At 39.5% G+C, this 66,307-nt stretch overlaps 5 protein-coding genes and 1 long non-coding RNA gene across 6 annotated transcripts in view; all 6 read right to left on the bottom strand.

The window, feature by feature from the left end:
* Positions 1-10,082: 10,082 nt before the first annotated feature.
* On the bottom strand, positions 10,083-10,358 carry LOC309637540 (uncharacterized protein; the record flags this gene model as incomplete). Its single annotated transcript, XM_082412472.1, has 1 exon — positions 10,083-10,358. A coding segment is annotated over one exon (228 nt), but the record flags the coding sequence as incomplete, so codon positions are not given.
* Positions 10,359-17,009: 6,651 nt separating this feature from the next.
* Positions 17,010-18,368, bottom strand: LOC309637559. Its single transcript, XR_014250654.1, has 2 exons — positions 18,338-18,368; positions 17,010-17,593 (listed from the first exon to the last, which is right to left on the bottom strand). It is a non-coding gene; the product is annotated as an uncharacterized lncRNA (long non-coding RNA).
* Positions 18,369-23,491: 5,123 nt separating this feature from the next.
* On the bottom strand, positions 23,492-23,759 carry LOC309637549 (uncharacterized protein; the record flags this gene model as incomplete). Its single annotated transcript, XM_082412477.1, has 1 exon — positions 23,492-23,759. A coding segment is annotated over one exon (228 nt), but the record flags the coding sequence as incomplete, so codon positions are not given.
* Positions 23,760-36,741: 12,982 nt separating this feature from the next.
* LOC309638553 (uncharacterized protein) lies at positions 36,742-37,170 on the bottom strand (the record flags this gene model as incomplete). Its single annotated transcript, XM_082414636.1, has 1 exon — positions 36,742-37,170. A coding segment is annotated over one exon (429 nt), but the record flags the coding sequence as incomplete, so codon positions are not given.
* Positions 37,171-50,070: 12,900 nt separating this feature from the next.
* Positions 50,071-50,594, bottom strand: LOC309648244 (uncharacterized protein; the record flags this gene model as incomplete). Its single annotated transcript, XM_082436698.1, has 1 exon — positions 50,071-50,594. A coding segment is annotated over one exon (429 nt), but the record flags the coding sequence as incomplete, so codon positions are not given.
* A 12,903-nt stretch (positions 50,595-63,497) lies between these two features.
* LOC309655511 (uncharacterized protein) overlaps positions 63,498-66,307 on the bottom strand; it is a gene marked incomplete at its 5' end in the record, with an annotated part of 7,760 nt that continues 4,950 nt past the window's right edge. The window contains one exon of the mRNA XM_082450791.1: positions 63,498-64,020. Within this exon, the coding sequence (XP_082306917.1) occupies positions 63,593-64,020 (428 nt within the window). The 3' untranslated portion in view covers positions 63,498-63,592. The remainder of the gene's footprint in view (positions 64,021-66,307) is intronic.

Raw genomic sequence — 66,307 nt, 5'->3', positions numbered from 1 at the left:
GGGGAGAGAAGATCAGAGCACTAAGGTCTGAAATCTAGATGAAATATGGACTTAGGGCTCATCTGATATACTTGCTTTCTTCTGCTCTTTCCAAACATGCTTTATGGCTTTGAAGACAGTAATAGAAAAAAAATTTTCACCGTTTATTCTCTGTCTACTTCTTCAACTCTCCGGAAACCTCCACCAGCCATATTACCTTCGCTGCCCAATATATACACCTTAACTGTTCAATTTAGTTCTTTGAAATGTTGCCCATGCATTTAGTAACACTCCTTTAATATCTTTCATAATTCTTCCTGCAGTCAGGAGGAAGAAGTGGCCTAGTAACTTGTCTTGGCCAAATAATCAGGAAGATTTTCAGGAATGTGGTTTTATAATGGGAAAGGAGGAAGAAGAGGACAATGAGAAGGAGAGGAAGAGAAAGAGGAGACACCTGAAACCTGTGAAAGAGTCACCAGCTGGGCATGCGCCAGAAGTTCAGGACATAAACTTTCCCTCCATCTCAGCCACATCTTCAGTGACTACTACATATTTTTTAAATATTATGATAAATTGTTATAAAAATATTACCTCATATAATATAATGGGGAAAACATAAAGCTGTTCAAAAATAAGCATGTTTATTAAACGGCCAAAAATAATCACTGCTTATATTTTGCTGTTTTTAGTGTTAGGAGTTTTCAATTTTCATAAACCCACACACATGCATACCTGTCTCTCAGGTTACTGATTTGAGATCTTTTATCTTCTGTAAAACACATGCCTCCAGCCGTAACTTGCTCTCTATGCACTGCGTTACATTTATCCTTAAAGTTCTTCTATGTTTTCTTTTCATTTTCATTCATCACAAAGTATTTTATATGTATTTGTTATTTCTTCTTTGAGCCAATGTTTATTTAGGATTATATTGCCAAAGTCACAGATGTCACAGAAACAGATAGTAGAATGGTGTTCAGCAGGGCCTGGGGGATGTGGGAAAAATGGAGATGTTGGGCAAAGGGTACAAGTCTGTAGTCATACGATGAATAAGCTCTGGGAGTCTGAGGTACAGCATGGTGAGTCTTGATATTAACACTGTGTTGTGTACTTGAAACTTGCTGAGAAAGTAGACCTTAAGCATTCTCACCAAACACAAACGCACACACACACACACACGCAAAAACTCAGCCATACACACAGTTAAATGGCTACTGTTGAAGTAATTAATGTATTATGTAACCTATGGTGTAAATCACTACACAAAGTACACATATGTCAAATCGCCACATTATACACAGTAATGTGTACAATTTAATCAATTATACCTCAATAAAACTGGAGGGGAATGATGAAAGAATAACCATCATACAAAAGAGTAACAACGTTTGAGAAGCTCTGTGTTCCTTCTCCTCCTTGCCTCTCTTAGGCTCTGATACTATTCTCTGAGAGAGCTTCCCTTATCCATTATTCTCTGGGGCCCTGTATCCACCTCATAGGGGATATTCAATTTTAATCACCTGTACTGACCACATCTGAAGTAGGTAGGGTTGAAAGTGGGGAAAGGAGGGCTGGAAAGTCATTACAATTCTTGAAAAATCAGTCTTTTTCGTTTTGGCATATAGTTTATTTAGTTGTCAATTCCCTTAGTAGGCACCTGACATAATTCGTTCGTCCAAACTTTACTATGTGCTAGAGACCTCACTCAGGTCCTTTTCTGGAAACAATTTTCTGGCCTGATTAAATTGCTGCCTTGATCCCTGAACATAATACAATTACCATGAGGCTCCCTGGCACACAGGTGGAAAGACTACAACTTTTGTAACTTTTCTCTATTGTTACAGTCAACTGAAATTGGGCTTCAAGTTCAAAACCACTTCTAGGGCTTCCCCGGTGGTGCAGTGGTTGAGAATCTGCCTGCTAATGCAGGGGACACGGGTTTGAGTCCTAGTTTGGGATGATCCCACATGCCGCGGAGCACCTAGGCCCGTGAACCACCACTACTGAGCCTGCGCGACTGGAGCCTGTGCTCTGCAACAAGAGAGTCCACGAGAGGGAAAGGCCCGCGCACCGCAATGAAGAGTGGTCCCTGCTTGCCGCAACTAGAGAAAGCCCTCGCACAGAAACGAAGACCCAACAGTGCCAAAAATTAATTAATTAATAATTAATTATTTTTAAAAAACACTTCTAATCTCATCTCTTACTCTTTAGGGCTTACAAGTGTTGCGTTTCCTAATTCAACAAGGTTTTGAATATCTGGGCTGTATTTTTTCCTTTTCATTTTTTTAAATTTCCGACCTGCCAACTAGAAAGTTTTTCCTGAACATATGTCTATTGAAATACCCTGGTCAAGTCAACAAGTGACCAACATTTAGTCTGCCTCTCAGGATACCATGGACAACCATTACTGCAAACATTTTGCCATTGAATAAAATGTATCACCACATTGATGGCTTCCAATATCAGATTCCTTGCCAAATACCTCCAGACTCTTAAGCCAATGCCCTAGTTTTAAGATTTCTACAGGAGCATCACACCTCACAGAACTAAATTCTCTGTCAGGTCAAATAACACTAACTAAAGTAGAGACAACTCCCAAATATCAGTGTTGATTTCTCACTCATGTAATACTCTGATGAGCTTTGGGCAGTAATCTGGGGATCTTTTTCTTCTGCAGTTCTGGCATCTTGGACTCCTTTACATCTAGGACCACAAGAAGAGATATGCTTAAAGAACACATCCCTATTCACGGCTTACTGGACCACTAAGCTAAGCACGTAGAAAACAAGCTGCATAGCAACAGTCATTTTGTAAATCTAGATAAACATTGGAAACCCCAGTGGACCTCAAAGGTGCGGTCAAATCAATTAAGAAAGTAACTTCAGAGGCGAAAATATATAATAAGACCCTGAGGTTGTTGAGTTTCACAGTAAGAAGAGCATGTTGTGCACATGGAGAGCAGGCAGCGCTTTGCCTGGTAAGGACACTTTAAACTTCCCATGATTTGTACTACCCATGTTTTCAGAACTACTATAATTTTATGCACAATATCCCAATATTTCCCAAAGCATTTAATGTGTCATATCAGATTATAAATACAGTTAAGTTGGAAAAGAAAAGGAACACAGAATATGAAAGTGTAATATAGTTTAAGAATCTCTTTCTGTGCTGTACTAGGTATGTCTGAGCCTCTTTCCTGCCGGAGCAAACATGGTGGTGGTGGTGATGGTGGTGACGGTGATGATGACAGAGACAATGATGATCGGCCACCTCTCAAATGCCAATTATGTGCCCGGGATTGTGGCAACTGAATTACACACATTCATGTACATTTTATGCCTAAGCAAGGAGGCACTGTAAATGTGGTTTTCCCCACATTTTAGTAGAGGGATTTAACTTCTGAGGAGTTAAACAGTTTGTTCCTCAAATCAATCAAGCAATAATTAAGAAAATAACCTGGATTTGAAATTATATACAAACAATCATCGATATAACTCTAAATTCAGATAACACTGACTGTGAGAGCCTGAAAATTGAGATCGAAGAAGGATAGAAATCAACCAAAATCATGATATGATATTGCTAAAAGCAGGTTTTAAAAGAATGAAAATACTTTTACCATCACAAGTAGAAATGTATTTTATTCAGGAAATGGAGGATAAGTAACAATTGCTCATCTGGTAGAAACCGCTGCCCACGTGACAGACAGACACAGAAGACAGCGCGAGAATCCTCAGAGGGCCCCCAGGTGGAGAGCTGCTGCTTTTCCTCCTGAGGCTCTGTGGTGCTTTCTCAGTTGTCTCCAGAGGGAAGCGGCATAGCAGACTCAGATAGGAAACCTCTGACCATCAGGAATCACCACACGCATACTGCAGGCTGAAGGGTGGAAAGCTTCTTCTGTATCCATGATAGGCTTTGAAGACAAGATGAAGGTGGAGCTGTGGAACTAGGTGAGCCGATTGCCCTTATCCTTTCCAGATGCAGATAAAAGCTGAAGCTGTTACTTGTCCTTGGGTGGGCACTTCTGCTGGCATTGCTGGATAGCTGTCCCAGGAGGGCATTTCTGCTGGCACGGCTTAGGTGGGCAAGGGTCTGAATCCTTCTTAGGTGAGCAAGGATCAGGGCACTTAGTTACGCACACTGGAGGTGTCTTGCACTTCTGCTTGCACTGCTGCTCTTGAGAAGACATCTTTCTGCAGTCTTAATATCTGAAAGAAAGTATATGACCGTGTTCACAATAAGGAATCCCTACATAGAGAAGAGCAAAAGCTTGTGTAACACAAACGGACAGTATCTCTCCAATCTCTAAGCATGTGTTTTAATCTCTTTAATACCTTTTAATGAATTTCTGACATCTCTCTCGTTCTTTGGCAAATCTATTCATCAGCCCAGAGAAAACTTTCTTTTCTCATACAACTTTTCCAAAGAAAATATCTTTGTTTTGAAGAAACAAGCGATGGTTTCAGTTTTATTTCTTTCTTTTTTTTTTATGAAAACAACATATTTTTAAAAGGCTATCAAAAGTTCAAATATTCTGGGCAAGCTCACAAGCAATTCCTATCACCATTTTCTCTCATGAGGACCCGACAGGATGACTTTGTACAGAGCAAAGGGCAATCAGGATGAATGTAAGAGCCTCACACCTTCTAAGATAAATGTCTCTGAAATCACAGCGGAGGTCCAAGAAAAAGGTATAGAAAAAGGTAAACCCTTTGCTCTTTATCCCTTCATGTCAAAATTTCCTATTAATTTCTTTTTCAATAGAGGAATTCAAACTAGGTATCAGAAATCTAGTAAATACAATATAACATTGTGCCCATATTCCAAGTTCCCATCCACTAAGTAGCATTATACCCATGATCATAATTTTGGACCCATCAAATTTGCTGTCTCCAGCATAAACTCAACATTCGGGGGCCTGAGAACAAATTTGAACTGAAGAATCAGACTCACCAGGTTCTCCAAAGTCAATCGGAACTCGAGTAGCAGGAGGATAGCTGTCGTGCAGCAGAGGACCTTTTTATTGGGGCTTGCTGCCCCACCCAAGGGGAAGCGGAACTGTCCAAACTAGCCTCGTGCAGTCATTTCCCAACCCAAATGCAAATCTATCCATAACTGGCTTAGCAGGGACTCTGAAAACAGGAAATGCCCTGCGCCAGGACCTCCTCACTAGACTATGTTCTCATGACTCACAGAGTCCCTGCCTTAGCTCTCCGATTCAGTGGTGTATGGCAGTGGGAGAATTTCAGGGGTTCTCTAACTTGTAGTCAAGTGTTCCCTTTCTTGATTGGGGAAGATGACCCTTTTCTATCTTTCACCTTCTTTGACTTCTAAAACTGCCTGCCTAGTTGCCCTTAATCTGGTGGCCATTTTGTTGTACATACTGGTTTGAAAATGGCCTGGCTACCTGGTGACACCTTTCCCTTTACCTCAAGTCCTTCTTACAATATATTTCGCCTTGATCCACGACTTGCTAAGTGAAATCTCTTCTCCTCTTCTAAAATGGACTGAGAGATGTTTGCAGATGATCTCAGATGACTTCCCATCATGATACTTAGATACGTTTAGCAAAGTGGTGACCTCTGGGGCCCTCCTTTCACTGCTTTGTTCCTTCAGATTAAGAACATCCAACAGTCAGATTCCTATGAACTTTATAAATCTGTTTCACTTCCGGCCACAAGGAATTCACTAGGAGCATAGCATCACCTACCATAATTCCAATCAGCTGGCACATCAGAACCTAGACTTACAATAGAAACCAAGCCTTTTACTCATACCTCCCAAACGTGACATCCCACCTGCTCTTACCTAATTTCCCCCAAAGGACCTCTTTGGATTCTTCAACTTTTGAAGAAAGCTCAGACGAGTGTTTAAATTTTCTAGCTTCCTGTCTCTTTGAAATCATTGGGAAACCCTATCTAATAGGCAATGCCATTCAAATAACGAGTTTTAAATCTATTTATTATTTATGAATTATTTAAGCACATTGATTCACATCAAATCTAGGGGTAAATTCAAGAGATAGTTGAAATCACTTTATTAATAATTCGTTCGTTGATGTTAATTGCCATTCATACACTACTTCTTAATCGTTAATAATAATTTTACTATAACTTTAAGCTATCTGTAGATTCTTCCATAATGATCACAGTGGAATATACGTGAAATTAACCTATTTCCTGCTCTACTTTCTTTATAAAGTTTGTCCATGTGCTGGAAGGAATTTTTGATATTTTTTATGGGTCCACTTGACTGGAACAGGTTGCTCAAATATTTGGTCAATCTTTTTTCGGGCTTTTTCTCTAAGGATGCTTTTGGATGAGAGTGATATTTACATCAGTGCCCTGAGTAAAGGAGTTTGCCCTCTGTAAGTGGGTAGGCCTCATAGAGTCTGTTGAATAGAACAAAATCCTGACCCCTCCCCCATCCAGGTAAGAGACAATTCCCCTGCCTGATGGCCTTCCAGCTAGGGTTGGTCCTGCATATTTTGGACTTTCCAGCCTTCCTAATCTCTCTCTCTATATTTGGCTCTTTCTGTGTCTCTTCTCTCTCTCTCTCTCTCTCTCGCTCTGTGTGTGTGTGTGTGTCTCTCTCTATTCATATATATATGCATATATACATACATATATGTAAATTGAATATTTCTTCTGCCATTTCATGCACTTGATTCCCTATGGCCAATTAAATTAGAAATTCAAAAAGTTAGTTTAAAGTGAATTTAAAGTAAAAATTATCAATATTACATGATACTTGTGATGTGTAATTATAACAAATATAATGAGCCTTTAGGGAATAACTGAAGTTCAGGAAACAATGCCCTAGTATGTTCTCCAACCCTGGCAAAAGATTTCATTTCTGCCTTTTCAGTCCAGGACCTGAACTATCCTCTGTCCCCTTGGGCACTGAAACTTTTCTTTATGGGTCATGGCTGGTGAGCAGCCCTGTCTCATTTAGGAAAAGTTTTCAACACTGGCTTTATGTTACTGTAGAACGTGGTAACACATTTTTAATAGAATCAGGATGTCCCATATCACCTGACCCCAACACTCCCCTAGACTGCTGTCATATGCTTAAAATTCCTTTATCAGGAAAATAAATACTTTTTATTCCAACAATCAATATCAGATTTAAATTGTGTGAAACCAGAAAGAAATGGAAGATACCATTTAAGACTCGAACCCTCATGTATAAGTGACTGAGAGTAGGTTTGGGGAGGGGAGAGAGGATCAGAGCACTAAAGGTCTGAAATCTACGTGAATTACAAACTTAGGGCTGATCTCTTTTCTTTCTTCTACTCTTTCCACATGTGTTTTAGGTCTTTAAAAGACAGTAATTTTAAAAATGTATTTTCATGCTCATTTTCTGTCTTCTCCTTCAACCCTCCAGTCCCCTCAACCTGCCATAGTACCCTTTGCTCCCCAACATTTACTCCTAACTGTCCAATTTTGTACATTTGCATGTCAATGCATTTAGTGATTAGTACTTTCATATTTTTAAAAATTCAACATTGTGAAAATCACTATACTACCCAAAGCAATCTACAGATCCAATGCAACACTGATCTAAGTACCAATGCCACTTTTCACAGAACTAGAACAAAAAATTTCACAATTTCTATGGAAACAAAAAAGACCCCAAATAGCAAAAGCAAACGTGAGAAAGAAAAATGGAACTGAAGGAATCAGGCTCCTGGACTTCAGACTATACTACAAAGCTACAGTAATCAAGACAGTATGGTACTGGAACAAAAAGAGAAATATAGATCAATGGAACAGGACGGAAAGCCCAGAGATAAACCCACATACATATGGTCACCTTATTTTTGATAAAGGAGGCAAGAATATACAATGGAGAAAAGACAGCCTCGTCAATAAGTGGTGCTCGGAAAATTGGACAGCTACATGTAAAAGAGTGAAATTACAACACTCCCTAACACCATAAACAAAAATAAACTCAAAATGGATTAAAGACCTCCATGTAAGGCCAGACACTATCAAACTCTTAGAGGAAAACAATGGCAGTACACTCTATGTAAAGAATCACAGCAAGATCCTTTTTGGCCCACCTCCTGGGGAAATGGAAATAAAACAAAAATAAACAAATGGGACCAAATGAAACTTAAAAGCTTTTGCACAACAAACAAACCATAAACAAGACGAAAAGACAACCCTCAGAATGGGAGGAAATATTTGTAAACGAAGCAACTGACAGCAGATTAGTCTCCAAAATTTACAAGCAGCACATGCAGCTCATTATCAAAAAAACAAACAAACCAATCCAAAAATGGGCCGAAGACTTAAATAGACATTTCTCAAAAAAAAGATATACAGATTGAAATCAAACACATAAAAGCCTGCTCAACATCACTAATCATTAGAGAAATGCAAATCAAAACTATACTGAGGTATCACTTCACACTGGTCAGTATGGCCATCATCAAAAATCTACAAATAACAAATGCTGAAGAGGGTGTGGAGAAAAGGGAACTCTGTTGCACTCTTGGTGGGAATGTAAATTGATACAGCCACCATGGAGAACAGTGTACAGGTTCTTTAAATACTAAAAATAGAGCTACCATATGGGCCAGCAATTCCACTACTCGGCATATACCCTGACAAAACCATAATTCAAAAATAGTCATGTACCACAATCTTCATCGCAGCTCTATTTACAATAGCCAGGACATGGAAGCAACCTAAGTGTCTATCGACAGATGAATGGATAAAGAAAATGTGGTGCATATATACAATGGAATACTACTCAGTCATAAAAGGAAAAGATATTGAGTTTTTTGTAATTAGGTGGATGGACCTGAGGTCTGTCATACAGAGTGAAGGAAGTCAGAAAGAGAAAAACAAATATCGTATGATAATATATATATGCAATGTAAAAAAAAAAATTGTGAAGAACCTAGGGAAAGGACACAGGCATAGTGAATGGACTTGAGGACAAGGGAAGGGAGAAAGGTAAGCTGGGACGAAGTGAGAGAGTGTCATGGACATATATACTCTACCAAATGTAAAATCAATAGCTAGTGGGAAGCATCCACATAGCACAAGGAGATCAGCTCGGTGCTTTGTGACCACATAGAGGTATGGGATAGGAAGGGAGATGCAAAAGGGAGCAGATATAGGGATATATGTATATGTATGGCTGATTCACTTTGTTATAAAGCAGAAGTTAGCACACCATAGTAGAACAATTATATTCCAATAAAGATGTTTTTTAAAAATACAGTTAAATTGGAAAAGAAAATGAACACAGAATATGAAAGGGTAATAGAGTTTAAGAATCTCCCTGTTTTCTGTACTAGGTATGTCTGAGCCACTTTCCTGCTGGAGCAAACATGGCGGTGGTGGTGATGGTGGTGATGGTGGTGATGGTGATGATGAAGCAGACAGTGATGATGGGTCACCTCACAAAATGCTAATTATGTGTCCATCATTGTGCTAACTGAATTACACAGATTCATTTAATTTCTAAGCATAAGAAAGTGGGCACTCTAAATGTGATTCTCCCTACATTTTAATAAGGGATTCAAATCCTGAGGAGTTAAATAATTTGTTCCTCAAATCAATCAAGCAAGAAGTAAAAAAAAAAATAACCTGGATTTGAAATTATACAGAAATAATCATCGATAGGACTCAAAATTCAGATAAAACTTATTGTGAGAGCCTGAAACGTGGGGTCAAAGAAGGACAGAAATCAACCAAAATTATGATATGGTATAGCAAAAAGCAGGTTGTAAAAGAAAGAAAATATTTTTACCATCAAACAAAAGAATTGTATTTTATTCAAGACGTGGAGGATAAGGAACAAATGCTCAGCTGGTAGGAACCCCTGTCCAGATGACAGACTGACACAGAAGACATTAACAGATTCCTCAGAGGGCGCCCAGGAGGAGAGCTGCTGCTCTTCTTTCTGAGGCTCTGTGATGCTTTCTCGGGTACGTCTCAGAGGGAAGCGGTATAACGCAGCCTCAGATAGGAAACCTCTGACGGACAGGAATCACGACACGCATACTGCAGGCTGAAGGGTGGAGAAGCTTCTTCTGTATCCATGATGGGCGTTAAAGAGAAGATGAAGGTGGAGCTGTGGAACTCGGTGAGCCAATTGTCCTTATCCTTTCCTGATCCATAGAAACGCTGAAGCTGTTACTTGTTCTTGGGTGGGCACTTCTGCTGGCATTGTTGGGGAGGTGGCACAGGAGGGCATTTCTGCTGGCACTGCTGAGGTGGGCATGGCTCAGGGCACTTTATACGTGGGCAAGTTTCTGGACACTTGGGAGGTGAGCAAGGATCAGGGCACTTAGGTGGGCACACTGGAGGTGGCTGGCAAGGCTGCTTGCACTGCTGCTGTTCAGAAGACCTCTTTCTGGAGTCTTAATATCTGAAAGAAAGTATATGACCGTGTTCACAAGAAGGAATTCTTACAGAGAAGAGCGGAAAAGCTTGTGTAATAACAACAGATACTATCTCGGCAATCTCTAAGCATGGGCTTTAATATCTTTAATACCTTTCAATGAATTTCTGACTTCTCTCTCGCTCTTTAGCAAATCGATACATCACCCCAGAGAAAAACTTTTCTTTTCTCACACAACTTTTCCAAAGAAAATATCTTTATTTGAAAGAAACAAGCAGGTGTTTTTACTTTTATTTCTTTTTCTTTTTTATGAAAACAACATGTTCAAAAAAGGCCAACACAAGCTCTAAAATCCTGGGCAAGCTCACAAGCTATTGCTATCATCATCTTCTCTCATGAGGTACCAACAGAATGACATATACAGAGCAAAGGACAATCAGGAAGAATGTAAGGACCTCACACCTTCTAAGATAAATGCCTCTAACATCACAGCAGAGGGACACCAAAAAGGCATAAGAAAGAGAAAATACTGTATTCTTTATCTTTCATGTCAAAATTTCCTATCAATTTCTTCTTCAATACAAGAATTCAAACAAGGTATCAGAAATCTCATAAATACAATATAACTTTGTGCCCAAATTGCAAGTTCCCATCCAATAAGTAGCATTAAACCCATGATGGTAATTTTGGACCCATCAAATTTGCTGTCTCCAGGATAAATGCTACATTCAGAAGCTGAAGAACAAACTTGAACTAAAGAATCCTACTCACCACGTTCTCCAAATTCAATTGGGACTACAGTAGCAGGAGGATGGCTGTGATGCAGCAGAGGACCTATTCATTGGGGCTTGCTGTCCCACCTAGGAGGAAGGGGAGCTGCCAAAACTGGCCCGGTCCAATCATTTCCCAACCAAAATGCAAATCCATCTATAACTGGCTTGGCAAGGACTCTGAAAACAAGAAATGTCCTGCTCCAGGACCTCCTCAATGGATTACGTTCTCATGACTCACAGAGTCCCTGCCTTAGCTCTCCGTTTCCGTGGTTTATGGCAGTGGGGGGATTTGGGAGGTTCTCTAACTTGTAATCAAAATTCCCCTTTCTTGATTGGGGAAGACGACCCTTTTCTATCTTTCGCCTTCCTTGACTTCTACAACTGCCTTCCTAGCTGCACTTGATCTGGTGACCATTTTGATGCCCATAATGGTTTCAAAAGGGTCTGGCTACGTAGTGACACCTTTCTCTTTACCTCAAGATTTTCTTACAATGCATTTCCCATTTATTCATGGCTTGCCAAGCAAAGTCTCTTCTCTTCTTCTAAAATGGACTGAGGGAAGTTAGCAGATCATCTCAGATGACTTCCCATCATGACACTTAGACACGTTCAGTAAAGTGGTGACCTCTAGGGTCCTCCTTTCACTGCTTTGCTCCCTCAAATAACGAACATCCAGCAGTCAGATTCCTGGGACCTTTATAAAACTGTTTTACTTCAGGCCAAAAGGAGCTCACTAAGAGCATAGCATGAGCTACCATAACTAAGAGGAGCTGGCAGCTCAGACTCTAGATTTTCAACAGAAATCAAGCATTTTGCTCATACCGCCCAAAAGTGTTATACCACCTGCTCCTATCTAATTTCTCCCAACTAACCTCTTTGGATTTCTTCACCTTGAAGAAAGCCCAGAGGATTGTTCAAATTTTCTGGCTTCCTGTCCCTTTGAAATTATTGGGAATCCCAATATACAATGCCATTCAAATAACTAATTTTACATGTATTTAATATTTATGAATTATTTAAACACATGTTGTTTCACAGCAAATCTAGGGAAAACTTTAAGAGGAAGTCGAAATCACTTTATTAAAAATGCAGTCACTGAAGTTCATTGCCATTCATATACAATTTTTCTATCATTAATAACAATTTTATTATAATTTTAACTTAGTTTTTACATTTTCCACTTTGGTCACAGTGGAACGTATGTCAAATAAACCTATTTCCTGCTCTATTTTCTTCATACAATTTGTTACTGTGCTGGAAGGAAGTTTTGATGGTTAATTTATGGGTCAGCCTCAGTGGCACAGGGTCCACAGTTATCTGGTCAAACATTATTCTGGGTGCTCCTGTACAGTTTCTTTTGGATGAGAGTATTTTTTAAATCAGTGACCTGAGTAAAGGCAGTTGCACTCTATAAGGTGGGAACTCCTCATCCAATCCACGGATGGCCTGAATAGAACAAGGCTGACCTTCACCCAGGTAAAAGATAATTCCCCTGTCGGATCGACTTCCAGCAGCGTTTCAGCTCTGCATATTTTGAGTTTGCCAAACTTTGTAATATCTCTCTCTCTCTCTCTCTCTCCCTCTTTCTCTCTCTCTCTCTCCCTCTGTCCCTCTCATTCTGTAACATATTTCTATATGTATATATGTACATATATGCTGTAATATATAATTTAAATATTTCATCTGCCATATCATGTACATGATTAACTATGGCCAACTAAATTAAAAATGTTCAAAGTTATTATAAAGTGAAGTTAAATTAAAAATTATTAATGTTATGTAATACATGTGGTGTGGAATTATGACAAACATAATGAGGTTTTAGCGAATAACTGAAGTTCGGGCAACAGTGTCCTATCATGTTCTCCAAAGATTTCCTTTCTGCCTTTTCAGAGATTTAGCTGTCAACATTTCTTCTACAGTTCCTCTCTTCTATCCTGGGCCTGAACACTACTCTTTTCTATGCTGTCCCCTTGGGCACTGAAGCTTCTCGTGATGGGCCATGGCTGGTGAAGAGCCGTGTCTCGCTTAGGAATAAACTTGTAACTCTCACTGAATGTTACTGTAGAATGTGGGAACACATGTTTAATGGAATCAGGATAGCTTACCTCACCTGAGGAGAACACTTCCCTAGACTGCCCTCGTGTGCTTAAAATTCCTTTATCAGGAAATAAAACTGTTGTATTCCATAAGTAAATACCAGATTTCAATTGTGTGAAACCAAAAATAGATATAAGATACCATTTAAAACCCACAGCATCACATATAAGTGATTGAGAGTGGGGTTGGGAGGGGAGAGAAGATCAGAGCACTAAGGTCTGAAATCTAGATGAAATATGGACTTAGGGCTCATCTGATATACTTGCTTTCTTCTGCTCTTTGCAAACATGCTTTATGGCTTTGAAGACAGTAATAGAAAAAAAATTTTCACCGTTTATTCTCTGTCTACTTCTTCAACTCTCCGGAAACCTCCACCAGGCATATTACCTTCGCTGCCCAATATATACACCTTAACTGTTCAATTTAGTTCTTTGAAATGTTGCCCATGCATTTAGTAATAGTCCTTTAATATCTTTCATAATTCTTCCTGCAGTCAGGAGGAAAAAGTGGCCTAGTAACTTGTCTTGGCCAAATAATCAGGAAGATTTTCAGGAATGTGGTTTTATAATGGGAAAGGAGGAAGAAGAGGACAATGAGGAGGAGAGGAAGAGAAAGAGGAGACACCTGAAACCTGTGAAAGAGTCACCAGCTGGGCATGCGCCAGAAGTTCAGGACATAAACTTTCCTCCATCTCAGCCACATCTTCAGTGACTACTACATATTTTTTAAATATTATGATAAATTGTTATAAAAATATTACCTCATATAATATAATGGGGAAAACATAAAGCTGTTCAAAAATAAGCATGTTTATTAAACGGCCAAAAATAATCACTGCTTATATTTTGCTGTTTTTAGTGTTAGGAGTTTTCAATTTTCATAAACCCACACACATGCATACCTGTCTCTCAGGTTACTGATTTGAGATCTTTTATCTTCTGTAAAACACATGCCTCCAGCCGTAAGTTGCTCTCTATGCACTGCGTTACATTTATCCTTAAAGTTCTTCTATGTTTTCTTTTCATTTTCATTCATCACAAAGTATTTTATATGTATTTGTTATTTCTTCTTTGAGCCAATGTTTATTTAGGATTATATTGCCAAAGTCACAGATGTCACAGAAACAGATAGTAGAATGGTGTTCAGCAGGGCCTGGGGGATGTGGGAAAAATGGAGATGTTGGGCAAAGGGTACAAGTCTGTAGTCATACGATGAATAAGCTCTGGGAGTCTGAGGTACAGCATGGTGAGTCTTGATATTAACACTGTGTTGTGTACTTGAAACTTGCTGAGAAAGTAGACCTTAAGCATTCTCACCAAACACAAACGCACACACACACACACACGCAAAAACTCAGCCATACACACAGTTAAATGGCTACTGTTGAAGTAATTAATGTATTATGTAACCTATGGTGTAAATCACTACACAAAGTACACATATGTCAAATCGCCACATTATACACAGTAATGTGTACAATTTAATCAATTATACCTCAATAAAACTGGAGGGGAATGATGAAAGAATAACCATCATACAAAAGAGTAACAACGTTTGAGAAGCTCTGTGTTCCTTCTCCTCCTTGCCTCTCTTAGGCTCTGATACTATTCTCTGAGAGAGCTTCCCTTATCCATTATTCTCTGGGGCCCTGTATCCACCTCATAGGGGATATTCAATTTTAATCACCTGTACTGACCACATCTGAAGTAGGTAGGGTTGAAAGTGGGGAAAGGAGGGCTGGAAAGTCATTACAATTCTTGAAAAATCAGTCTTTTTCGTTTTGGCATATAGTTTATTTAGTTGTCAATTCCCTCAAACACTTAATAGGCACCTGACATAATTCGTTCCTCCAATCATTACTATGTGCTAGAGACCTCACTCAGGTCCTTTTCTGGAAACAATTTTCTGGCCTGATTAAATTGCTGCCTTGATCCCTGAACATAATACAATTACCATGAGGATCCCTGGCACACAGGTGGAAAGACTACAACTTTTGTAACTTTTCTCTATTGTTACAGTCACCTGAAATTGGGCTTCAAGTTCAAAACCACTTCTAGGGCTTCCCCGGTGGTGCAGTGGTTGAGAATCTGCCTGCTAATGCAGGGGACGCGGGTTTGAGTCCTAGTTTGGGATGATCCCACATGCCGCGGAGCATCTAGGCCCGTGAACCACCACTACTGAGCCTGCGCGACTGGAGCCTGTGCTCTGCAACAAGAGAGTCCACGAGAGGGAAAAGCCCGCGCACCGCGATGAAGAGTGGTCCCTGCTTGCCGCAACTAGAGAAAGCCCTCGCACAGAAACGAAGACCCAACAGTGCCAAAAATTAATTAATTAATAATTAATTATTTTAAAAAAACACTTCTAATCTCATCTCTTACTCTTTAGGGCTTACAAGTGTTGCGTTTCCTAATTCAACAAGGTTTTGAATATCTGGGCTGTATTTTTTCCTTTTCATTTTTTTCAATTTCCGACCTGCCAACTAGAAAGTTTTTCCTGAACATATGTCTATTGAAATACCCTGGTCAAGTCAACAAGTGACCAACATTTAGTCTGCCTCTCAGGATACCATGGACAACCATTACTGCAAACATTTTGCCATTGAATAAAATGTATCACCACATTGATGGCTTCCAATATCTGATTCCTTGCCAAATACCTCCAGACTCTTAAGCCAATGCCCTAATTTTAAGATTTCTACAGGAGCATCACACCTCACAGAACTAAATTCTCTGTCAGGTCAAATAACACTAACTAAAGTAGAGACAACTCCCAAATATCAGTGTTGATTTCTCACTCATGTAATACTCTGATGAGCTTTGGGCAGTAATCTGGGGATCTTTTTCTTCTGCAGTTCTGGCATCTTGGACTCCTTTACATCTAGGACCACAAGAAGAGATATGCTTAAAGAACACATCCCTATTCACGGCTTACTGGACCACTAACCTAAGCACGTAGAAAACAAGCTGCATAGCAACAGTCATTTTGTAAATCTAGATAAACATTGGAAACCCCAGTGGACCTCAAAGGTGCGGTCAAATCAATTAAGAAAGTAACTTCAGAGGCGAAAATATATAATAAGACCCTGAGGTTGTTGAGTTTCACAGTAAGAAGAGCATGTTGTGCACATGGAGAGCAGGCAGCGCTTTGCCTGGTAAGGACACTTTAAACTTCCCATGATTTGTACTACCCATGTTTTCAGAACTACTATAATTTTATGCACAATATCCCAATATTTCCCAAAGCATTTAATGTGTCATATCAGATTATAAATACAGTTAAGTTGGAAAAGAAAAGGAACACAGAATATGAAAGTGTAATATAGTTTAAGAATCTCTTTCTGTGCTGTACTAGGTATGTCTGAGCCTCTTTCCTGCCGGAGCAAACATGGTGGTGGTGGTGATGGTGGTGACGGTGATGATGACAGAGACAATGATGATCGGCCACCTCTCAAATGCCAATTATGTGCCCGGCATTGTGGCAACTGAATTACACACATTCATGTACATTTTATGCCTAAGTAAGGAGGCACTGTAAATGTGGTTTTCCCCACATTTTAGTAGAGGGATTTAACTTCTGAGGAGTTAAACAGTTTGTTCCTCAAATCAATCAAGCAATAATTAAGAAAATAACCTGGATTTGAAATTATATACAAACAATCATCGATATAACTCTAAATTCAGATAACACTGACTGTGGGAGCCTGAAAATTGAGATCGAAGAAGGATAGAAATCAACCAAAATTATGATATGATATTGCTAAAAGCAGGTTTTAAAAGAATGAAAATACTTTTACCATCACAAGTAGAAATGTATTTTATTCAGGAAATGGAGGATAAGTAACAATTGCTCATCTGGTAGAAACCGCTGCCCACGTGACAGACAGACACAGAAGACAGCGCGAGAATCCTCAGAGGGCCCCCAGGTGGAGAGCTGCTGCTTTTCCTCCTGAGGCTCTGTGGTGCTTTCTCAGTTGTCTCCAGAGGGAAGCGGCATAGCAGACTCAGATAGGAAACCTCTGACCGTCAGGAATCACCACACGCATACTGCAGGCTGAAGGGTGGAAAGCTTCTTCTGTATCCATGATAGGCTTTGAAGACAAGATGAAGGTGGAGCTGTGGAACTAGGTGAGCCGATTGCCCTTATCCTTTCCAGATGCAGATAAAAGCTGAAGCTGTTACTTGTCCTTGGGTGGGCACTTCTGCTGGCATTGCTGGATAGCTGTCCCAGGAGGGCATTTCTGCTGGCACGGCTTAGGTGGGCAAGGGTCTGAATCCTTCTTAGGTGAGCAAGGATCAGGGCACTTAGTTACGCACACTGGAGGTGTCTTGCACTTCTGCTTGCACTGCTGCTCTTGAGAAGACATCTTTCTGCAGTCTTAATATCTGAAAGAAAGTATATGACCGTGTTCACAATAAGGAATCCCTACATAGAGAAGAGCAAAAGCTTGTGTAACACAAACAGACAGTATCTCTCCAATCTCTAAGCATGTGTTTTAATCTCTTTAATACCTTTTAATGAATTTCTGACATCTCTCTCGTTCTTTGGCAAATCTATTCATCAGCCCAGAGAAAACTTTCTTTTCTCATACAACTTTTCCAAAGAAAATATCTTTGTTTTGAAGAAACAAGCGATGGTTTCAGTTTTATTTCTTTCTTTTTTTTTTATGAAAACAACATATTTTTAAAAGGCTATCAAAAGTTCAAATATTCTGGGCAAGCTCACAAGCAATTCCTATCACCATTTTCTCTCATGAGGACCCGACAGGATGACTTTGTACAGAGCAAAGGGCAATCAGGATGAATGTAAGAGCCTCACACCTTCTAAGATAAATGTCTCTGAAATCACAGCGGAGGTCCAAGAAAAAGGTATAGAAAAAGGTAAACCCTTTGCTCTTTATCCCTTCATGTCAAAATTTCCTATTAATTTCTTTTTCAATAGAGGAATTCAAACTAGGTATCAGAAATCTAGTAAATACAATATAACATTGTGCCCATATTCCAAGTTCCCATCCACTAAGTAGCATTATACCCATGATCATAATTTTGGACCCATCATATTTGCTGTCTCCAGCATAAACCCAACATTCGGGGGCCTAGAACTAATTTGGACAGAAGAATCAGACTCACCAGGTTCTCCAAAGTCAATCGGAACTCGAATAGCAGGAGGATAGCTGTCGTGCAGCAGAGGACCTTTTTATTGGGGCTTGCTGCCCCACCCAAGGGGAAGCGGAGCTGTCCAAACTAGCCTCGTGCAGTCATTTCCCAACCCAAATGCAAATCTATCCATAACTGGCTTAGCAGGGACTCTGAAAACAGGAAATGTCCTGCGCCAGGATCTCCTCACTAGATTATGTTCTCATGACTCACAGAGGCCCTGCCTTAGCTCTCCGTTTCAGTGGTTTATGGCAGTGGGAGAATTTCAGGGGTTCTCTAACTTGTAGGCAAGTGTTCCCTTTCTTGATTGGGGAAGATGACCCTTTTCTATCTTTCACCTTCTTTGACTTCTAAAACTGCCTGCCTAGTTGCACTTGATCTGGTGGCCATTTTGTTGTACATACTGGTTTGAAAATGGCCTGGCTACCTGGTGACACCTTTCCCTTTACCTCAAGTCCTTCTTACAATACATTTCGCCTTGATCCACAGCTTGCTAAGTGAAATCTCTTCTCCTCTTCTAAAATGGACTGAGAGGTGTTTGCAGATGATCTCAGATGACTTCCCATCATGATACTTAGATACGTTTACTAAAGTGGTGACCTCTGGGGCCCTCCTTTCACTGCTTTGTTCCTTCAGATTAAGAACATCCAACAGTCAGATTCCTATGAACTTTATAAATCTGTTTCACTTCCGGCCACAAGGAATTCACTAGGAGCGTAGCATCACCTACCATAATTCCAATCAGCTGGCACATCAGAACCTAGACTTACAATAGAAACCAAGCCTTTTACACATACCTCCCAAACGTGACATCCCACCTGCTCTTACCTAATTTCCCCCAAAGGACCTCTTTGGCTTCTTCAATTTTTGAAGAAAGCTCAGACTAGTGTTTAAATTTTCCGGCTTCCTGTCTCTTTGAAATCATTGGAAAACCCTATCTAATAGGCAATGCCATTCAAATAACGAGTTTTAAATCTATTTATTATTTATGAATTATTTAAGCACATTGATTCACATCAAATCTAGGGGTAAATTCAAGAGATAGTTGAAATCACTTTATTAATAATTCGGTCGTTGATGTTAATTGCCATTCATACACTACTTCTTAATCGTTAATAATAATTTTACTATAACTTTAAGCTATCTGTAGATTCTTCCATATTGATCACAGTGGAATAAACGTGAAATTAACCTATTTCCTGCTCTACTTCCTTTATACAGTTTGTCCATGTGCTGGAAGGAATTTTTGATATTTTTTATGGGTCCACTTGACTGGAACAGGTTGCTCAAATATTTGGTCAATCTTTTTTCGGGCTTTTTCTCTAAGGATGCTTTTGGATGAGAGTGATATTTAAATCAGTGCCCTGAGTAAAGAAGTTTGCCCTCTGTAAGTGGGTAGGCCTCATAGAGTCTGTTGAATAGAACAAAAGCCGGACCCCTCCCCCATCCAGGTAAGAGACAATTCCCCTGCCTGATGGCCTTCCAGCTAGGGTTGGCCCTGCATATTTTGGCCTTTCCAGCCTTCCTAATCTCTCTCTCTATATTTGGCTCGTTCTCTGTCTCTTCTCTCTCTCTCTCTCTTGCTGTGTGTGTGTGTGTCTCTCTCTCTATTCATATATATATGCATATATACATACATATATGTAAATTGAATATTTCTTCTGCCATTTCATGCACTTGATTCCCTATGGCCAATTAAATTAGAAATTCATAAAGTTAGTTTAAAGTGAATTTAAAGTAAAAATTATCAATATTATATGCTACTTGTGATGTGTAATTATAACAAATATAATGAGCCTTTAGGGAATAACTGAAGTTCAAGAAACAATGCCCTAGTATGTTCTCCAACCCTGGCAAAAGATTTCATTTCTGCCTTTTCAGTCCAGGACCTGAACTATCTTCTGTCCCCTTGGGCACTGAAACTTTTCTTTATGGGTCATGGCTGGTGAGCAGCCCTGTCTCATTTAGGAAAAGTTTTCAACACTGGCTTTATGTTACTGTAGAACGTGGTAACACATTTTTAATAGAATCAGGATGTCCCATATCACCTGACCCCAACACACCCCTAGACTACTGTCATATGCTTAAAATTCCTTTATCAGGAAAATAAATACTTTTTATTCCAACAATCAATATCAGATTTAAATTGTGTGAAACCAGAAAGAAATGGAAGATACCATTTAAGACTCAAACCATCACGTATAAGTGACTGAGAGTAGGTTTGGGGAGGGGAGAGAGGATCAGAGCACTAAAGGTCTGAAATCTAGGTGAATTACAAACTTAGGGCTGGTCTCTTTTCTTTCTTCTACTCTTTCCACATGTGTTTTAGGTCTTTAAAAGACAGTAATATTAAAAATGTATTTTCATGCTCATTTTCTGTCTTCTCCTTCAACCCTCCAGTCCCCTGAACCTGCCATAGTACCCTTTGCTCCCCAACATGTACTCCTAACTGTCCAATTTTGTACATTTTCATGTCAATGCATTTAGTGATTAGTACTTTCATATTTTTAAAAATTCAACATTGTGAAAATCACTATACTACCCAAAGCAATCTACAGATCCAATGTAACACTGATCTAAGTACCAATGCCACTTTTCACAGAACTAGAACAAAAAAATTCACAATTTCTATGGAAACAAAAAAGACCCCAAATAGCAAAAGCAAACTTGAGAAAGAAAAATGGAACTGAAGGAATCAGGCTCCTGGACTTCAGACTATACTAAAAGCTACAGTAATCAAGACAGTATGGTACTGGAACAAAAAGAGAAATATAGATCAATGGAACAGGACAGAAAGCCCAGAGATAAACCCACATACATATGGTCACCTTATTTTTGATAAAGGAGGCAAGAATATACAATGGAGAAAAGACAGCCTCTTCAATAAGTGGTGCTCGGAAAACTGGACAGCTACATGTAAAAGAGTGAAATTACAACACTCCCTAACACCGTAAACAAAAATAAACTCAAAATGGATTAAAGACCTCCATGTAAGGCCAGACACTATCAAACTCTTAGAGGAAAACAATGGCAGTACACTCTATGTAAAGAATCACAGCAAGATCCTTTTTGGCCCACCTCCTGGGGAAATGGAAATAAAAACAAAAATAAACAAATGGGACCAAATGAAACTTAAAAGCTTTTGCACAACAAACAAACCGTAAACAAGACGAAAAGACAACCCTCAGAATGGGAGGAAATATTTGTAAACGAAGCAACTGACAGCAGATTAGTCTCCAAAATTTACAAGCAGCACATGCAGTTCATTATCAAAAAAACAAACAAACCAATCCAAAAATGGGCCGAAGACTTAAATAGACATTTCTGAAAAAAAAGATATACAGATTGAAATCAAACACATAAAAGCCTGCTCAACATCACTAATCATTAGAGAAATGCAAATCAAAACTATACTGAGGTATCACTTCACACTGGTCAGTATGACCATCATCAAAAATCTACAAATAACAAATGCTGAAGAGGGTGTGGAGAAAAGGGAACTCTGTTGCACTCTTGGTGGGAATGTAAATTGATACAGCCACTATGGAGAACAGTGTACAGGTTCTTTAAATACTAAAAATAGAGCTACCATATGGGCCAGCAATCCCACTACTCGGCATATACCCTGACAAAACCATAATTCAAAAATAGTCATGTACCACAATCTTCATCGCAGCTCTATTTACAATAGCCAGGACATGGAAGCAACCTAAGTGTCTATCGACAGATGAATGGATAAAGAAAATGTGGTGCATATATACAATGGAATACTACTCAGTCATAAAAGGAAAAGATATTGAGTTTTTTGTAATTAGGTGGATGGACCTGAGGTCTGTCATACAGAGTGAAGGAAGTCAGAAAGAGAAAAACAAATATCGTATGATAATATATATATGCAATGTAAAAAAAAAATTGTGAAGAACCTAGGGAAAGGACACAGGCATAGTGAATGGACTTGAGGACAAGGGAAGGGAGAAAGGTAAGCTGGGACGAAGTGAGAGAGTGTCATGGACATATATACTCTACCAAATGTAAAATCAATAGCTAGTGGGAAGCATCCACATAGCACAAGGAGATCAGCTCGGTGCTTTGTGACCACATAGAGGTATGGGATAGGAAGGGAGATGCAAAAGGGAGCAGATATAGGGATATATGTATATGTATGGCTGATTCACTTTGTTATAAAGCAGAAGTTAGCACACCATAGTAGAACAATTATATTCCAATAAAGATGTTTTTTAAAAATACAGTTAAATTGGAAAAGAAAATGAACACAGAATATGAAAGGGTAATAGAGTTTAAGAATCTCCCTGTTTTCTGTACTAGGTATGTCTGAGCCACTTTCCTGCTGGAGCAAACATGGCGGTGGTGGTGATGGTGGTGATGGTGGTGATGGTGATGATGAAGCAGACAGTGATGATGGGTCACCTCACAAAATGCTAATTATGTGTCCATCATTGTGCTAACTGAATTACACAGATTCATTTAATTTCTAAGCATAAGAAAGTGGGCACTCTAAATGTGATTCTCCCTACATTTTAATAAGGGATTCAAATCCTGAGGAGTTAAATAATTTGTTCCTCAAATCAATCAAGCAAGAAGTAAAAAAAAAAATAACCTGGATTTGAAATTATACAGAAATAATCATCGATAGGACTCAAAATTCAGATAAAACTTATTGTGAGAGCCTGAAACGTGGGGTCAAAGAAGGACAGAAATCAACCAAAATTATGATATGGTATAGCAAAAAGCAGGTTGTAAAAGAAAGAAAATATTTTTACCATCAAACAAAAGAATTGTATTTTATTCAAGACGTGGAGGATAAGGAACAAATGCTCAGCTGGTAGGAACCCCTGTCCAGATGACAGACTGACACAGAAGACATTAACAGATTCCTCAGAGGGCGCCCAGGAGGAGAGCTGCTGCTCTTCTTTCTGAGGCTCTGTGATGCTTTCTCGGGTACGTCTCAGAGGGAAGCGGTATAACGCAGCCTCAGATAGGAAACCTCTGACGGACAGGAATCACGACACGCATACTGCAGGCTGAAGGGTGGAGAAGCTTCTTCTGTATCCATGATGGGCGTTAAAGAGAAGATGAAGGTGGAGCTGTGGAACTCGGTGAGCCAATTGTCCTTATCCTTTCCTGATCCATAGAAACGCTGAAGCTGTTACTTGTTCTTGGGTGGGCACTTCTGCTGGCATTGTTGGGGAGGTGGCACAGGAGGGCATTTCTGCTGGCACTGCTGAGGTGGGCATGGCTCAGGGCACTTTATACGTGGGCAAGTTTCTGGACACTTGGGAGGTGAGCAAGGATCAGGGCACTTAGGTGGGCACACTGGAGGTGGCTGGCAAGGCTGCTTGCACTGCTGCTGTTCAGAAGACCTCTTTCTGGAGTCTTAATATCTGAAAGAAAGTATATGACCGTGTTCACAAGAAGGAATTCTTACAGAGAAGAGCGGAAAAGCTTGTGTAATAACAACAGATACTATCTCGGCAATCTCTAAGCATGGGCTTTAATATCTTTAATACCTTTCAATGAATTTCTGACTTCTCTCTCGCTCTTTAGCAAATCGATACATCACCCCAGAGAAAAACTTTTCTTTTCTCACACAACTTTTCCAAAGAAAATATCTTTATTTGAAAGAAACAAGCAGGTGTTTTTACTTTTATTTCTTTTTCTTTTTTATGAAAACAACATGTTCAAAAAAGGCCAACACAAGCTCTAAAATCCTGGGCAAGCTCACAAGCTATTGCTATCATCATCTTCTCTCATGAGGTACCAACAGAATGACATATACAGAGCAAAGGACAATCAGGAAGAATGTAAGGACCTCACACCTTCTAAGATAAATGCCTCTAACATCACAGCAGAGGGACACCAAAAAGGCATAAGAAAGAGAAAATACTGTATTCTTTATCTTTCATGTCAAAATTTCCTATCAATTTCTTCTTCAATACAAGAATTCAAACAAGGTATCAGAAATCTCATAAATACAATATAACTTTGTGCCCAAATTGCAAGTTCCCATCCAATAAGTAGCATTAAACCCATGATGGTAATTTTGGACCCATCAAATTTGCTGTCTCCAGGATAAATGCTACATTCAGAAGCTGAAGAACAAACTTGAACTAAAGAATCCTACTCACCACGTTCTCCAAATTCAATTGGGACTACAGTAGCAGGAGGATGGCTGTGATGCAGCAGAGGACCTATTCATTGGGGCTTGCTGTCCCACCTAGGAGGAAGGGGAGCTGCCAAAACTGGCCCGGTCCAATCATTTCCCAACCAAAATGCAAATCCATCTATAACTGGCTTGGCAAGGACTCTGAAAACAAGAAATGTCCTGCTCCAGGACCTCCTCAATGGATTACGTTCTCATGACTCACAGAGTCCCTGCCTTAGCTCTCCGTTTCCGTGGTTTATGGCAGTGGGGGGATTTGGGAGGTTCTCTAACTTGTAATCAAAATTCCCCTTTCTTGATTGGGGAAGACGACCCTTTTCTATCTTTCGCCTTCCTTGACTTCTACAACTGCCTTCCTAGCTGCACTTGATCTGGTGACCATTTTGATGCCCATAATGGTTTCAAAAGGGTCTGGCTACGTAGTGACACCTTTCTCTTTACCTCAAGATTTTCTTACAATGCATTTCCCATTTATTCATGGCTTGCCAAGCAAAGTCTCTTCTCTTCTTCTAAAATGGACTGAGGGAAGTTAGCAGATCATCTCAGATGACTTCCCATCATGACACTTAGACACGTTCAGTAAAGTGGTGACCTCTAGGGTCCTCCTTTCACTGCTTTGCTCCCTCAAATAACGAACATCCAGCAGTCAGATTCCTGGGACCTTTATAAAACTGTTTTACTTCAGGCCAAAAGGAGCTCACTAAGAGCATAGCATGAGCTACCATAACTAAGAGGAGCTGGCAGCTCAGACTCTAGATTTTCAACAGAAATCAAGCATTTTGCTCATACCGCCCAAAAGTGTTATACCACCTGCTCCTATCTAATTTCTCCCAACTAACCTCTTTGGATTTCTTCACCTTGAAGAAAGCCCAGAGGATTGTTCAAATTTTCTGGCTTCCTGTCCCTTTGAAATTATTGGGAATCCCAATATACAATGCCATTCAAATAACTAATTTTACATGTATTTAATATTTATGAATTATTTAAACACATGTTGTTTCACAGCAAATCTAGGGAAAACTTTAAGAGGAAGTCGAAATCACTTTATTAAAAATGCAGTCACTGAAGTTCATTGCCATTCATATACAATTTTTCTATCATTAATAACAATTTTATTATAATTTTAACTTAGTTTTTACATTTTCCACTTTGGTCACAGTGGAACGTATGTCAAATAAACCTATTTCCTGCTCTATTTTCTTCATACAATTTGTTACTGTGCTGGAAGGAAGTTTTGATGGTTAATTTATGGGTCAGCCTCAGTGGCACAGGGTCCACAGTTATCTGGTCAAACATTATTCTGGGTGCTCCTGTACAGTTTCTTTTGGATGAGAGTATTTTTTAAATCAGTGACCTGAGTAAAGGCAGTTGCACTCTATAAGGTGGGAAGTCCTCATCCAATCCACGGATGGCCTGAATAGAACAAGGCTGACCTTCACCCAGGTAAAAGATAATTCCCCTGTCGGATCGACTTCCAGCAGCGTTTCAGCTCTGCATATTTTGAGTTTGCCAAACTTTGTAATATCTCTCTCTCTCTCTCTCTCTCTCTCTTTCTCTCTCTCTCTCTCTCTCTCTCCCTCTGTCCCTCTCATTCTGTAACATATTTCTATATGTATATATGTACATATATGCTGTAATATATAATTTAAATATTTCATCTGCCATATCATGTACATGATTAACTATGGCCAACTAAATTAAAAATGTTCAAAGTTATTATAAAGTGAAGTTAAATTAAAAATTATTAATGTTATGTAATACATGTGGTGTGGAATTATGACAAACATAATGAGGTTTTAGCGAATAACTGAAGTTCGGGCAACAGTGTCCTATCATGTTCTCCAAAGATTTCCTTTCTGCCTTTTCAGAGATTTAGCTGTCAACATTTCTTCTACAGTTCCTCTCTTCTATCCTGGGCCTGAACACTACTCTTTTCTATGCTGTCCCCTTGGGCACTGAAGCTTCTCGTGATGGGCCATGGCTGGTGAAGAGCCGTGTCTCGCTTAGGAATAAACTTGTAACTCTCACTGAATGTTACTGTAGAATGTGGGAACACATGTTTAATGGAATCAGGATAGCTTACCTCACCTGAGGAGAACACTTCCCTAGACTGCCCTCGTGTGCTTAAAATTCCTTTATCAGGAAATAAAACTGTTGTATTCCATAAGTAAATACCAGATTTCAATTGTGTGAAACCAAAAATAGATATAAGATACCATTTAAAACCCACAGCATCACATATAAGTGATTGAGAGTGGGGTTGGGAGGGGAGAGAAGATCAGAGCACTAAGGTCTGAAATCTAGATGAAATATGGACTTAGGGCTCATCTGATATACTTGCTTTCTTCTGCTCTTTCCAAACATGCTTTATGGCTTTGAAGACAGTAATAGAAAAAAAATTTTCACCGTTTATTCTCTGTCTACTTCTTCAACTCTCCGGAAACCTCCACCAGGCATATTACCTTCGCTGCCCAATATATACACCTTAACTGTTCAATTTAGTTCTTTGAAATGTTGCCCATGCATTTAGTAATAGTCCTTTAATATCTTTCATAATTCTTCCTGCAGTCAGGAGGAAAAAGTGGCCTAGTAACTTGTCTTGGCCAAATAATCAGGAAGATTTTCAGGAATGTGGTTTTATAATGGGAAAGGAGGAAGAAGAGGACAATGAGGAGGAGAAGAAGAGAAAGAGGAGACAGCTGAAACCTGTGAAAGAGTCACCAGCTGGGCATGCGCCAGAAGTTCAGGACATAAACTTTCCTCCATCTCAGCCACATCTTCAGTGACTACTACATATTTTTTAAATATTATGATAAATTGTTATAAAAATATTACCTCATATAATATAATGGGGAAAACATAAAGCTGTTCAAAAATAAGCATGTTTATTAAACGGCCAAAAATAATCACTGCTTATATTTTGCTGTTTTTAGTGTTAGGAGTTTTCAATTTTCATAAACCCACACACATGCATACCTGTCTCTCAGGTTACTGATTTGAGATCTTTTATCTTCTGTAAAACACATGCCTCCAGCCGTAAGTTGCTCTCTATGCACTGCGTTACATTTATCCTTAAAGTTCTTCTATGTTTTCTTTTCATTTTCATTCATCACAAAGTATTTTATATGTATTTGTTATTTCTTCTTTGAGCCAATGTTTATTTAGGATTATATTGCCAAAGTCACAGATGTCACAGAAACAGATAGTAGAATGGTGTTCAGCAGGGCCTGGGGGATGTGGGAAAAATGGAGATGTTGGGCAAAGGGTACAAGTCTGTAGTCATACGATGAATAAGCTCTGGGAGTCTGAGGTACAGCATGGTGAGTCTTGATATTAACACTGTGTTGTGTACTTGAAACTTGCTGAGAAAGTAGACCTTAAGCATTCTCACCAAACACAAACGCACACACACACACACACGCAAAAACTCAGCCATACACACAGTTAAATGGCTACTGTTGAAGTAATTAATGTATTATGTAACCTATGGTGTAAATCACTACACAAAGTACACATATGTCAAATCGCCACATTATACACAGTAATGTGTACAATTTAATCAATTATACCTCAATAAAACTGGAGGGGAATGATGAAAGAATAACCATCATACAAAAGAGTAACAACGTTTGAGAAGCTCTGTGTTCCTTCTCCTCCTTGCCTCTCTTAGGCTCTGATACTATTCTCTGAGAGAGCTTCCCTTATCCATTATTCTCTGGGGCCCTGTATCCACCTCATAGGGGATATTCAATTTTAATCACCTGTACTGACCACATCTGAAGTAGGTAGGGTTGAAAGTGGGGAAAGGAGGGCTGGAAAGTCATTACAATTCTTGAAAAATCAGTCTTTTTCGTTTTGGCATATAGTTTATTTAGTTGTCAATTCCCTCAAACACTTAATAGGCACCTGACATAATTCGTTCCTCCAATCATTACTATGTGCTAGAGACCTCACTCAGGTCCTTTTCTGGAAACAATTTTCTGGCCTGATTAAATTGATGCCTTGATCCCTGAACATAATACAATTACCATGAGGATCCCTGGCACACAGGTGGAAAGACTACAACTTTTGTAACTTTTCTCTATTGTTACAGTCACCTGAAATTGGGCTTCAAGTTCAAAACCACTTCTAGGGCTTCCCCGGTGGTGCAGTGGTTGAGAATCTGCCTGCTAATGCAGGGGACGCGGGTTTGAGTCCTAGTTTGGGATGATCCCACATGCCGCGGAGCATCTAGGCCCGTGAACCACCACTACTGAGCCTGCGCGACTGGAGCCTGTGCTCTGCAACAAGAGAGTCCACGAGAGGGAAAAGCCCGCGCACCGCGATGAAGAGTGGTCCCTGCTTGCCGCAACTAGAGAAAGCCCTCGCACAGAAACGAAGACCCAACAGTGCCAAAAATTAATTAATTAATAATTAATTATTTTAAAAAAACACTTCTAATCTCATCTCTTACTCTTTAGGGCTTACAAGTGTTGCGTTTCCTAATTCAACAAGGTTTTGAATATCTGGGCTGTATTTTTTCCTTTTCATTTTTTTCAATTTCCGACCTGCCAACTAGAAAGTTTTTCCTGAACATATGTCTATTGAAATACCCTGGTCAAGTCAACAAGTGACCAACATTTAGTCTGCCTCTCAGGATACCATGGACAACCATTACTGCAAACATTTTGCCATTGAATAAAATGTATCACCACATTGATGGCTTCCAATATCTGATTCCTTGCCAAATACCTCCAGACTCTTAAGCCAGTGCCCTAATTTTAAGATTTCTACAGGAGCATCACACCTCACAGAACTAAATTCTCTGTCAGGTCAAATAACACTAACTAAAGTAGAGACAACTCCCAAATATCAGTGTTGATTTCTCACTCATGTAATACTCTGATGAGCTTTGGGCAGTAATCTGGGGATCTTTTTCTTCTGCAGTTCTGGCATCTTGGACTCCTTTACATCTAGGACCACAAGAAGAGATATGCTTAAAGAACACATCCCTATTCACGGCTTACTGGACCACTAAGCTAAGCACGTAGAAAACAAGCTGCATAGCAACAGTCATTTTGTAAATCTAGATAAACATTGGAAACCCCAGTGGACCTCAAAGGTGCGGTCAAATCAATTAAGAAAGTAACTTCAGAGGCGAAAATATATAATAAGACCCTGAGGTTGTTGAGTTTCACAGTAAGAAGAGCATGTTGTGCACATGGAGAGCAGGCAGCGCTTTGCCTGGTAAGGACACTTTAAACTTCCCATGATTTGTACTACCCATGTTTTCAGAACTACTATAATTTTATGCACAATATCCCAATATTTCCCAAAGCATTTAATGTGTCATATCAGATTATAAATACAGTTAAGTTGGAAAAGAAAAGGAACACAGAATATGAAAGTGTAATATAGTTTAAGAATCTCTTTCTGTGCTGTACTAGGTATGTCTGAGCCTCTTTCCTGCCGGAGCAAACATGGTGGTGGTGGTGATGGTGGTGACGGTGATGATGACAGAGACAATGATGATCGGCCACCTCTCAAATGCCAATTATGTGCCGGGCATTGTGGCAACTGAATTACACACATTCATGTACATTTTATGCCTAAGCAAGGAGGCACTGTAAATGTGGTTTTCCCCACATTTTAGTAGAGGGATTTAACTTCTGAGGAGTTAAACAGTTTGTTCCTCAAATCAATCAAGCAATAATTAAGAAAATAACCTGGATTTGAAATTATATACAAACAATCATCGATATAACTCTAAATTCAGATAACACTGACTGTGAGAGCCTGAAAATTGAGATCGAAGAAGGATAGAAATCAACCAAAATTATGATATGATATTGCTAAAAGCAGGTTTTAAAAGAATGAAAATACTTTTACCATCACAAGTAGAAATGTATTTTATTCAGGAAATGGAGGATAAGTAACAATTGCTCATCTGGTAGAAACCGCTGCCCACGTGACAGACAGACACAGAAGACAGCGCGAGAATCCTCAGAGGGCCCCCAGGTGGAGAGCTGCTGCTTTTCCTCCTGAGGCTCTGTGGTGCTTTCTCAGTTGTCTCCAGAGGGAAGCGGCATAGCAGACTCAGATAGGAAACCTCTGACCGTCAGGAATCACCACACGCATACTGCAGGCTGAAGGGTGGAAAGCTTCTTCTGTATCCATGATAGGCTTTGAAGACAAGATGAAGGTGGAGCTGTGGAACTAGGTGAGCCGATTGCCCTTATCCTTTCCAGATGCAGATAAAAGCTGAAGCTGTTACTTGTCCTTGGGTGGGCACTTCTGCTGGCATTGCTGGATAGCTGTCCCAGGAGGGCATTTCTGCTGGCACGGCTTAGGTGGGCAAGGGTCTGAATCCTTCTTAGGTGAGCAAGGATCAGGGCACTTAGTTACGCACACTGGAGGTGTCTTGCACTTCTGCTTGCACTGCTGCTCTTGAGAAGACATCTTTCTGCAGTCTTAATATCTGAAAGAAAGTATATGACCGTGTTCACAATAAGGAATCCCTACATAGAGAAGAGCAAAAGCTTGTGTAACACAAACGGACAGTATCTCTCCAATCTCTAAGCATGTGTTTTAATCTCTTTAATACCTTTTAATGAATTTCTGACATCTCTCTCGTTCTTTGGCAAATCTATTCATCAGCCCAGAGAAAACTTTCTTTTCTCATACAACTTTTCCAAAGAAAATATCTTTGTTTTGAAGAAACAAGCGATGGTTTCAGTTTTATTTCTTTCTTTTTTTTTTATGAAAACAACATATTTTTAAAAGGCTATCAAAAGTTCAAATATTCTGGGCAAGCTCACAAGCAATTCCTATCACCATTTTCTCTCATGAGGACCCGACAGGATGACTTTGTACAGAGCAAAGGGCAATCAGGATGAATGTAAGAGCCTCACACCTTCTAAGATAAATGTCTCTGAAATCACAGCGGAGGTCCAAGAAAAAGGTATAGAAAAAGGTAAACCCTTTGCTCTTTATCCCTTCATGTCAAAATTTCCTATTAATTTCTTTTTCAATAGAGGAATTCAAACTAGGTATCAGAAATCTAGTAAATACAATATAACATTGTGCCCATATTCCAAGTTCCCATCCACTAAGTAGCATTATACCCATGATCATAATTTTGGACCCATCATATTTGCTGTCTCCAGCATAAACCCAACATTCGGGGGCCTAGAACTAATTTGGACAGAAGAATCAGACTCACCAGGTTCTCCAAAGTCAATCGGAACTCGAATAGCAGGAGGATAGCTGTCGTGCAGCAGAGGACCTTTTTATTGGGGCTTGCTGCCCCACCCAAGGGGAAGCGGAGCTGTCCAAACTAGCCTCGTGCAGTCATTTCCCAACCCAAATGCAAATCTATCCATAACTGGCTTAGCAGGGACTCTGAAAACAGGAAATGTCCTGCGCCAGGATCTCCTCACTAGATTATGTTCTCATGACTCACAGAGGCCCTGCCTTAGCTCTCCGTTTCAGTGGTTTATGGCAGTGGGAGAATTTCAGGGGTTCTCTAACTTGTAGGCAAGTGTTCCCTTTCTTGATTGGGGAAGATGATCCTTTTCTATCTTTCACCTTCTTTGACTTCTAAAACTGCCTGCCTAGTTGCACTTGATCTGGTGGCCATTTTGTTGTACATACTGGTTTGAAAATGGCCTGGCTACCTGGTGACACCTTTCCCTTTACCTCAAGTCCTTCTTACAATACATTTCGCCTTGATCCACAGCTTGCTAAGTGAAATCTCTTCTCCTCTTCTAAAATGGACTGAGAGGTGTTTGCAGATGATCTCAGATGACTTCCCATCATGATACTTAGATACGTTTACTAAAGTGGTGACCTCTGGGGCCCTCCTTTCACTGCTTTGTTCCTTCAGATTAAGAACATCCAACAGTCAGATTCCTATGAACTTTATAAATCTGTTTCACTTCCGGCCACAAGGAATTCACTAGGAGCGTAGCATCACCTACCATAATTCCAATCAGCTGGCACATCAGAACCTAGACTTACAATAGAAACCAAGCCTTTTACACATACCTCCCAAACGTGACATCCCACCTGCTCTTACCTAATTTCCCCCAAAGGACCTCTTTGGCTTCTTCAATTTTTGAAGAAAGCTCAGACTAGTGTTTAAATTTTCCGGCTTCCTGTCTCTTTGAAATCATTGGAAAACCCTATCTAATAGGCAATGCCATTCAAATAACGAGTTTTAAATCTATTTATTATTTATGAATTATTTAAGCACATTGATTCACATCAAATCTAGGGGTAAATTCAAGAGATAGTTGAAATCACTTTATTAATAATTCGGTCGTTGATGTTAATTGCCATTCATACACTACTTCTTAATCGTTAATAATAATTTTACTATAACTTTAAGCTATCTGTAGATTCTTCCATATTGATCACAGTGGAATAAACGTGAAATTAACCTATTTCCTGCTCTACTTCCTTTATACAGTTTGTCCATGTGCTGGAAGGAATTTTTGATATTTTTTATGGGTCCACTTGACTGGAACAGGTTGCTCAAATATTTGGTCAATCTTTTTTCGGGCTTTTTCTCTAAGGATGCTTTTGGATGAGAGTGATATTTAAATCAGTGCCCTGAGTAAAGAAGTTTGCCCTCTGTAAGTGGGTAGGCCTCATAGAGTCTGTTGAATAGAACAAAAGCCGGACCCCTCCCCCATCCAGGTAAGAGACAATTCCCCTGCCTGATGGCCTTCCAGCTAGGGTTGGCCCTGCATATTTTGGCCTTTCCAGCCTTCCTAATCTCTCTCTCTATATTTGGCTCGTTCTCTGTCTCTTCTCTCTCTCTCTCTCTTGCTGTGTGTGTGTGTGTCTCTCTCTCTATTCATATATATATGCATATATACATACATATATGTAAATTGAATATTTCTTCTGCCATTTCATGCACTTGATTCCCTATGGCCAATTAAATTAGAAATTCATAAAGTTAGTTTAAAGTGAATTTAAAGTAAAAATTATCAATATTATATGCTACTTGTGATGTGTAATTATAACAAATATAATGAGCCTTTAGGGAATAACTGAAGTTCAAGAAACAATGCCCTAGTATGTTCTCCAACCCTGGCAAAAGATTTCATTTCTGCCTTTTCAGTCCAGGACCTGAACTATCTTCTGTCCCCTTGGGCACTGAAACTTTTCTTTATGGGTCATGGCTGGTGAGCAGCCCTGTCTCATTTAGGAAAAGTTTTCAACACTGGCTTTATGTTACTGTAGAACGTGGTAACACATTTTTAATAGAATCAGGATGTCCCATATCACCTGACCCCAACACACCCCTAGACTACTGTCATATGCTTAAAATTCCTTTATCAGGAAAATAAATACTTTTTATTCCAACAATCAATATCAGATTTAAATTGTGTGAAACCAGAAAGAAATGGAAGATACCATTTAAGCCTCAAACCATCACGTATAAGTGACTGAGAGTAGGTTTGGGGAGGGGAGAGAGGATCAGAGCACTAAAGGTCTGAAATCTAGGTGAATTACAAACTTAGGGCTGGTCTCTTTTCTTTCTTCTACTCTTTCCACATGTGTTTTAGGTCTTTAAAAGACAGTAATATTAAAAATGTATTTTCATGCTCATTTTCTGTCTTCTCCTTCAACCCTCCAGTCCCCTGAACCTGCCATAGTACCCTTTGCTCCCCAACATGTACTCCTAACTGTCCAATTTTGTACATTTTCATGTCAATGCATTTAGTGATTAGTACTTTCATATTTTTAAAAATTCAACATTGTGAAAATCACTATACTACCCAAAGCAATCTACAGATCCAATGCAACACTGATCTAAGTACCAATGCCACTTTTCACAGAACTAGAACAAAAAAATTCACAATTTCTATGGAAACAAAAAAGACCCCAAATAGCAAAAGCAAACTTGAGAAAGAAAAATGGAACTGAAGGAATCAGGCTCCTGGACTTCAGACTATACTAAAAGCTACAGTAATCAAGACAGTATGGTACTGGAACAAAAAGAGAAATATAGATCAATGGAACAGGACAGAAAGCCCAGAGATAAACCCACATACATATGGTCACCTTATTTTTGATAAAGGAGGCAAGAATATACAATGGAGAAAAGACAGCCTCTTCAATAAGTGGTGCTCGGAAAACTGGACAGCTACATGTAAAAGAGTGAAATTACAACACTCCCTAACACCATAAACAAAAATAAACTCAAAATGGATTAAAGACCTCCATGTAAGGCCAGACACTATCAAACTCTTAGAGGAAAACAATGGCAGTACACTCTATGTAAAGAATCACAGCAAAATCCTTTTTGGCCCACCTCCTGGGGAAATGGAAATAAAAACAAAAATAAACAAATGGGACCAAATGAAACTTAAAAGCTTTTGCACAACAAACAAACCGTAAACAAGACGAAAAGACAACCCTCAGAATGGGAGGAAATATTTGTAAACGAAGCAACTGACAGCAGATTAGTCTCCAAAATTTACAAGCAGCACATGCAGCTCATTATCAAAAAAACAAACAAACCAATCCAAAAATGGGCCGAAGACTTAAATAGACATTTCTGAAAAAAAAGATATACAGATTGAAATCAAACACATAAAAGCCTGCTCAACATCACTAATCATTAGAGAAATGCAAATCAAAACTATACTGAGGTATCACTTCACACTGGTCAGTATGACCATCATCAAAAATCTACAAATAACAAATGCTGAAGAGGGTGTGGAGAAAAGGGAACTCTGTTGCACTCTTGGTGGGAATGTAAATTGATACAGCCACTATGGAGAACAGTGTACAGGTTCTTTAAATACTAAAAATAGAGCTACCATATGGGCCAGCAATCCCACTACTCGGCATATACCCTGACAAAACCATAATTCAAAAATAGTCATGTACCACAATCTTCATCGCAGCTCTATTTACAATAGCCAGGACATGGAAGCAACCTAAGTGTCTATCGACAGATGAATGGATAAAGAAAATGTGGTGCATATATACAATGGAATATTACTCAGTCATAAAAGGAAAAGATATTGAGTTTTTTGTAATTAGGTGGATGGAGCTGAGGTCTGTCATACAGAGTGAAGGAAGTCAGAAAGAGAGAAACAAATATTGTATGATAATATATATATGGCATGTAAAAAAAAATTGTGAAGAAACTAGGGGAAGGACACAGGCATATTGAATGGACTTGAGGACAAGGGAAGGGAGAAAGGTAAGCTGGGACGAAGTGAGAGAGTGTCATGGACATATATACTCTACCAAATGTAAAATCAATAGCTAGTGGGAAGCATCCACATAGCACAAGGAGATCAGCTCGGTGCTTTGTGACCACATAGAGGTATGGGATAGGAAGGGAGATGCAAAAGGGAGCAGATATAGGGATATATGTATATGTATGGCTGATTCACTTTGTTATAAAGCAGAAGTTAGCACACCATAGTAGAACAATTATATTCCAATAAAGATGTTTTTTTAAAAATACAGTTAAATTGGAAAAGAAAATGAACACAGAATATGAAAGGGTAATAGAGTTTAAGAATCTCCCTGTTTTCTGTACTAGGTATGTCTGAGCCACTTTCCTGCTGGAGCAAACATGGCGGTGGTGGTGATGGTGGTGATGGTGGTGATGGTGATGATGAAGCAGACAGTGATGATGGGCCACCTCACAAAATGCTAATTATGTGTCCATCATTGTGCTAACTGAATTACACAGATTCATTTAATTTCTAAGCATAAGAAAGTGGGCACTCTAAATGTGATTTTCCCTACATTTTAATAAGGGATTCAAATCCTGAGGAGTTACATAATTTGTTCCTCAAATCAATCAAGCAAGAAGTAAAAAAAAAAAAATAACCTGGATTTGAAATTATACAGAAATAATCATCGATAGGTCTCAAAATTCAGATAAAACTTATTGTGAGAGCCTGAAACGTGGGGTCAAAGAAGGACAGAAATCAACCAAAATTATGATATGGTATAGCAAAAAGCAGGTTGTAAAAGAAAGAAAATATTTTTACCATCAAACAAAAGAACTGTATTTTATTCAAGACGTGGAGGATAAGGAACAAATGCTCAGCTGGTAGGAACCCCTGTCCAGGTGACAGACAGACACAGAAGATATCAACAGATTCCTCAGAGGGCGCCCAGGAGGAGAGCTGCTGCTCTTCCTTCTGAGGCTCTGTGATGCTTTCTCGGGTACGTCTCAGAGGGAAGCGGTATAACGCAGCCTCAGATAGGAAACCTCTGACGGACAGGAATCACCGCACGCATACTGCAGGCTGAAGGGTGGAGAAGCTTCTTCTGTATCCATGATAGGCTTTAAAGAGAAGATGAAGGTAGAGCTGTGGAACTCGGTGAGCCAATTGTCCTTATCCTTTCCTGATCCATATAAACGCTGAAGCTGTTCCTTGTTCTTGGGTGGGCACTTCTGCTGGCATTGTTGGGGAGGTGGCACAGGAGGGCATTTCTGCTGGCACTGCTGAGGTGGGCATGGCTCAGGGCCCTTTATACGTGGGCAAGGTTCTGGACACTTGGGAGGTGAGCAAGGATCAGGGCACTTAGGTGGGCACACTGGAGGTGGCTGGCAAGGCTGCTTGCACTGCTGCTGTTCAGAAGACCTCTTTCTGGAGTCTTAATATCTGAAAGAAAGTATATGACCGTGTTCACAAGAAGGAATTCTTACAGAGAAGAGCGGAAAAGCTTGTGTAATAACAACAGATACTATCTCGGCAATCTCTAAGCATGGGCTTTAATATCTTTAATACCTTTCAATGAATTTCTGACTTCTCTCTCGCTCTTTAGCAAATCGATACATCACCCCAGAGAAAAACTTTTCTTTTCTCACACAACTTTTCCAAAGAAAATATCTTTATTTGAAAGAAACAAGCAGGTGTTTTTACTTTTATTTCTTTTTCTTTTTTATGAAAACAACATGTTCAAAAAAGGCCAACACAAGCTCTAAAATCCTGGGCAAGCTCACAAGCAATTGCTATCATCGTCTTCTCTCATGAGGTACCAACAGAATGACATATACAGAGCAAAGGACAATCAGGAAGAATGTAAGGACCTCACACCTTCTAAGATAAATGCCTCTAACATCAGAGCAGAGGGACACCAAAAAGGCATAAGAAAGGGAAAATACTGTATTCTTTATCTTTCATGTCAAAATTTCCTATCAATTTCTTCTTCAATACAAGAATTCAAACAAGGTATCAGAAATCTCATAAATACAATATAACTTTGTGCCCAAATTGCAAGTTCCCATCCAATTAGTAGCATTAAACCCATGATGGTAACTTTGGACCCATCAAATTTGCTGTCTCCAGGATAAATGCTACATTCAGAAGCTGAAGAACAAATTTGAACTAAAGAATCCTACTCACCACGTTCTCCAAATTCAATTGGGACTACAGTAGCAGGAGGATGGCTGTGATGCAGCAGAGGACCTATTCATTGGGGCTTGCTGTCCCACCTAGGAGGAAGGGGAGCTGCCAAAACTGGTCCGGTCCATTCATTTCCCAACCAAAATGCAAATCCATCTATAAATGGCTTGGCAGAGACTCTGAAAACAAGAAATGTCCTGCTCCAGGACCTCCTCAATGGATTACGTTCTCATGACTCACAGAGTCCCTGCCTTAGCTCTCCGTTTCCGTGGTTTATGGCAGTGGGGGGATTTGGGAGGTTCTCTGACTTGTAATCAAAATTCCCCTTTCTTGATTGGGGAAGACGACCCTTTTCTATCTTTCGCCTTCCTTGACTTCTAAAACTGCCTTCCTAGCTACACTTGATCTGCTGACCATTTTGATGCCCATAATGGTTTCAAAAGGGTCTGGCTACGTAGTGACACTTTTCTCTTTACCTCAAGATTTTCTTACAATGCATTTCCCATTTATTCATGGCTTGCCAAGCAAAGTCTCTTCTCTTCTTCTAAAATGGACTGAGGGAAGTTAGCAGATCATCTCAGATGACTTCCCATCATGACACTTAGACACGTTCAGTAAAGTGGTGACCTCTAGGGTCCTCCTTTCACTGCTTTGCTCCCTCAAATAACGAACATCCAGCAGTCAGATTCCTGGGACCTTTATAAAACTGTTTTACTTCAGGCCAAAAGGAGTTCACTAAGAGCATAGCATGAGCTACCATAACTAAGAGGAGCTGGCAGCTCAGACTCTAGATTTTCAACAGAAATCAAGCATTTTGCTCATACCGCCCAAAAGTGTTATACCACCTGCTCTTATCTAATTTCTCCCAACTAACCTCTTTGGATTTCTTCACCATGAAGAAAGCCCAGAGGATTCTTCAAATTTTCTGGCTTCCTGTCCCTTTGAAATTATTGGGAATCCCAATATGCAACACCATTCAAATAACTAATTTATATGTATTTAATATTTATGAATTATTTAAACACATGTTGTTCCACAGCAAATCTAGGGATAAATTTAAGAGGAAGTTGAAATCACTTTATTAAAAATGCAGTCCCTGAAGTTCATTGCCATTCATATACAATTTTTCAATCATTAATAACAATTTTATTATAATTTTAACTTAGTTTTTACATTTTCCATTTTGGTCACAGTGGAACGTATGTCAAATAAACCTATTTCCTGCTCTATTTTCTTCATACAATTTGTTACTGTGCTGGAAGGAAGTTTTGATGCTTAATTTATGGGTCAGCTTCAGTGGCACAGAGTCCACGGTTATCTGGTCAAACATTATTCTGGGTGCTCCTGTACAGATTCTTTTGGATGAGAGTATTTTTTAAATCAGTGACCTGAGTAAAGCAATTGCCCTCTATAAGGTGGGAAGTCCTCATCCAATCCACTGATGGCCTGAATAGAACAAGGCTGACCTTCACCCAGGTAAAAGATAATTCCCCTGTCGGATCGACTTCCAGCAGCGTTTCAGCTCTGCAGATTTTGAGTTTGCCAAACTTTGTAATCTCTCTCTCTCTCTCTCTCTCTCTCTCTCCCTCTTTCTCTCTCTCTCTCTCTCTCTCTCCCTCTGTCCCTCTCGTTCTGTAACATATTTCTATATGTATATATGTACATATATGCTGTAATATATAATTTAAATATTTCATCTGCCATATCATGTACATGATTAACTATGGTCAACTAAATTAAAAATGTTCAAAGTTATTATAAAGTGAAGTTAAATTAAAAATTATTAATGTTATGTAATACATGTGGTGTGGAATTATGACAAATATAATGAGGTTTTAGCGAATAACTGAAGTTCGGGCAACAGTGTCCTAGCATGTTCTCCAGAGATTTCCTTTCTGCCTTTTCAGAGATTTAGCTGTCAACATTTCTTCCACAGTTCCTCTCTTCTATCCTGGGCCTGAACACTACTCTTGTCTATGCTGTCCCCTTGGGCACTGAAGCTTCTCGTGATGGGCCATGGCTGGTGAAGAGCCGTGTCTCGCTTAGGAATAAACTTGTAACTCTCACTGAATGTTACTGTAGAATGTGGGAACACATGTTTAATGGAATCAGGATAGCCTACCTCACCTGAGGAGAACACTTCCCTAGACTGCCCTCGTGTGCTTAAAATTCCTTTATCAGGAAATAAAACTGTTGTATTCCATAAGTAAATATCAGATTTCAATTGTGTGAAACCAAAAATAGATATAAGATACCATTTAAAACCCACAGCATCACATATAAGTGATTGAGAGTGGGGTTGGGAGGGGAGAGAAGATCAGAGCACTAAGGTCTGAAATCTAGATGAAATATGGACTTAGGGCTCATCTGATATACTTGCTTTCTTCTGCTCTTTCCAAACATGCTTTATGGCTTTGAAGACAGTAATAGAAAAACAAATTTTCACCGTTTATTCTCTGTCTTCTTCTTCAACTCTCCGGAAACCTCCACCAGCCATATTACCTTCGCTGCCCAATATATACACCTTAACTGTTCAATTTAGTACTTTGAAATGTTGCCCATGCATTTAGTAACACTCCTTTAATATCTTTTATAATTCTTCCTGCAGTCAGGAGGAAGAAGTGGCCTAGTAACTTGTCTTGGCCAAATAATCAGGAAGATTTTCAGGAATGTGGTTTTATAATGGGAAAGGAGGAAGAAGAGGACAATGAGGAGGAGAGGAAGAGAAAGAGGAGACACCTGAAACCTGTGAAAGAGTCACCAGCTGGGCATGCGCCAGAAGTTCAGGACATAAACTTTCCCTCCATCTCAGCCACATCTTCAGTGACTACTACATATTTTTTAAATATTATGATAAATTGTTATAAAAATATTACCTCATATAATATAATGGGGAAAACATAAAGCTGTTCAAAAATAAGCATGTTTATTAAACGGCCAAAAATAATCACTGCTTATATTTTGCTGTTTTTAGTGTTAGGAGTTTTCAATTTTCATAAACCCACACACATGCATACATGTCTCTCAGGTTACTGATTTGAGATCTTTTATCTTCTGTAAAACACATGCCTCCAGCCGTAAGTTGCTCTCTATGCACTGCGTTACATTTATCCTTAAAGTTCTTCTATGTTTTCTTTTCATTTTCATTCATCACAAAGTATTTTATATGTATTTGTTATTTCTTCTTTGAGCCAATGTTTATTTAGGATTATATTGCCAAAGTCACAGATGTCACAGAAACAGATAGTAGAATGGTGTTCAGCAGGGCCTGGGGGATGTGGGAAAAATGGAGATGTTGGGCAAAGGGTACAAGTCTGTAGTCATACGATGAATAAGCTCTGGGAGTCTGAGGTACAGCATGGTGAGTCTTGATATTAACACTGTGTTGTGTACTTGAAACTTGCTGAGAAAGTAGACCTTAAGCATTCTCACCAAACCCAAATGCACACACACACACACACACGCAAACACTCAGCCATACACACAGTTAAATGGCTACTGTTGAAGTAATTAATGTATTATGTAACCTATGGTGTAAATCACTACACAAAGTACACATATGTCAAATCGCCACATTATACACAGTAATGTGTACAATTTAATCAATTATACCTCAATAAAACTGGAGGGGAAAGATGAAAGAATAACCATCATACAAAAGAGTAACAACGTTTGAGAAGCTCTGTGTTCCTTCTCCTCCTTGCCTCTCTTAGGCTCTGATACTATTCTCTGAGAGAGCTTCCCTTATCCATTATTCTCTGGGGCCCTGTATTCACCTCATAGGGGATATTCACTTTTAATCACCTGTACTGACCACATCTGAAGTAGGTAGGGTTGAAAGTGGGGAAAGGAGGGCTGGAAAGTCATTACAATTCTTGAAAAATCAGTCTTTTTCGTTTTGGCATATAGTTTATTTAGTTGTCAATTCCCTCAAACACTTAGTAGGCACCTGACATAATTCGTTCCTCCAATCATTACTATGTGCTAGAGACCTCACTCAGGTCCTTTTCTGGAAACAATTTTCTGGCCTGATTAAATTGCTGCCTTGATCCCTGAACATAATACAATTACCATGAGGCTCCCTGGCACACAGGTGGAAAGACTACAACTTTTGTAACATTTCTCTATTGTTACAGTCAACTGAAATTGGGCTTCAAGTTCAAAACCACTTCTAGGGCTTCCCCGGTGGTGCAGTGGTTGAGAATCTGCCTGCTAATGCAGGGGACACGGGTTTGAGACCTGGTTTGGGATGATCCCACATGCCGTGGAGCACCTAGGCCCGAGAACCACCACTACTGAGCCTGCGCGACTGGAGCCTGTGCTCTGGCAACAAGAGAGTCCACGAGAGGGAAAGGCCCGCGCACCGCGATGAAGAGTGGTCCCTGCTTCCCGCAACTAGAGAAAGCCCTCGCACAGAAATGAAGACCCAACAGAGCCAAAAATTAATTAATTAATTAATTAATAATTAATTATTTTAAAAAAACACTTCTAATCTCATCTCTTACTCTTTAGGGCTTACAAGTGTTGCGTTTCCTAATTCAACAAGGTTTTGAATATCTGGGCTGTATTTTTTCCTTTTCATTTTTTTCAATTTCCGACCTGCCAACTAGAAAGTTTTTCCTGAACATATGTCTATTGAAATACCCTGGTCAAGTCAACAAGTGACCAACATTTAGTCTGCCTCTCAGGATACCATGGACAACCATTACTGCAAACATTTTGCCATTGAATAAAATGTATCACCACATTGATGGCTTCTAATATCAGATTCCTTGCCAAATACCTCCAGACTCTTAAGCCAATGCCCTAATTTTAAGATTTCTACAGGAGCATCACACCTCACAGAACTAAATTCTCTGTCAGGTCAAATAACACTAACTAAAGTAGAGACAACTCCCAAATATCAGTGTTGATTTCTCACTCATGTAATATTCTGATGAGCTTTGGGCAGTAATCTGGGGATCTTTTTCTTCTGCAGTTCTGGCATCTTGGACTTCTTTACATCTAGGACCACAAGAAGAGATATGCTTAAAGAACACATCCCTATTCACGGCTTACTGGACCACTAAGCTAAGCACTTAGAAAACAAGCTGCATAGCAACAGTCATTTTGTAAATCTAGATAAACATTGGAAACCCCAGTGGACCTCAAAGGTGGGTTCAAATCAATCAAGAAAGTAACTTCAGAGGTGAAAATATATAATAAGACCCTGAGGTTGTTGAGTTTCACAGTAAGAAGAGCATGTTGTGCACATGGAGAGCAGGCAGCGCTTTGCCTGGTAAGGACACTTTAAACTTCCCATTATTTGTACTACCCATGTTTTCAGAACTACTATAATTTTATGCACAATATCCCAATATTTCCCAAAGCATTTAATGTGTCATATCAGATTATAAATACAGTTAAGTTGGAAAAGAAAAGGAACACAGAATATGAAAGTGTAATATAGTTTAAGAATCTCTTTCTGTGCTGTACTAGGTATGTCTGAGCCTCTTTCCTGCCGGAGCAAACATGGTGGTGGTGGTGATGGTGGTGACGGTGATGATGACAGAGACAATGATGATCGGCCACCTCTCAAATGCCAATTATGTGCCGGGCATTGTGGCAACTGAATTACACACATTCATGTACATTTTATGCCTAAACAAGTAGGCACTGTAAATGTGGTTTTCCCCACATTTTAGTAGAGGGATTGAACTTCTGAGGAGTTAAACAGTTTGTTCCTCAAATCAATCAAGCAATAATTAAGAAAATAACCTGGATTTGAAATTATATACAAACAATCATCGATATAACTCTAAATTCAGATAACACTGACTGTGAGAGCCTGAAAATTGAAATCGAAGAAGGATAGAAATCAACCAAAATTATGATATAATATTGCTAAAAGCAGGTTTTAAAAGAAGGAAAATACTTTTACCATCACAAGAAGAAATGTATTTTATTCAGGATATGGAGGATAAGTAACAGTTGCTCAACTGGTAGAAACCGCTGTCCAGGTGACAGACAGACACAGAAGACAGCGAGAGAATCCTCAGAGGGCCCCCAGGAGGAGAGCTGCTGCTTTTCCTCCTGAGGCTCTGTGGTGCTTTCTCAGGTACCTCCAGAGGGAAGCGGCATAGCAGACTCAGATAGGAAACCTCTGACCGTCAGGAATCACCACACGCATACTGCAGGCTGAAGGGTGGAAAGCTTCTTCTGTATCCATGATAGGCTTTGAAGACAAGATGAAGGTGGAGCTGTGGAACTAGGTGAGCCGATTGCCCTTATCCTTTCCAGATGCAGATAAAAGCTGAAGCTGTTACTTGTCCTTGGGTGGGCACTTCTGCTGGCATTGCTGGATAGCTGTCCCAGGAGGGCATTTCTGCTGGCACGGCTTAGGTGGGCAAGGGTCTGAATCCTTCTTAGGTGAGCAAGGATCAGGGCACTTAGTTACGCACACTGGAAGTGTCTTGCACTTCTGCTTGCACTGCTGCTCTTGAGAAGACATCTTTCTGCAGTCTTAATATCTGAAAGAAAGTATATGACCGTGTTCACAATAAGGAATCCCTACATAGAGAAGAGCAAAAGCTTGTGTAACACAAACGGACAGTATCTCTCCAATCTCTAAGCATGTGTTTTAATCTCTTTAATACCTTTTAATGAATTTCTGACATCTCTCTCGTTCTTTAGCAAATCTATTCATCAGCCCAGAGAAAACTTTCTTTTCTCATACAACTTTTCCAAAGAAAATATCTTTGTTTTGAAGAAACAAGCGATGGTTTCAGTTTTATTTCTCTTTCTTTTTTTTTTATGAAAACAACATATTTTTAAAAGGCTATCAAAAGTTCAAAAATTCTGGGCAAGCTCAAAAGCAATTCCTATCACCATTTTCTCTCATGAGGACCCGACAGGATGACTTTGTACAGAGCAAAGGGCAATCAGGATGAATGTAAGAGCCTCACACCTTCTAAGATAAATGTCTCTGAAATCACAGCGGAGGTCCAAGAAAAAGGTATAGAAAAAGGTAAACCCTTTGCTCTTTATCCCTTCATGTCAAAATTTCCTATTAATTTCTTTTTCAATAGAGGAATTCAAACTAGGTATCAGAAATCTAGTAAATACAATATAACATTGTGCCCATATTCCAAGTTCCCATCCACTAAGTAGCACTATACCCATGATCATAACTTTGGACCCATCAAATTTGCTGTCTCCAGCATAAACTCAACATTCGGGGCCCGAGAACAAATTTGAACTGAAGAATCAGACTCACCAGGTTCTCCAAAGTCAATCGGAACTCGAGTAGCAGGAGGATAACTGTCGTGCAGCAGAGGACCTTTTTATTGGGGCTTGCTGCCCCACCCAAGGGGAAGCGGAGCTGTCCAAACTAGCCTCGTGCAGTCATTTCCCAACCCAAATGCAAATCTATCCATAACTGGCTTAGCAGGGACTCTGAAAACAGGAAATGTCCTGCGCCAGGATCTCCTCACTAGATTATGTTCTCATGACTCACAGAGGCCCTGCCTTAGCTCTCCGTTTCAGTGGTTTATGGCAGTGGGAGAATTTCAGGGGTTCTCTAACTTGTAGGCAAGTGTTCCCTTTCTTGATTGCGGAAGATGACCCTTTTCTATCTTTCACCCTCTTTGACTTCTAAAACTGCCTGCCTAGTTGCACTTGATCTGGTGGCCATTTTGTTGTACATACTGGTTTGAAAATGGCCTGGCTACCTGGTGACACCTTTCCCTTTACCTCAAGTCCTTCTTACAATACATTTCGCCTTGATCCACAGCTTGCTAAGTGAAATCTCTTCTCCTCTTCTAAAATGGACTGAGAGGTGTTTGCAGATGATCTCAGATGACTTCCCATCATGAAACTTAGATACGTTTACTAAAGTGGTGACCTCTGGGGCCCTCCTTTCACTGCTTTGTTCCTTCAGATTAAGAACATCCAACAGTCAGATTCCTATGAACTTTATAAATCTGTTTCACTTCCGGCCACAAGGAATTCACTAGGAGCGTAGCATCACCTACCATAATTCCAATCAGCTGGCAGATCAGAACCTAGACTTACAATAGAAACCAAGCCTTTTACACATACCTCCCAAACGCGACATCCCACCTGCTCTTACCTAATTTCCCCCAAAAGACCTCTTTGGATTCTTCAACTTTTGAAGAAAGCTCAGACGAGTGTTTAAATTTTCTGGCTTCCTGTCTCTTTGAAATCATTGGAAAACCCTATCTAATAGGCAATGCCATTCAAATAACGAGTTTTAAATCTATTTATTATTTATGAATTATTTAAGCACATTGATTCACATCAAATCTAGGGGTAAATTCAAGAGATAGTTGAAATCTCTTTATTAATAATTTGGTCGTTGATGTTAATTGCCATTCATACACTACTTCTTAATCGTTAATAATAATTTTACTATAACTTTAAGCTATCTGTAGATTCTTCCATATTAATCACAGTGGAATAAACGTGAAATTAACCTATTTCCTGCTCTACTTCCTTTATACAGTTTGTCCATGTGCTGGAAGGAATTTTTGATATTTTTTATGGGTCCACTTGACTGGAACAGGTTGCTCAAATATTTGGTCAATCTTTTTTCGGGCTTTTTCTCTAAGGATGCTTTTGGATGAGAGTGATATTTAAATCAGTGCCCTGAGTAAAGAAATTTGCCCTCTGTAAGTGGGTAGGCCTCATAGAGTCTGTTGAATAGAACAAAAGCCGGACCCCTCCCCCATCCAGGTAAGAGACAAATCCCCTGCCTGATGGCCTTCCAGCTAGGGTTGGCCTTGCATATTTTGGCCTTTCCAGCCTTCCTAATCTCTCTCTCTATATTTGGCTCGTTCTCTGTCTCTTCTCTCTCTCTCTCTCTTGCTGTGTGTGTGTGTGTCTCTCTCTCTATTCATATATATATATGCATATATACAAACATATATGTAAATTGAATATTTCTTCTGCCATTTCATGCACTTAATTCCCTATGGCCAATTAAATTAGAAATTCATAAAGTTAGTTTAAAGTGAATTTAAAGTAAAAATTATCAATATTACATGCTACTTGTGATGTGTAATTATAACAAATATAATGAGCCTTTAGGGAATAACTGAAGTTCAAGAAACAGTGCCCTAGTATGTTCTCCAACCCTGGCAAAAGATTTCATTTCTGCCTTTTCATTCCAGGACCTGAACTATCTTCTGTTCCCTTGGGCACTGAAACTTTTCTTTATGGGTCATGGCTGGTGAGCAGCCCTGTCTCATTTAGGAAAAGTTTTCAACACTGGCTTTATGTTACTGTAGAACGTGGTAACACATTTTTAATAGAATCAGGATGTCCCATATCACCTGACCCCAACACTCCCCTAGACTACTGTCATATGCTTAAAATTCCTTTATCAGGAAATTAAATACTTTTTATTCCAACAATCAATATCAGATTTAAATTGTGTGAAACCAGAAAGAAATGGAAGATACCATTTAAGACTCAAACCATCACGTATAAGTGACTGAGAGTAGGTTTGGGGAGGGGAGAGAGGATCAGAGCACTAAAGGTCTGAAATCTAGGTGAATTACAAACTTAGGGCTGGTCTCTTTTCTTTCTTCTACTCTTTCCACATGTGTTTTAGGTCTTTAAAAGACAGTAATATTAAAAATGTATTTTCATGCTCATTTTCTGTCTTCTCCTTCAACCCTCCAGTCCCCTCAACCTTCCATAGTACCCTTTGCTCCCCAACATGTACTCCTAACTGTCCAATTTTGTACATTTTCATGTCAATGCATTTAGTGATTAGTACTTTCATATTTTTAAAAATTCAACATTGTGAAAATCACTATACTACCCAAAGCAATCTACAGATCCAATGCAACACTGATCTAAGTACCAATGCCACTTTTCACAGAACTAGAATAAAAAAATTCACAATTTCTATGGAAACAAAAAAGACCCCAAATAGCAAAAGCAAACTTGAGAAAGAAAAATGGAACTGAAGGAATCAGGCTCCTGGACTTCAGACTATACTACAAAGCTACAGTAATCAAGACAGTATGGTACTGGAACAAAAAGAGAAATATAGATCAATGGAACAGGACAGAAAGCCCAGAGATAAACCCACATACATATGGTCACCTTATTTTTGATAAAGGAGGCAAGAATATACAATGGAGAAAAGACAGCCTCTTCAATAAGTGGTGCTCGGAAAACTGGACAGCTACATGTAAAAGAGTGAAATTACAACACTCCCTAACACCATAAACAAAAATAAACTCAAAATGGATTAAAGACCTCCATGTAAGGCCAGACACTATCAAACTCTTAGAGGAAAACAATGGCAGTACACTCTATGTAAAGAATCACAGCAAGATCCTTTTTGGCCCACCTCCTGGGGAAATGGAAATAAAAACAAAAATAAACAAATGGGACCAAATGAAACTTAAAAGCTTTTGCACAACAAACAAACCATAAACAAGACGAAAAGACAACCCTCAGAATGGGAGGAAATATTTGTAAACGAAGCAACTGACAGCAGATTAGTCTCCAAAATTTACAAGCAGCACATGCAGCTCATTATCAAAAAAACAAACAAACCAATCCAAAAATGGGCCGAAGACTTAAATAGACATTTCTCAAAAAAAAAGATATACAGATTGAAATCAAACACATAAAAGCCTGCTCAACATCATTAATCATTAGAGAAATGCAAATCAAAACTATACTGAGGTATCACTTCACACTGGTCAGTATGACCATCATCAAAAATCTACAAATAACAAATGCTGAAGAGGGTGTGGAGAAAAGGGAACTCTGTTGCACTCTTGGTGGGAATGTAAATTGATACAGCCACTATGGAGAACAGTGTACAGGTTCTTTAAATACTAAAAATAGAGCTACCATATGGGCCAGCAATCCCACTACTCGGCATATACCCTGACAAAACCATAATTCAAAAATAGTCATGTACCACAATCTTCATCGCAGCTCTATTTACAATAGCCAGGACATGGAAGCAACCTAAGTGTCTATCGACAGATGAATGGATAAAGAAAATGTGGTGCATATATACAATGGAATATTACTCAGTCATAAAAGGAAAAGATATTGAGTTTTTTGTAATTAGGTGGATGGAGCTGAGGTCTGTCATACAGAGTGAAGGAAGTCAGAAAGAGAGAAACAAATATTGTATGATAATATATATATGGCATGTACAAAAAAAATTGTGAAGAAACTAGGGGAAGGACACAGGCATATTGAATGGACTTGAGGACAAGGGAAGGGAGAAAGGTAAGCTGGGACGAAGTGAGAGAGTGTCATGGACATATATACTCTACCAAATGTAAAATCAATAGCTAGTGGGAAGCATCCACATAGCACAAGGAGATCAGCTCGGTGCTTTGTGACCACATAGAGGTATGGGATAGGAAGGGAGATGCAAAAGGGAGCAGATATAGGGATATATGTATGTGTATGGCTGATTCACTTTGTTATAAAGCAGAAGTTAGCACACCATAGTAGAACAATTATATTCCAATAAAGATGTTTTTTAAAAATACAGTTAAATTGGAAAAGAAAATGAACACAGAATATGAAAGGGTAATAGAGTTTAAGAATCTCCCTGTTTTCTGTACTAGGTATGTCTGAGCCACTTTCCTGCTGGAGCAAACATGGCGGTGGTGGTGATGGTGGTGATGGTGATGATGAAGCAGACAGTGATGATGGGCCACCTCACAAAATGCTAATTATGTGTCCATCATTGTGCTAACTGAATTACACAGATTCATTTAATTTCTAAGCATAAGAAAGTGGGCACTCTAAATGTGATTTTCCCTACATTTTAATAAGGGATTCAAATCCTGAGGAGTTACATAATTTGTTCCTCAAATCAATCAAGCAAGAAGTAAAAAAAAAAAATAACCTGGATTTGAAATTATACAGAAATAATCATCGATAGGTCTCAAAATTCAGATAAAACTTATTGTGAGAGCCTGAAACGTGGGGTCAAAGAAGGACAGAAATCAACCAAAATTATGATATGGTATAGCAAAAAGCAGGTTGTAAAAGAAAGAAAATATTTTTACCATCAAACAAAAGAACTGTATTTTATTCAAGACGTGGAGGATAAGGAACAAATGCTCAGCTGGTAGGAACCCCTGTCCAGGTGACAGACAGACACAGAAGATATCAACAGATTCCTCAGAGGGCGCCCAGGAGGAGAGCTGCTGCTCTTCCTTCTGAGGCTCTGTGATGCTTTCTCGGGTACGTCTCAGAGGGAAGCGGTATAACGCAGCCTCAGATAGGAAACCTCTGACGGACAGGAATCACCGCACGCATACTGCAGGCTGAAGGGTGGAGAAGCTTCTTCTGTATCCATGATAGGCTTTAAAGAGAAGATGAAGGTAGAGCTGTGGAACTCGGTGAGCCAATTGTCCTTATCCTTTCCTGATCCATATAAACGCTGAAGCTGTTCCTTGTTCTTGGGTGGGCACTTCTGCTGGCATTGTTGGGGAGGTGGCACAGGAGGGCATTTCTGCTGGCACTGCTGAGGTGGGCATGGCTCAGGGCCCTTTATACGTGGGCAAGGTTCTGGACACTTGGGAGGTGAGCAAGGATCAGGGCACTTAGGTGGGCACACTGGAGGTGGCTGGCAAGGCTGCTTGCACTGCTGCTGTTCAGAAGACCTCTTTCTGGAGTCTTAATATCTGAAAGAAAGTATATGACCGTGTTCACAAGAAGGAATTCTTACAGAGAAGAGCGGAAAAGCTTGTGTAATAACAACAGATACTATCTCGGCAATCTCTAAGCATGGGCTTTAATATCTTTAATACCTTTCAATGAATTTCTGACTTCTCTCTCGCTCTTTAGCAAATCGATACATCACCCCAGAGAAAAACTTTTCTTTTCTCACACAACTTTTCCAAAGAAAATATCTTTATTTGAAAGAAACAAGCAGGTGTTTTTACTTTTATTTCTTTTTCTTTTTTATGAAAACAACATGTTCAAAAAAGGCCAACACAAGCTCTAAAATCCTGGGCAAGCTCACAAGCAATTGCTATCATCGTCTTCTCTCATGAGGTACCAACAGAATGACATATACAGAGCAAAGGACAATCAGGAAGAATGTAAGGACCTCACACCTTCTAAGATAAATGCCTCTAACATCAGAGCAGAGGGACACCAAAAAGGCGTAAGAAAGGGAAAATACTGTATTCTTTATCTTTCATGTCAAAATTTCCTATCAATTTCTTCTTCAATACAAGAATTCAAACAAGGTATCAGAAATCTCATAAATACAATATAACTTTGTGCCCAAATTGCAAGTTCCCATCCAATTAGTAGCATTAAACCCATGATGGTAACTTTGGACCCATCAAATTTGCTGTCTCCAGGATAAATGCTACATTCAGAAGCTGAAGAACAAATTTGAACTAAAGAATCCTACTCACCACGTTCTCCAAATTCAATTGGGACTACAGTAGCAGGAGGATGGCTGTGATGCAGCAGAGGACCTATTCATTGGGGCTTGCTGTCCCACCTAGGAGGAAGGGGAGCTGCCAAAACTGGTCCGGTCCATTCATTTCCCAACCAAAATGCAAATCCATCTATAAATGGCTTGGCAGAGACTCTGAAAACAAGAAATGTCCTGCTCCAGGACCTCCTCAATGGATTACGTTCTCATGACTCACAGAGTCCCTGCCTTAGCTCTCCGTTTCCGTGGTTTATGGCAGTGGGGGGATTTGGGAGGTTCTCTGACTTGTAATCAAAATTCCCCTTTCTTGATTGGGGAAGACGACCCTTTTCTATCTTTCGCCTTCCTTGACTTCTAAAACTGCCTTCCTAGCTACACTTGATCTGCTGACCATTTTGATGCCCATAATGGTTTCAAAAGGGTCTGGCTACGTAGTGACACTTTTCTCTTTACCTCAAGATTTTCTTACAATGCATTTCCCATTTATTCATGGCTTGCCAAGCAAAGTCTCTTCTCTTCTTCTAAAATGGACTGAGGGAAGTTAGCAGATCATCTCAGATGACTTCCCATCATGACACTTAGACACGTTCAGTAAAGTGGTGACCTCTAGGGTCCTCCTTTCACTGCTTTGCTCCCTCAAATAACGAACATCCAGCAGTCAGATTCCTGGGACCTTTATAAAACTGTTTTACTTCAGGCCAAAAGGAGTTCACTAAGAGCATAGCATGAGCTACCATAACTAAGAGGAGCTGGCAGCTCAGACTCTAGATTTTCAACAGAAATCAAGCATTTTGCTCATACCGCCCAAAAGTGTTATACCACCTGCTCTTATCTAATTTCTCCCAACTAATCTCTTTGGATTTCTTCACCTTGAAGAAAGCCCAGAGGATTCTTCAAATTTTCTGGCTTCCTGTCCCTTTGAAATTATTGGGAATCCCAATATGCAACACCATTCAAATAACTAATTTTATATGTATTTAATATTTATGAATTATTTAAACACATGTTGTTTCACAGCAAATCTAGGGATAAATTTAAGAGGAAGTTGAAATCACTTTATTAAAAATGCAGTCCCTGAAGTTCATTGCCATTCATATACAATTTTTCAATCATTAATAACAATTTTATTATAATTTTAACTTAGTTTTTACATTTTCCATTTTGGTCACAGTGGAACGTATGTCAAATAAACCTATTTCCTGCTCTATTTTCTTCATACAATTTGTTACTGTGCTGGAAGGAAGTTTTGATGCTTAATTTATGGGTCAGCTTCAGTGGCACAGAGTCCACGGTTATCTGGTCAAACATTATTCTGGGTGCTCCTGTACAGATTCTTTTGGATGAGAGTATTTCTTAAATCAGTGACCTGAGTAAAGCAATTGCCCTCTATAAGGTGGGAAGTCCTCATCCAATCCACTGATGGCCTGAATAGAACAAGGCTGACCTTCACCCAGGTAAAAGATAATTCCCCTGTCGGATCGGCTTCCAGCAGCGTTTCAGCTCTGCAGATTTTGAGTTTGCCAAACTTTGTAATCTCTCTCTCTCTCTCTCTCTCTCTCCCTCTTTCTCTCTCTCTCTCTCTCTCTCTCCCTCTGTCCCTCTCGTTCTGTAACATATTTCTATATGTATATATGTACATATATGCTGTAATATATAATTTAAATATTTCATCTGCCATATCATGTACATGATTAACTATGGTCAACTAAATTAAAAATGTTCAAAGTTATTATAAAGTGAAGTTAAATTAAAAATTATTAATGTTATGTAATACATGTGGTGTGGAATTATGACAAATATAATGAGGTTTTAGCGAATAACTGAAGTTCGGGCAACAGTGTCCTAGCATGTTCTCCAGAGATTTCCTTTCTGCCTTTTCAGAGATTTAGCTGTCAACATTTCTTCCACAGTTCCTCTCTTCTATCCTGGGCCTGAACACTACTCTTGTCTATGCTGTCCCCTTGGGCACTGAAGCTTCTCGTGATGGGCCATGGCTGGTGAAGAGCCGTGTCTCGCTTAGGAATAAACTTGTAACTCTCACTGAATGTTACTGTAGAATGTGGGAACACATGTTTAATGGAATCAGGATAGCCTACCTCACCTGAGGAGAACACTTCCCTAGACTGCCCTCGTGTGCTTAAAATTCCTTTATCAGGAAATAAAACTGTTGTATTCCATAAGTAAATATCAGATTTCAATTGTGTGAAACCAAAAATAGATATAAGATACCATTTAAAACCCACAGCATCACATATAAGTGATTGAGAGTGGGGTTGGGAGGGGAGAGAAGATCAGAGCACTAAGGTCTGAAATCTAGATGAAATATGGACTTAGGGCTCATCTGATATACTTGCTTTCTTCTGCTCTTTCCAAACATGCTTTATGGCTTTGAAGACAGTAATAGAAAAACAAATTTTCACCGTTTATTCTCTGTCTTCTTCTTCAACTCTCCGGAAACCTCCACCAGCCATATTACCTTCGCTGCCCAATATATACACCTTAACTGTTCAATTTAGTACTTTGAAATGTTGCCCATGCATTTAGTAACACTCCTTTAATATCTTTTATAATTCTTCCTGCAGTCAGGAGGAAGAAGTGGCCTAGTAACTTGTCTTGGCCAAATAATCAGGAAGATTTTCAGGAATGTGGTTTTATAATGGGAAAGGAGGAAGAAGAGGACAATGAGGAGGAGAGGAAGAGAAAGAGGAGACACCTGAAACCTGTGAAAGAGTCACCAGCTGGGCATGCGCCAGAAGTTCAGGACATAAACTTTCCCTCCATCTCAGCCACATCTTCAGTGACTACTACATATTTTTTAAATATTATGATAAATTGTTATAAAAATATTACCTCATATAATATAATGGGGAAAACATAAAGCTGTTCAAAAATAAGCATGTTTATTAAACGGCCAAAAATAATCACTGCTTATATTTTGCTGTTTTTAGTGTTAGGAGTTTTCAATTTTCATAAACCCACACACATGCATACATGTCTCTCAGGTTACTGATTTGAGATCTTTTATCTTCTGTAAAACACATGCCTCCAGCCGTAAGTTGCTCTCTATGCACTGCGTTACATTTATCCTTAAAGTTCTTCTATGTTTTCTTTTCATTTTCATTCATCACAAAGTATTTTATATGTATTTGTTATTTCTTCTTTGAGCCAATGTTTATTTAGGATTATATTGCCAAAGTCACAGATGTCACAGAAACAGATAGTAGAATGGTGTTCAGCAGGGCCTGGGGGATGTGGGAAAAATGGAGATGTTGGGCAAAGGGTACAAGTCTGTAGTCATACGATGAATAAGCTCTGGGAGTCTGAGGTACAGCATGGTGAGTCTTGATATTAACACTGTGTTGTGTACTTGAAACTTGCTGAGAAAGTAGACCTTAAGCATTCTCACCAAACCCAAATGCACACACACACACACACACGCAAACACTCAGCCATACACACAGTTAAATGGCTACTGTTGAAGTAATTAATGTATTATGTAACCTATGGTGTAAATCACTACACAAAGTACACATATGTCAAATCGCCACATTATACACAGTAATGTGTACAATTTAATCAATTATACCTCAATAAAACTGGAGGGGAAAGATGAAAGAATAACCATCATACAAAAGAGTAACAACGTTTGAGAAGCTCTGTGTTCCTTCTCCTCCTTGCCTCTCTTAGGCTCTGATAGTATTCTCTGAGAGAGCTTCCCTTATCCATTATTCTCTGGGGCCCTGTATCCACCTCATAGGGGATATTCACTTTTAATCACCTGTACTGACCACATCTGAAGTAGGTAGGGTTGAAAGTGGGGAAAGGAGGGCTGGAAAGTCATTACAATTCTTGAAAAATCAGTCTTTTTCGTTTTGGCATATAGTTTATTTAGTTGTCAATTCCCTCAAACACTTAGTAGGCACCTGACATAATTCGTTCCTCCAATCATTACTATGTGCTAGAGACCTCACTCAGGTCCTTTTCTGGAAACAATTTTCTGGCCTGATTAAATTGCTGCCTTGATCCCTGAACATAATACAATTACCATGAGGCTCCCTGGCACACAGGTGGAAAGACTACAACTTTTGTAACATTTCTCTATTGTTACAGTCAACTGAAATTGGGCTTCAAGTTCAAAACCACTTCTAGGGCTTCCCCGGTGGTGCAGTGGTTGAGAATCTGCCTGCTAATGCAGGGGACACGGGTTTGAGACCTGGTTTGGGAAGATCCCACATGCCGCGGAGCACCTAGGCCCGAGAACCACCACTACTGAGCCTGCGCGACTGGAGCCTGTGCTCTGGCAACAAGAGAGTCCACGAGAGGGAAAGGCCCGCGCACCGCGATGAAGAGTGGTCCCTGCTTGCCGCAACTAGAGAAAGCCCTCGCACAGAAATGAAGACCCAACAGAGCCAAAAATTAATTAATTAATTAATTAATAATTAATTATTTTAAAAAAACACTTCTAATCTCATCTCTTACTCTTTAGGGCTTACAAGTGTTGCGTTTCCTAATTCAACAAGGTTTTGAATATCTGGGCTGTATTTTTTCCTTTTCATTTTTTTCAATTTCCGACCTGCCAACTAGAAAGTTTTTCCTGAACATATGTCTATTGAAATACCCTGGTCAAGTCAACAAGTGACCAACATTTAGTCTGCCTCTCAGGATACCATGGACAACCATTACTGCAAACATTTTGCCATTGAATAAAATGTATCACCACATTGATGGCTTCTAATATCAGATTCCTTGCCAAATACCTCCAGACTCTTAAGCCAACGCCCTAATTTTAAGATTTCTACAGGAGCATCACACCTCACAGAACTAAATTCTCTGTCAGGTCAAATAACACTAACTAAAGTAGAGACAACTCCCAAATATCAGTGTTGATTTCTCACTCATGTAATATTCTGATGAGCTTTGGGCAGTAATCTGGGGATCTTTTTCTTCTGCAGTTCTGGCATCTTGGACTTCTTTACATCTAGGACCACAAGAAGAGATATGCTTAAAGAACACATCCCTATTCACGGCTTACTGGACCACTAAGCTAAGCACTTAGAAAACAAGCTGCATAGCAACAGTCATTTTGTAAATCTAGATAAACATTGGAAACCCCAGTGGACCTCAAAGGTGGGTTCAAATCAATCAAGAAAGTAACTTCAGAGGTGAAAATATATAATAAGACCCTGAGGTTGTTGAGTTTCACAGTAAGAAGAGCATGTTGTGCACATGGAGAGCAGGCAGCGCTTTGCCTGGTAAGGACACTTTAAACATCCCATTATTTGTACTACCCATGTTTTCAGAACTACTATAATTTTATGCACAATATCCCAATATTTCCCAAAGCATTTAATGTGTCATATCAGATTATAAATACAGTTAAGTTGGAAAAGAAAAGGAACACAGAATATGAAAGTGTAATATAGTTTAAGAATCTCTTTCTGTGCTGTACTAGGTATGTCTGAGCCTCTTTCCTGCCGGAGCAAACATGGTGGTGGTGGTGATGGTGGTGACGGTGATGATGACAGAGACAATGATGATCGGCCACCTCTCAAATGCCAATTATGTGCCGGGCATTGTGGCAACTGAATTACACACATTCATGTAAATTTTATGCCTAAACAAGTAGGCACTGTAAATGTGGTTTTCCCCACATTTTAGTAGAGGGATTGAACTTCTGAGGAGTTAAACAGTTTGTTCCTCAAATCAATCAAGCAATAATTAAGAAAATAACCTGGATTTGAAATTATATACAAACAATCATCGATATAACTCTAAATTCAGATAACACTGACTGTGAGAGCCTGAAAATTGAAATCGAAGAAGGATAGAAATCAACCAAAATTATGATATAATATTGCTAAAAGCAGGTTTTAAAAGAAGGAAAATACTTTTACCATCACAAGAAGAAATGTATTTTATTCAGGATATGGAGGATAAGTAACAGTTGCTCAACTGGTAGAAACCGCTGTCCAGGTGACAGACAGACACAGAAGACAGCGAGAGAATCCTCAGAGGGCCCCCAGGAGGAGAGCTGCTGCTTTTCCTCCTGAGGCTCTGTGGTGCTTTCTCAGGTACCTCCAGAGGGAAGCGGCATAGCAGACTCAGATAGGAAACCTCTGACCGTCAGGAATCACCACACGCATACTGCAGGCTGAAGGGTGGAAAGCTTCTTCTGTATCCATGATAGGCTTTGAAGACAAGATGAAGGTGGAGCTGTGCAACTAGGTGAGCCGATTGCCCTTATCCTTTCCAGATGCAGATAAAAGCTGAAGCTGTTACTTGTCCTTGGGTGGGCACTTCTGCTGGCATTGCTGGATAGCTGTCCCAGGAGGGCATTTCTGCTGGCACGGCTTAGGTGGGCAAGGGTCTGAATCCTTCTTAGGTGAGCAAGGATCAGGGCACTTAGTTACACACACTGGAGATGTCTTGCACTTCTGCTTGCACTGCTGCTCTTGAGAAGACATCTTTCTGCAGTCTTAATATCTGAAAGAAAGTATATGACCGTGTTCACAATAAGGAATCCCTACATAGAGAAGAGCAAAAGCTTGTGTAACACAAACGGACAGTATCTCTCCAGACTCTAAGCATGTGTTTTATTCTCTTTAATACCTTTTAATGAATTTCTGACATCTCTCTCGTTCTTTAGCAAATCTATTCATCAGCCCAGAGAAAACTTTCTTTTCTCATACAACTTTTCCAAAGAAAATATCTTTGTTTTGAAGAAACAAGCGATGGTTTCAGTTTTATTTCTCTTTCTTTTTTTTTTATGAAAACAACATATTTTTAAAAGGCTATCAAAAGTTCAAAAATTCTGGGCAAGCTCACAAGCAATTCCTATCACCATTTTCTCTCATGAGGACCCGACAGGATGACTTTGTACAGAGCAAAGGGCAATCAGGATGAATGTAAGAGCCTCACACCTTCTAAGATAAATGTCTCTGAAATCACAGCGGAGGTCCAAGAAAAAGGTATAGAAAAAGGTAAACCCTTTGCTCTTTATCCCTTCATGTCAAAATTTCCTATTAATTTCTTTTTCAATAGAGGAATTCAAACTAGGTATCAGAAATCTAGTAAATACAATATAACATTGTGCCCATATTCCAAGTTCCCATCCACTAAGTAGCATTATACCCATGATCATAACTTTGGACCCATCAAATTTGCTGTCTCCAGCATAAACTCAACATTCGGGGCCCGAGAACAAATTTGAACTGAAGAATCAGACTCACCAGGTTCTCCAAAGTCAATCGGAACTCGAGTAGCAGGAGGATAGCTGTCGTGCAGCAGAGGACCTTTTTTTGGGGCTTGCTGCCCCACCCAAGGGGAAGCGGAGCTGTCCAAACTAGCCTCGTGCAGTCATTTCCCAACCCAAATGCAAATCTATCCATAACTGGCTTAGCAGGGACTCTGAAAACAGGAAATGTCCTGCGCCAGGATCTCCTCACTAGATTATGTTCTCATGACTCACAGAGGCCCTGCCTTAGCTCTCCGTTTCAGTGGTTTATGGCAGTGGGAGAATTTCAGGGGTTCTCTAACTTGTAGGCAAGTGTTCCCTTTCTTGATTGGGGAAGATGACCCTTTTCTATCTTTCACCTTCTTTGACTTCTAAAACTGCCTGCCTAGTTGCACTTGATCTGGTGGCCATTTTGTTGTACATACTGGTTTGAAAATGGCCTGGCTACCTGGTGACACCTTTCCCTTTACCTCAAGTCCTTCTTACAATACATTTCGCCTTGATCCACAGCTTGCTAAGTGAAATCTCTTCTCCTCTTCTAAAATGGACTGAGAGGTGTTTGCAGATGATCTCAGATGACTTCCCATCATGATACTTAGATACGTTTACTAAAGTGGTGACCTCTGGGGCCCTCCTTTCACTGCTTTGTTCCTTCAGATTAAGAACATCCAACAGTCAGATTCCTATGAACTTTATAAATCTGTTTCACTTCCGGCCACAAGGAATTCACTAGGAGCGTAGCATCACCTACCATAATTCCAATCAGCTGGCACATCAGAACCTAGACTTACAATAGAAACCAAGCCTTTTACACATACCTCCCAAACGTGACATCCCACCTGCTCTTACCTAATTTCCCCCAAAGGACCTCTTTGGCTTCTTCAATTTTTGAAGAAAGCTCAGACTAGTGTTTAAATTTTCCGGCTTCCTGTCTCTTTGAAATCATTGGAAAACCCTATCTAATAGGCAATGCCATTCAAATAACGAGTTTTAAATCTATTTATTATTTATGAATTATTTAAGCACATTGATTCACATCAAATCTAGGGGTAAATTCAAGAGATAGTTGAAATCACTTTATTAATAATTCGGTCGTTGATGTTAATTGCCATTCATACACTACTTCTTAATCGTTAATAATAATTTTACTATAACTTTAAGCTATCTGTAGATTCTTCCATATTGATCACAGTGGAATAAACGTGAAATTAACCTATTTCCTGCTCTACTTCCTTTATACAGTTTGTCCATGTGCTGGAAGGAATTTTTGATATTTTTTATGGGTCCACTTGACTGGAACAGGTTGCTCAAATATTTGGTCAATCTTTTTTCGGGCTTTTTCTCTAAGGATGCTTTTGGATGAGAGTGATATTTAAATCAGTGCCCTGAGTAAAGAAGTTTGCCCTCTGTAAGTGGGTAGGCCTCATAGAGTCTGTTGAATAGAACAAAAGCCGGACCCCTCCCCCATCCAGGTAAGAGACAATTCCCCTGCCTGATGGCCTTCCAGCTAGGGTTGGCCCTGCATATTTTGGCCTTTCCAGCCTTCCTAATCTCTCTCTCTATATTTGGCTCGTTCTCTGTCTCTTCTCTCTCTCTCTCTCTTGCTGTGTGTGTGTGTGTCTCTCTCTCTATTCATATATATATGCATATATACATACATATATGTAAATTGAATATTTCTTCTGCCATTTCATGCACTTGATTCCCTATGGCCAATTAAATTAGAAATTCATAAAGTTAGTTTAAAGTGAATTTAAAGTAAAAATTATCAATATTATATGCTACTTGTGATGTGTAATTATAACAAATATAATGAGCCTTTAGGGAATAACTGAAGTTCAAGAAACAATGCCCTAGTATGTTCTCCAACCCTGGCAAAAGATTTCATTTCTGCCTTTTCAGTCCAGGACCTGAACTATCTTCTGTCCCCTTGGGCACTGAAACTTTTCTTTATGGGTCATGGCTGGTGAGCAGCCCTGTCTCATTTAGGAAAAGTTTTCAACACTGGCTTTATGTTACTGTAGAACGTGGTAACACATTTTTAATAGAATCAGGATGTCCCATATCACCTGACCCCAACACTCCCCTAGACTACTGTCATATGCTTAAAATTCCTTTATCAGGAAAATAAATACTTTTTATTCCAACAATCAATATCAGATTTAAATTGTGTGAAACCAGAAAGAAATGGAAGATACCATTTAAGACTCAAACCATCACGTATAAGTGACTGAGAGTAGGTTTGGGGAGGGGAGAGAGGATCAGAGCACTAAAGGTCTGAAATCTAGGTGAATTACAAACTTAGGGCTGGTCTCTTTTCTTTCTTCTACTCTTTCCACATGTGTTTTAGGTCTTTAAAAGACAGTAATATTAAAAATGTATTTTCATGCTCATTTTCTGTCTTCTCCTTCAACCCTCCAGTCCCCTGAACCTGCCATAGTACCCTTTGCTCCCCAACATGTACTCCTAACTGTCCAATTTTGTACATTTTCATGTCAATGCATTTAGTGATTAGTACTTTCATATTTTTAAAAATTCAACATTGTGAAAATCACTATACTACCCAAAGCAATCTACAGATCCAATGCAACACTGATCTAAGTACCAATGCCACTTTTCACAGAACTAGAACAAAAAAATTCACAATTTCTATGGAAACAAAAAAGACCCCAAATAGCAAAAGCAAACTTGAGAAAGAAAAATGGAACTGAAGGAATCAGGCTCCTGGACTTCAGACTATACTAAAAGCTACAGTAATCAAGACAGTATGGTACTGGATCAAAAAGAGAAATATAGATCAATGGAACAGGACAGAAAGCCCAGAGATAAACCCACATACATATGGTCACCTTATTTTTGATAAAGGAGGCAAGAATATACAATGGAGAAAAGACAGCCTCTTCAATAAGTGGTGCTCGGAAAACTGGACAGCTACATGTAAAAGAGTGAAATTACAACACTCCCTAACACCATAAACAAAAATAAACTCAAAATGGATTAAAGACCTCCATGTAAGGCCAGACACTATCAAACTCTTAGAGGAAAACAATGGCAGTACACTCTATGTAAAGAATCACAGCAAGATCCTTTTTGGCCCACCTCCTGGGGAAATGGAAATAAAAACAAAAATAAACAAATGGGACCAAATGAAACTTAAAAGCTTTTGCACAACAAACAAACCATAAACAAGACGAAAAGACAACCCTCAGAATGGGAGGAAATATTTGTAAACGAAGCAACTGACAGCAGATTAGTCTCCAAAATTTACAAGCAGCACATGCAGCTCATTATCAAAAAAACAAACAAACCAATCCAAAAATGGGCCGAAGACTTAAATAGACATTTCTGAAAAAAAAGATATACAGATTGAAATCAAACACATAAAAGCCTGCTCAACATCACTAATCATTAGAGAAATGCAAATCAAAACTATACTGAGGTATCACTTCACACTGGTCAGTATGACCATCATCAAAAATCTACAAATAACAAATGCTGAAGAGGGTGTGGAGAAAAGGGAACTCTGTTGCACTCTTGGTGGAAATGTAAATTGATACAGCCACTATGGAGAACAGTGTACAGGTTCTTTAAATACTAAAAATAGAGCTACCATATGGGCCAGCAATCCCACTACTCGGCATATACCCTGACAAATCCATAATTCAAAAATAGTCATGTACCACAATCTTCATCGCAGCTCTATTTACAATAGCCAGGACATGGAAGCAACCTAAGTGTCTATCGACAGATGAATGGATAAAGAAAATGTGGTGCATATATACAATGGAATATTACTCAGTCATAAAAGGAAAAGATATTGAGTTTTTTGTAATTAGGTGGATGGAGCTGAGGTCTGTCATACAGAGTGAAGGAAGTCAGAAAGAGAGAAACAAATATCGTATGATAATATATATATGGCATGTAAAAAAAAATTGTAAAGAACCTAGGGGAAGGACACAGGCATAGTGAATGGACTTGAGGACAAGGGAAGGGAGAAAGGTAAGCTGGGACGAAGTGAGAGAGTGTCATGGACATATATACTCTACCAAATGTAAAATCAATAGCTAGTGGGAAGCATCCACATAGCACAAGGAGATCAGCTCGGTGCTTTGTGACCACATAGAGGTATGGGATAGGAAGGGAGATGCAAAAGGGAGCAGATATAGGGATATATGTATATGTATGGCTGATTCACTTTGTTATAAAGCAGAAGTTAGCACACCATAGTAGAACAATTATATTCCAATAAAGATGTTTTTTAAAAATACAGTTAAATTGGAAAAGAAAATGAACACAGAATATGAAAGGGTAATAGAGTTTAAGAATCTCCCTGTTTTCTGTACTAGGTATGTCTGAGCCACTTTCCTGCTGGAGCAAACATGGCGGTGGTGGTGATGGTGGTGATGGTGGTGATGGTGATGATGAAGCAGACAGTGATGATGGGCCACCTCACAAAATGCTAATTATGTGTCCATCATTGTGCTAACTGAATTACACAGATTCATTTAATTTCTAAGCATAAGAAAGTGGGCACTCTAAATGTGATTTTCCCTACATTTTAATAAGGGATTCAAATCCTGAGGAGTTACATAATTTGTTCCTCAAATCAATCAAGCAAGAAGTAAAAAAAAAAAAAAATAACCTGGATTTGAAATTATACAGAAATAATCATCGATAGGTCTCAAAATTCAGATAAAACTTATTGTGAGAGCCTGAAACGTGGGGTCAAAGAAGGACAGAAATCAACCAAAATTATGATATGGTATAGCAAAAAGCAGGTTGTAAAAGAAAGAAAATATTTTTACCATCAAACAAAAGAACTGTATTTTATTCAAGACGTGGAGGATAAGGAACAAATGCTCAGCTGGTAGGAACCCCTGTCCAGGTGACAGACAGACACAGAAGATATCAACAGATTCCTCAGAGGGCGCCCAGGAGGAGAGCTGCTGCTCTTCCTTCTGAGGCTCTGTGATGCTTTCTCGGGTACGTCTCAGAGGGAAGCGGTATAACGCAGCCTCAGATAGGAAACCTCTGACGGACAGGAATCACCGCACGCATACTGCAGGCTGAAGGGTGGAGAAGCTTCTTCTGTATCCATGATAGGCTTTAAAGAGAAGATGAAGGTAGAGCTGTGGAACTCGGTGAGCCAATTGTCCTTATCCTTTCCTGATCCATATAAACGCTGAAGCTGTTCCTTGTTCTTGGGTGGGCACTTCTGCTGGCATTGTTGGGGAGGTGGCACAGGAGGGCATTTCTGCTGGCACTGCTGAGGTGGGCATGGCTCAGGGCCCTTTATACGTGGGCAAGGTTCTGGACACTTGGGAGGTGAGCAAGGATCAGGGCACTTAGGTGGGCACACTGGAGGTGGCTGGCAAGGCTGCTTGCACTGCTGCTGTTCAGAAGACCTCTTTCTGGAGTCTTAATATCTGAAAGAAAGTATATGACCGTGTTCACAAGAAGGAATTCTTACAGAGAAGAGCGGAAAAGCTTGTGTAATAACAACAGATACTATCTCGGCAATCTCTAAGCATGGGCTTTAATATCTTTAATACCTTTCAATGAATTTCTGACTTCTCTCTCGCTCTTTAGCAAATCGATACATCACCCCAGAGAAAAACTTTTCTTTTCTCACACAACTTTTCCAAAGAAAATATCTTTATTTGAAAGAAACAAGCAGGTGTTTTTACTTTTATTTCTTTTTCTTTTTTATGAAAACAACATGTTCAAAAAAGGCCAACACAAGCTCTAAAATCCTGGGCAAGCTCACAAGCAATTGCTATCATCGTCTTCTCTCATGAGGTACCAACAGAATGACATATACAGAGCAAAGGACAATCAGGAAGAATGTAAGGACCTCACACCTTCTAAGATAAATGCCTCTAACATCAGAGCAGAGGGACACCAAAAAGGCGTAAGAAAGGGAAAATACTGTATTCTTTATCTTTCATGTCAAAATTTCCTATCAATTTCTTCTTCAATACAAGAATTCAAACAAGGTATCAGAAATCTCATAAATACAATATAACTTTGTGCCCAAATTGCAAGTTCCCATCCAATTAGTAGCATTAAACCCATGATGGTAACTTTGGACCCATCAAATTTGCTGTCTCCAGGATAAATGCTACATTCAGAAGCTGAAGAACAAATTTGAACTAAAGAATCCTACTCACCACGTTCTCCAAATTCAATTGGGACTACAGTAGCAGGAGGATGGCTGTGATGCAGCAGAGGACCTATTCATTGGGGCTTGCTGTCCCACCTAGGAGGAAGGGGAGCTGCCAAAACTGGTCCGGTCCATTCATTTCCCAACCAAAATGCAAATCCATCTATAAATGGCTTGGCAGAGACTCTGAAAACAAGAAATGTCCTGCTCCAGGACCTCCTCAATGGATTACGTTCTCATGACTCACAGAGTCCCTGCCTTAGCTCTCCGTTTCCGTGGTTTATGGCAGTGGGGGGATTTGGGAGGTTCTCTGACTTGTAATCAAAATTCCCCTTTCTTGATTGGGGAAGACGACCCTTTTCTATCTTTCGCCTTCCTTGACTTCTAAAACTGCCTTCCTAGCTACACTTGATCTGCTGACCATTTTGATGCCCATAATGGTTTCAAAAGGGTCTGGCTACGTAGTGACACTTTTCTCTTTACCTCAAGATTTTCTTACAATGCATTTCCCATTTATTCATGGCTTGCCAAGCAAAGTCTCTTCTCTTCTTCTAAAATGGACTGAGGGAAGTTAGCAGATCATCTCAGATGACTTCCCATCATGACACTTAGACACGTTCAGTAAAGTGGTGACCTCTAGGGTCCTCCTTTCACTGCTTTGCTCCCTCAAATAACGAACATCCAGCAGTCAGATTCCTGGGACCTTTATAAAACTGTTTTACTTCAGGCCAAAAGGAGTTCACTAAGAGCATAGCATGAGCTACCATAACTAAGAGGAGCTGGCAGCTCAGACTCTAGATTTTCAACAGAAATCAAGCATTTTGCTCATACCGCCCAAAAGTGTTATACCACCTGCTCTTATCTAATTTCTCCCAACTAACCTCTTTGGATTTCTTCACCTTGAAGAAAGCCCAGAGGATTCTTCAAATTTTCTGGCTTCCTGTCCCTTTGAAATTATTGGGAATCCCAATATGCAACACCATTCAAATAACTAATTTATATGTATTTAATATTTATGAATTATTTAAACACATGTTGTTCCACAGCAAATCTAGGGATAAGTTTAAGAGGAAGTTGAAATCACTTTATTAAAAATGCAGTCCCTGAAGTTCATTGCCATTCATATACAATTTTTCAATCATTAATAACAATTTTATTATAATTTTAACTTAGTTTTTACATTTTCCATTTTGGTCACAGTGGAACGTATGTCAAATAAACCTATTTCCTGCTCTATTTTCTTCATACAATTTGTTACTGTGCTGGAAGGAAGTTTTGATGCTTAATTTATGGGTCAGCTTCAGTGGCACAGAGTCCACGGTTATCTGGTCAAACATTATTCTGGGTGCTCCTGTACAGATTCTTTTGGATGAGAGTATTTTTTAAATCAGTGACCTGAGTAAAGCAATTGCCCTCTATAAGGTGGGAAGTCCTCATCCAATCCACTGATGGCCTGAATAGAACAAGGCTGACCTTCACCCAGGTAAAAGATAATTCCCCTGTCGGATCGACTTCCAGCAGCGTTTCAGCTCTGCAGATTTT

This window comes from Balaenoptera physalus (assembly GCF_965194825.1).
Source record: "Balaenoptera physalus genome assembly, chromosome: 1".
In the NCBI taxonomy this organism is placed as follows: domain Eukaryota; kingdom Metazoa; phylum Chordata; class Mammalia; order Artiodactyla; family Balaenopteridae; genus Balaenoptera; species Balaenoptera physalus.
The sequence above is the reverse complement of the archived record's forward strand: the minus strand, read 5'-3'. Positions and strand labels throughout refer to the sequence as shown.